Source organism: Hibiscus syriacus, unplaced genomic scaffold (genome assembly GCF_006381635.1).
Source record: "Hibiscus syriacus cultivar Baekdansim isolate YM2019G1 unplaced genomic scaffold, ASM638163v2 tig00110263_pilon, whole genome shotgun sequence".
In the NCBI taxonomy this organism is placed as follows: domain Eukaryota; kingdom Viridiplantae; phylum Streptophyta; class Magnoliopsida; order Malvales; family Malvaceae; genus Hibiscus; species Hibiscus syriacus.
In genome coordinates this window covers 958,970-1,031,058 of record NW_024062652.1, presented here as the reverse complement: position 1 = coordinate 1,031,058, position 72,089 = coordinate 958,970, and the positions used below count along the sequence as shown (strand labels likewise).

At 33.1% G+C, this 72,089-nt stretch overlaps 5 protein-coding genes and 1 pseudogene across 10 annotated transcripts in view; 3 read left to right on the top strand and 3 right to left on the bottom strand.

Annotated features, from left to right (window-relative positions):
• The first annotated feature begins 3,687 nt into the window (after positions 1-3,687).
• Positions 3,688-4,305, top strand: LOC120115319. The gene has a single exon (XM_039136049.1). It carries the CDS (start codon positions 3,688-3,690, stop codon positions 4,303-4,305), a length of 618 nt encoding a protein of 205 aa, XP_038991980.1.
• A 5,802-nt stretch (positions 4,306-10,107) lies between these two features.
• Positions 10,108-13,469, bottom strand: LOC120115303 (UDP-N-acetylglucosamine transferase subunit ALG13 homolog). 3 transcript variants are annotated; one of them, XM_039136037.1, is made up of 5 exons: positions 13,350-13,469; positions 12,076-12,173; positions 11,362-11,551; positions 10,839-10,938; positions 10,108-10,532 (listed from the first exon to the last, which is right to left on the bottom strand). In XM_039136037.1, the coding sequence occupies exons 3-5, from the start codon at positions 11,539-11,541 to the stop codon at positions 10,276-10,278; spliced, it is 537 nt and encodes a 178-aa protein (XP_038991968.1). In that variant the 5' UTR covers positions 11,542-11,551; positions 12,076-12,173; positions 13,350-13,469; the 3' UTR covers positions 10,108-10,275. The 3 variants fall into 3 exon arrangements, with proteins under 3 accessions (XP_038991968.1, XP_038991967.1, XP_038991969.1); XM_039136036.1 differs by having other exon boundaries at positions 13,357-13,469; XM_039136038.1 differs by having other exon boundaries at positions 12,108-12,173; positions 13,357-13,469.
• Positions 13,470-36,793: 23,324 nt separating this feature from the next.
• Positions 36,794-43,580, top strand: LOC120115352 (mitochondrial Rho GTPase 1-like). 2 transcript variants are annotated; one of them, XM_039136083.1, is made up of 15 exons: positions 36,794-36,963; positions 37,139-37,360; positions 37,615-37,747; positions 38,133-38,282; positions 38,531-38,707; positions 38,916-39,170; positions 39,584-39,652; positions 39,791-39,846; positions 40,020-40,101; positions 40,212-40,423; positions 40,499-40,568; positions 41,072-41,184; positions 41,432-41,582; positions 41,806-41,992; positions 43,274-43,580. In XM_039136083.1, the coding sequence occupies exons 2-15, from the start codon at positions 37,155-37,157 to the stop codon at positions 43,345-43,347; spliced, it is 1,935 nt and encodes a 644-aa protein (XP_038992014.1). In that variant the 5' UTR covers positions 36,794-36,963; positions 37,139-37,154; the 3' UTR covers positions 43,348-43,580. The 2 variants fall into 2 exon arrangements, with proteins under 2 accessions (XP_038992014.1, XP_038992013.1); XM_039136082.1 differs by having other exon boundaries at positions 36,794-36,966; positions 37,141-37,360.
• Positions 43,581-44,759: 1,179 nt separating this feature from the next.
• On the bottom strand, positions 44,760-45,565 carry LOC120115318 (annotated as a pseudogene).
• Positions 45,566-48,374: 2,809 nt separating this feature from the next.
• Positions 48,375-58,035, bottom strand: LOC120115353 (F-box protein At1g55000-like). Its single transcript, XM_039136084.1, has 2 exons — positions 57,610-58,035; positions 48,375-48,951 (listed from the first exon to the last, which is right to left on the bottom strand). Exons 1-2 carry the CDS (start codon positions 58,009-58,011, stop codon positions 48,577-48,579), a joined length of 777 nt encoding a protein of 258 aa, XP_038992015.1. The 5' UTR covers positions 58,012-58,035; the 3' UTR covers positions 48,375-48,576.
• A 14,031-nt stretch (positions 58,036-72,066) lies between these two features.
• LOC120115349 (lysine-specific demethylase JMJ25-like) overlaps positions 72,067-72,089 on the top strand; it is a 6,066-nt gene continuing 6,043 nt past the window's right edge. For 2 of the 3 annotated variants that reach the window (XM_039136080.1, XM_039136078.1), the window contains exon 1: positions 72,068-72,089. This exon is cut by the window's right edge and continues 168 nt beyond it. The gene's annotated coding sequence lies outside the window, so the exon portion shown is untranslated. The other variant, XM_039136079.1, reaches the window with a different exon arrangement.

Below are 72,089 nucleotides of genomic sequence, written 5' to 3'. Positions count from 1 at the left end.
AAAAATGATTTCTTCAAACGACTCCTTGATGATTTCGACTTAATTTTTTATGCCTGCAAAAAGGAATGTAAATCTTTAGTTTTTAAAGGAGTTGAGATCAAATTTGAATCAACAACTGAAATACTTTTCAACTCCCTTATGTCGTCTTTTTTATCATCCGATTCCTTGCATAAATCATCAACAAAGTTAGATTCATCATCAACAAGTTCAAAAATGCCAACAAAATTAATACTATGAATGTTATCCGGATATCTCATTGCTTTATAAACATCAAATTTTAAGATCTCGCCGTCAAACTCCATAGTAAGAATACTGCTTCGAACATCAATTTTTGCATTTGCCGTGCTCAGAAAAGGACGACTGAGGAGGATTTCAGAACCAATGTTGCTACGATCATTTTCCATATCAATCACATAAAAATCAGCAGGGAAAATTTAGTTTTCTACCTCCACTAGAACATTTTCTATGAGTCCTTCAGGATAAATAATTGATTTGTCGGCTAGCTGAAGTGTAACTCTCGTCTCTTTCAAAGGCTTGGTGGAAATTAAATTATAGACGGAGAGAGGCATTACATTGATAGATGCACCTAGATCGCACATAGCTCGCTTGATTTTAACCTCACCAATTTTACAAGGTATTGAAAACATACCTTGGTCTTTATACTTCGGTGGAAGCGGTCGTTGGAAAACTGCTGAGACGTTCGCACCTAAATCCACTTTCTCGACCCCGGTAAGCTTCCTTTTAGTCATACAGAGATCCTTCAGAAACCGACAATACCTTGGAACTTTTCAGATAACTTCGAGGAGAGGTATGTTAACTTCCACCTTCCGAAGTACGTCTAATATTTCCTTTTCCTCAGCTTTTTTATCCTTTTTAACTAACCTTGATGGAAAAGGTGGTGGCACGTCGTAGGGAGATGGCTTCGGATCGTCCAATTGTTCTTCTTCATTCTTATTCTGGGATCCTGCGTCATTGGTCTTCTTTTCTTTTTGGACTGCTTGGTCCGATGGGATAGGTGGCGCTACTACTGTACCACTCCGAAGGGTGATGGCGCTAACGTTTTCCCTCTGATTCACTTCAGTTTGAGACGAAAGTTTACCTTGTGACTCTAATCTCCCAACGGTTTGAGCCAGTTGGCTCAATTGCTTGTCCATCTCTTGGAAGTGGGCTTCAGTTCGGGTCTGGAATTTCTCCTGGGATAGTGCTAACCTTTCGACAATCGATTCTAGTGATGTCTTCTGTGGCTGTTGTTGTGGTGGAGGTCTCGCTTGATAGCTTTGATTCGGTCTCGGGTTCTGCGCATAACTGAAGTTCGGGTGATCCCTCCATGCTGGGTTGTATGTATTATCGTCTTGAATCAGTGGACAACCGTCTGTTGGATGATCAGGCAATGCACATATTCCACATACTCGGTTTTGTCCTATCTTTCCTGCAACAAGAGAGTTTACGACTTCATTTAACTTATCTATTTTACTTTCCAATGAAGATGAACTTATCTCATGAACCCTTCGAGAAGGTTCATTATTTGCGCGGAACTGTTGGGAATTTGCAGCCATCGTCGATATTAAGTCTTTAGCCTCGGTAGGAGTCATATTCACCAAGGCTCCACCGCTAGCAGCATCTATCATCTTCATTTCCAGGGGAGATAATCTTTCATAGAAGTATTGAATGAGTGTTTGTTCGGTTAGCCCATGTTATGGGCAACTATAACACAACTTCTTAAACCGCTCCCAGTAGTCGTAGAGCGACTCTCCATCAAGTTGCTTGATTCCAAGTATTCTCCTTCGTAGTTCACTTACTTTTGCTGCAGGGAAAAACCTGTCAAGAAAAAGACGAGTCATATTAGCCCATGTAGTAACAGAATTAGGAGGAAGATAAAATAACCACTCCTTAGTCGAGTCGGCTAAGGAAAAAGGGAAAGCTCTAAGTTTTATTTGGTCCTCGGTTACTCCCTATGGTGTCATGCTAGAGCAGACCATGTGAAATTCTTTGAGATGTTTGTGTGGATCCTCGTTTGACAATCCGCGGAATGTAGGGAGGAGATGAATAAGGCCAGTTTTCAACTGGTATGGAGTTTCGCCTTGGGGAAAATTAAAGCACACAGGTCCTTGTTCAGTGGGTGTCGCGGCTAGCTCCCGAATAGTAGGTTCGGCCATCGGATTTGTATTACCTGAATTTGATCTTTCTTCTGGATCTAATTGTTGTCTCCTTCTTTCCCGAAGTGTCTGTGCGTGGAGTCTCTTAGCTTCAGCTTCGATCTCCGGGTTGTACTCCACTAATGTGCCCGGATTAGTCCTGGTCTAAATCAAAAACAAACAACAATAACTTTGGCGAAGTCCCCGGCAACGGCGCCAATTTGACAACTGTCGTTTCGGATGTCAAAATTCCTTATTCTCAATCAATAAATTAAGGAAATGCGTAGCAAGGAGAAGTAAGGGTCGATTCCACAGGGACTTAGAAAATTATAAATTTCTGTCTGAATTATTTATGCCAGGCGTGAAACAGTAAAAATGGGGAAATTTTAGTAAAAGATGATAAAGTGATTAAATAAAAGTAATTAAAGTAAAAATAAGAAGATGAAGATTGTGAATAAATACGGTAAAGTAGCCTCAAGCTTCGCTTTGATTCAATTTCCTTTAGATCATCGAATAAGATTTTCTCTTCGGGATTCACGTCGGTTACTTTGTCTACAAGGGCTATCCTTGTGACTCTATCTTGTATACCGAATACCCAAGGCAATCTTTGATTCCGGCTTCGGTAGTTGATTCTAACAACATCTATTGTCGTAGATCAAATACCGTTTAAGTTCGTGGCGACCGACTCGGATTGTTGTTTCTATAACCGTCAATTCCGATCTCAATTCCCTCTTGGCGAAGCTATCTCGCCAAGTGTGTTCTCAGGAAGTCGAATTGCTTTCTATAAGCCGAATCTTCCTCCCACACGTTTAATCGCAACAACCTCTTGACCAAAGTCAATCTTTGATTTTGAAAACTGTTTTGATTTTTGAAAAATAAGCGCAGAGATTGAGAGAGATATTCCGAAGATATTAAGGGACCGTTTCAATTCTCCCGTTGGAATTGAATCATCGCGACAGCTCTCAGCTTATGAAAAGTTTAGCTAAGCATGACAAAAGTCATACTTAGCATAAAACAAACTTGAAAATAAAAATGAAAAGAACTTGAAAAGTAAAAAGAAAAGCTTTTATAAAAACTAGAGAGAAAAGAAGAATGTATTCTGAATGATGATTTTAGGCTTACCCCAAGTGGGTATTTATAGCCTCTCAAAGCCTAAAGGATAAACAAAGAAAATAATAAAATAATACAAAAGATAATTGTTTTTAAATTTAAATCCAAACTTAAACTAGTCTCCTAATGCAACTCTGCTCGTCAATCTTCCAGAAGGCGTGCAAACGAAGTCTCCTAGAAACCGCCGCTGACTGGACCTTCTAGAAACTGCCATGTCAGACCGCGTCGTGCCCAGAGTCGTGCCCATGTCTCTAGCCGTGACCAAATAAAAAAAAATGCAGAATTCGCCCGTTTTATCATTAATTCTGGAAAGTAATGACCTGCACGAAAATAGACATAACCCAACCAAATCAGCAGCAATAACTTCACAAAATCGAAGAAATAACGAACATATATTAACGATTCTGAACACTCATCAAATCTTCATAAAGACTTCGATCGTATGATTCGAGATAACTGGAACTCAAATCTTTCTCTTCCAGAAACTATAGCCAATTTCACCGTGGCTGCTACTCCTTGGATTAGAGAGGTTTTTGGTATAATTGGTAAAAACAAGAGGCTTTTAATGGCTCGTCTCCGTGGGGTCAATGATGGTTGGATCAATGGCGAACTTGAAGCATGGTTAAACTTGAATACAAATTACTGGAAGAAATTGAAATCATCCTTGATCATGAGGAAAATATTTGGGGGGGGGGGAATACGAATAGACGGGATAAATTTCCATGATAGAAACACGAAAATTTTCCATTCTAAGGTCGTGTGTAAAAGAAGAAAAAACACCATTCGCATGTTTAAGATTGATGGTGAGGAATGGTGCAATGATTTTGTTGCTTTTATGAATGCTGCCTCGGTTTTCTTTGAAAGACTCTTTGATAATGATTCGGTGCCCCACGGAAATTATCCCATTACTAGACTTTTTCCTACCTTATCTGATTCCGATCACAACTTCTTCAATTCCTACATTTCGGATGATGAGATACGGGACGCTCTCTTCTCCATGGCCCCTCTCAAAGCTCTGGGTGTTGATGGTATTCACGCTCAAATTTACCAGAAGAATTAGAGTATTGTTGGGTCGGCGGTTTGCGCCATGATTCGTTCAGTTTTAGTTGGAGCAGATTTGGACCATATTTTCAATCAAACGATCATTGTTTTAATTCCCAAGGCTAATAACACAAACTTTTGCCGATATTCGTCCGATTGCACTATGTTCCGTCCTTTACAAGCTAATCACCAAGACTATTGTTCGTCAGTTACAGCATGTCCTTCCGAAACTCATCGGGCCTTACCAAACCAGTTTCTTGAAGGGTCAGAGAATCTCAGAAAATATCATCATTAATCAAGAAATTATTCATTCCATGCATGCAAAAAAAGGGTTAAAGGTTGGATGGCGATTAAGATCGACCTTCGTAAAGCTTTTGATCGTTTGAGTTGGAACTTTATTGAAGATACTTTATTATATGTTGGTTTACCAAGTGATCTCATTAGGTTAATCTCTCATTGCATCTCAACTTATTCCATTAAGGTTCAATGGAATGGTGATCTAAGTCAAGAGTTTAAACCTCGCAGAGGTATCCGCCAAGGTGATCACCTATCACTATATCTCTTCAATTTAACCATGGAGAGACTAAGTCATCATATTTCTGTTTCTGTTTCTTCTGGACAATGGACATCTTTCTAACTTGCTAGACATGGCCTCCCAATCTCGCATTTATTTTTCGTCGATGACATGATGCTTTACGCTAAGGCTAACATGGTAAATGATGTAAATATTAACTCTATCCTATCGACTTTTGGCTATTACTCAGGTCACATTGTCAACAAGAGCAAAACAAAGATTTTTTTCTCCCCTAATACTTGTCAAGTTGCACGCAATGAGATTTGCAGCCATCTTGGATTTCAAGAAATCACTGATGTGGGAATGTATCTCGAGTTCCCAACTCGCCACATTGGTTCGTCTAAGCCTCTTTTCCAATTTTTGATTGATAAGGTCCAGTAGAAACTTAATGGTTGGTCAGCTAGAAATTTCTCTTTTACTGACCGAATCACTTTGAGAAAATACATTCTTCTGAGTATATCGTCGTATATTATGCAATCATGTAAACTACCTCTTAGTATCTGCGACAGAATCAAGAAGCTTATTCGTCATTTTGTTTGGAGAGGGAGCTGGGATACTAATTGAATCGCCTTGGTCAACTGGTCTTCTCTTTGCCAACCCCTTCAGAACAGTAGAATGGGCATCCGCTGCCTCCGAAATACAAATACCGTTTTTCTCATGAAAATATGTAATGATCTAATTAATACTCCAGATGCATTTTGGTTTCTTCTTCTTCGTGAAAAATACTCTCATTGCCCGTCTTCTATTGCTCATGCTAATAGCTCTCATCTTTGGTGTTTCCTTGTTGTCAGGAACGGAGCCAAAATTAAATATTGATAGAGGCCGAAATATTAGATTATTTAAGAAAAATATAAAGACTTATTAGGTATTTAAACTCGAAATTCAGCATGAACAAGCGACCTTAGTGATTAAGGGAGTTGTTGTTATCCTTGAGGTCCCGAGTTCAAGCACTGTGTATGTAGGGGTATGAGCGTTCATTGTCAAATAATTGAAAATCTTTGTATATATACTACCTTGTATTCACCTTAAATTTATAATAAAAAAAACTCAAAATTCACAAGACAACTTCTAATTTGTCTAATATTTAAACTTACAATGACCTAAATTATAATTAAACTAAAAATTTGAGAACACTTACTTATCATTCTTTAGTTCCACCACTACTTGATTAAATATTTAATAAATATTTATATATTTTAAATTTAAATATTTTTTATATGAACTAAAATACTATTAAACCAAAATTATATCGAATTTACAAATTTTAATAGGGGTAGGGGGCCCTTGGGCCCTAACGGAGCTCAGTCCCTGCTTGTTGGAGTCTGGCCTATTTTTTATACTAACTTAGCTTGGTCTGCAGGGAACGACGAATCTATCAATTTCTGGAAAGACAATTGGATTCCTGAAATTAGGCCTCTCAAGGATTATGCTAATCCTGGAATCAACACTGCAGAAGACCTCCTGATTGGTAATTTTATTTCTAGCAATGGCTATTGGAATTGGTCGACTTTGCACCATGCTCTATCCCCAATTGTTGTCCCATATTTCTACTACATTCAGCTCCCCAATCATTCCCGCAGACCAGATTGATGTTATTGGATGGATAGTTCAAAGAGACATTCTCCCCAAAGAGGGCGTATAATCTTATTTGCTTCACTCTTTGGAATGATAATGATCATTGCTGGAAACTTATTTGGAAACTTTCAATTCCTGAAAGAATCCGCCGCTTCCTTTGGCTTACTGTGAAAGAAAAAAATTCTCTCGAATCAAAATAGACGTCGTTGTGGCTTGCTTAGAACCCAAGTTGCACTAGCTGCGATGCTCCGGCTGAAACTACCTTACACATTCTCTGGGATTGCACTCTGGTTCGTAGTCTTTGGTCTTCTTTAACTCAATTCCTAGCTTGTGACGATTTTTTGATCTTCCCTTAGCTGATTGGATCATGACTAATTTAAACTGCTCGAGATACATAACAACTTTTGATTGCCCTTGGCACACCATCTTCTCCTCTATTTCTTGGCAAGCTTGGAAAAGACGCAACATTCAGCTTTTTCAGGGTATGAACATTGAATTACCATCTTTACTTCAAACTAGTCTCACCTGGGCAAAGTTCTATGATGTTGTAAACGATACTTCCACCCAAGTTTTGTCTCCAGCAGTGGAAACAATCCAATGGTTCCCCCTATTAGAGGAGATGTTTGTATTAACACAGATGGCGCTGTTTCTCACTTGTCAAGCTTTGGTTCGACTGGTGGTGGTTTATTCTAGGACTTCGAAGGGAATTTCTTATTGGATTTCAACAAACAGCTAGGCTACTCTTCAGTTATTCAATCTGAGCTCTGGGGGGTGTTTGAAGGGTTGAAATTAGCTTGGGCAAACAGTTTTGAAAGAGTTGTTGTCCGGATGGATAATGAATATGTTTTCAAAATGCTATCTCCCCCCTCTTTTGCAAGCTCGCATAACTTGGTCAGGTTCATTGCTAATCTCTGTAACAACGCTTGGAGCGTCTACTTCCATATTATCCGTTGAGAAGCTACTTATGCAATAGACTACATGGCTAAATACAACGTTGATCATGATCTCTCCTATGTGGTTTTTGATTCTCCTCTTGCTCTCTTGAGACCCATCTTACTTAGGGACTTAAATGGCATCCCCACTTGTGTACAAAGGGTTGATGTACTGGTAATAGCCTCATTTCCAAATTCGAAAAAAAAAAAGATATAGTAGAACTTTAACTCGATAATGTGCTCCTTAAATCTCCACATAAGATCCAGTGAATGAAAACACATTTCGAACGTTAAGCTAACAAACTCAATGACATACAATGCATGCATTCATAACATAAGAATGCCAACAATTTTATTCTGAGAAGCAATATCATTATCACAACATAATCCACAATACACAAGTAGATATCATGATGTAGTCTCGTGTCACAGTTTTGATAATTGACATCCCTCTAGACTACTAACATGGTACATTGAATGAGACTTTAATCATATATACATCAGAAATGTACATTCATTGACCCATAATTATCAAGTACCTTGGGTGAAACCTGAGTCACACATGCAACAAGAACGTACGCTCGACTACTATACCCTTATAGAGTATCTTGGATGAAGTCTAGGTCACATAACATTAGAGCATACATCCAATTAACATCTTAATGTGCCACGACACCATAGTTGGAAAATCTAATTAACTCATCACATAAGATAGACATCTTTAGTGTGCTTACATGTATGATATAAAAGTGAATGAGATCTTTAAAGATGATCAATATGTACATAAAATTAAAAGTATATTAGTTTTATTAATTCGACTATGTGAATATGGTTAATTTACCTTTGTGCCTATACGTTACATACATATATAATAATGTACAATATTATATTTTTTTAAATTAAAATTTAATATTTTATAACTTGTGATATAATTTTTAATTTTTTAATACTCATTTTGTCACATTAAATCTATCTATTATTGACTTATTATTATTATTATTATTATTTTGATTCATTATCATTTAAAATTTATTATTGATAAAAATATAAAAAAAATATTTTGAAAATCTTCAATCAAATAGTTTTTAAATGTATATTTTATAAAATTTAATTGCGTAAAATATTTAAAATAAAAATAGTCAAAGTTTAAAAGTTTTGACTTTAAGAAGTTAAGAAGTAATAAGTAACAGATTTAGTAGGATTGGAGGGAGTGGTATTTTTAGTAATTTAATTTTTATATTTAAATATTTTACATTTAAAATATTTTATTTCATTTTCTAAAAGCGGTTAGATAAGCACTCAAATTATTTTTTTTAAAATTAATTTAACCCTTAAATTTGATTAAAAAAAATCAATTTAACTATTTTATATTGTTATCATCTATCATGCACTATCACATCAATACCATGAATCAAAACATATGCATTATGGTTCATCATGTCATATCATATGCATCATGAACTGTCATATCAACATAGTTAACTATCACATCAACATTGCAACCATCAATGTTCGATTTCATTGGCCAAAAAGCCAAATTAATTTTTTTTCAATTTAAAGGCTACATTAAGCGCAAAAACATGAGGGATCACAATAAGTTTTCGAAGAAGTTTGAGGCATCAGATACTATTAAGTCTATAAAACAAATAAAAAGGAATAGTGGGGAAATTATTGCGACAACCCCTAATTTTCTTACGGTTTTAGTTTTTGGCACAAGACTTTAGAAAATTCTCATTTTAACCCCAAATTCTTAAATATTTACAAATCACCCCTAAGCTCTAAATTCTTTCAATTAAACACTAAACTTTCCTTGAAATTTAATTTTACCCCTCAAGTTTTCAAGAATTTTCAAATTGTCCCCAAAATTTTAAAAATTCGGTTTTCAACTCTGGATTTCTCAAAACTTTCAATTTAGTCCAAATTCTAACTAATCCTAAAAAAATCAAATTTAAAAAATTTACTTCAAACTCCTAGCTCAAAATTTGGGTAGTGACAAACAACGTTAGACTGAAGGACTAACTTGTGTTATGGAATCAAAATTAAAGGGGTAACACACAAAAAATTCAAAAACTAATGTGAAAAATAGCTAAGTTTGTGGACTAAATGAACCTTGATCCTTCATTTTTCATATTTATGAATTTAAAGTGGAAATGATTGAAGAAAAAAGTTGAGAGGCTTCTTGAAGCCCAATTTTAGAACGGCAGAAGTAATGAATTAGATTGAAAACGTTGTTTTTTTCCTTCATAATTTTGTGACGTAATACTATAAGGGAAGGTTTTAAAAAAGTCAACTAATAAATTGAGAATAATTGTTGCCGGTTTTGTTGAATTTCGAGTTATTTCTAGAATACGGGTTGGCAAGTCCTTGCTCTGCGCCTCTGCCCTCCTAAACTCTACTTCGGTTGCTCATGTTTGCAAAAAAGGTAAAATCTGTATATAATCTTCAACTTGTGAAGCATTTTTTGTTGAGTTCTCTAATTATAAAAAATTATAAAATGATCACTGACTTAAAAAAATAACAATTTGATCACATGTTATCTATGTTATCCAAAAATTCCCAAGAATATGAAAAAACCGAAAACAAGGAAAAGGAAATCGGCCAAATTAGACAATACACAAGTTGACATACAACGACAGATCCAAAAATATGCGAGGGTAACAAAATTATTTTTCTCTTTTAGGTGTTGAGCACAAATATAATTTAAGAATGGACATCATCAATTAAACGATCTGACATAAAAAAAAATAGATTTAAGGGTGAACACCGGCCAACGTGAACTACATTTACATCCATGCATCTAATACATCCAAACCATGATATATTACAAATAAACTTCAGTTGGGCCAATTGGTTATTAGAAAATAAGCTTTACCTAGGAATCCTGTTTCTTACAGTATATTCAACCCCGTCAATCTTCTGGAAAACCAAGAAACCTGTTTATGAGTTTGGCCACCGGTGTGGCATCTCCAGGAGAGTATGGAACAAGAGACTTCAAATCCATACTGGCTATAGTTAGGTGAAGTGTCGGAGGGCGAGCACAATATAAATGTTTTCTCTCAGCCAATTCTTCAGCTAGCTCGCTCTGATGATTATCCATCAGATCTTCATTGACAACCACGATTAAAGGTTTGCCAAACCGCATGGTCTCAAATATGCTCCCAGAACCTGCATGATAGATGGAACCAGTTCCTTAAGAGGGTCAGTTTTTGTTTTTTGTTTTTTTTTTTGGGGAAGAATTTTACAATATATACACAACTGTAGCAGTAATACTTGATGACAACCACAGAAATAGCAGTTTCAGAATAATGAAACAAATCTTTAAGCTTATGAATGACTTCGAGAAGTTGTGCCATATCAGATCATGTGTTGCATATAAAAGCTGAGGAAAGTAGTAATAACCTTTTACCAGAGAAAGGTGGATAAAAACAGGGTAAAAAGGATACATATATATATATATATATCAAGAGTTACCTGCATGACTGATCACAAGAGATGCAGATTTCAAATGTTCCACAATGCTTGAAGAAAATGTGAAGTAGTCTACAGCCAAAGATCCATCATCACCAGTAGACTACATTAAAAAAATAACCTTAGGAAAATCGCAAGAATCAGAACAAAAGGAAGAAGAGGACACAATCTTCGGTTCAAAAGAAAAGTGGCATAGACTAATTTGGATATCTAGCATCTTCATCATTAAATGTTTGAGCCAGACAAAGCAACCAGCAAATTAATAACAAAAGTGTGAATTACTTAAAATAGAATCCGGTAGAAGGATTTGACTTAACATAGAACCCTCTTAGAAGATTTTGATACTTTCTATATTTCTTGTTCTTCTTTGAACTCATATCCATAAATTCACATCACATACTTGATCAAAGAAATTACAATAATCGCTTCTTTTTATCCCATCAGAACTTATTGAACATTAGTTCATTACCTCATACAAGTTAAAATGAGGAGCTATTCACTAGTCACTCAGAGTTCTGATATATACCTTCGTAGGAAGATAAGACCCTCGACCCATTTGAATGAGAAGATTAGTGTATCCTCTTCTCAGTAATTCATCCTTAACTTCCTGAGAGTCCACCACTTTAACAAGTGCATCAAAACGTGTTGTTCCCACCGTAACGAAAACCACCCTCTTTCCCTTCACCCCATCCAGGGACTCTCCCATCTAGAATCACCTACAGGTAACACAACATACAAAAAGATGTTGATTGACCTCAATCGTGAATAACCATATTCATATTTTTATTTTAACTCAGCCAAAAACGATAGTATTTATTAAACATCTCAAACGATCAGAGTATAAGCTCCGTCAAAAGAGAGAAAACCCATAGAATACAACTCTTAGACTACACTAGGAAATGGAAACCAACTCTTAACAGTATAAGAGGCAATCCAAAGCAGGAAACAAAAGCAGAAAAAGCCAAATACAACCTCAATGAAGAATAATTAAATTAGAGAACCATGAAATGGCATCACCAGACTAAACTTCACTCCAAACACTATTATATGTAAGTACAGAAATAGAAGTTACTGGAATCCTTTGGAATTCTTCTGATAATTCCCAATGGCATGCATACACAAGCAAATTATAAACCCAGAGCCTGATTCTAACAGTATAGGAAATTATGTCACTAAACACCAGTGAAGATTATTCAAAGCTCAAGACCCTAGTGCTCAAATCTGGAATAGTTGAACTCACTAAAGAACTTGCAGATTGGTTACACCCTCTACCTCGAAGACCGAAATGTGCTGCTGCACCTTTTGGTCCTTACCAATTGCCCTTCTATACACTGAACTCTGCAAAACCCATAATTTTTAATGAACATTCCATATTCGAAGCTAAAAGATACTTCTTTAAAAAACAAAAGACAACAATAAACACCTTATCAGATTAAATTCATTTCCTAAAACATACCCAAATTCTGAAATTAGCCCAAACAATAATTAACCAAATTCAGGCTAAAATCCCAAGCTTCAAGATAAAAATATATACACCACTATAATTAACCAAATTCAGGCTAAAATCCCAAGCTTCAAGATAAAAATATATACACCACTATAATTAACCAAATTCAGGCTAAAATCCCAAGCTTCAAGATAAAAATATACACCGCTATAAATCTCTGCTTAATCATCATATAAAACTCTCCAAAGCCGTATGATTAGGGTATTCTTCTAAATCAGTTTTTTTTATTAATCTGGGTAAGTACAATGCAGTATATGTTAATAGATAACTCTCGACCATTTGAGATTTAACACGCACACTCCTGCCATTCCTGGTGGACCTCAAAGCATACCATGTCAAAAATAAAACTAAACTCTCTCCCATAGATTTCAGAACGAAAGCAACGCCGTCTATCTCTTAGCTCATAGAATCACAGTTGTTATCCTAATTGAAAGGCATTTACAGTGCGTGAGCATATATTATTTCTATTTTTAAAAGACCTTGTTAATTTGCTCTTATGTTCTTTTTCTTTAAATTGGAATTTATCAATTTGGAAAATATTAATATGCAAGTATCAATGCTGTTGAAATCTGTCTGGCGATTGAACAAGCCAGACCCATGGATCAACTGGTTGGCAGTGCAACAGTTTCTGTGTTATAAAATCATTTTTTAAAAAAACAGTAATTTGATGACAAAATCGTTTAAAAGGGGTTAGAAATTCAAGACTGTTCCAAACTAGGAAAATTATAATCAAAGTCGTCCTCTAATCACAAACTAAAACTTCAATTAACATCAACTCACAAAAAAATACGGTTACGATCATCCAATAACATAAATATGACGAATTCATTCCTTTTTAATTAAACATTAAATTCCAATACCCAAAAAGAAATCCTAAATCATAAGAGAAAATATTAATGATCGAAAACAATTTTCGACTATAAACTACAAGATCTCATTAGAGAACCCATAATTCGAAATATTATAAGAAACCAAACAATGAAACTTGAGAAAAGGAGAGGAAGGACCCAACACTGCAAGTAGCAGCAGATGAGCAGCCAAACGAGCAGAAATCAGCAAGATGCAATAACAGTTCAAGGTCAACAGTAATCGGCAACAGCAGGGGAAAGCAGCAAAACGGAACTGGAAACAAACGGCGGCAAAAAAAAAAAAGAAAAGAAATAAAGTAGGGTGGGGGGAAAAGAAATTGGACTGGGTAGAGGCCGTTGGGCTGTACAAAATTGGTTCATCGACATTTCTTTCAATCCGGCCCATTCAAATTATATCATTTCTTACTTTAAAAAATATACTTTATGGAAAGAAAAAAAAAATGATCAAATTATACATAGAATTAATTTTTAGTGTTTATTTTTTTACTCGAAATAAGTATCTAATGTTTTATAGTTACTCTTTTAAGTGTCTGAACTATGACATCCATTAAGAAATCGTTATCTGGGCTATGTCATGTTTATATATTTTTAAAAAAATATATTTAAAAAATATTTTTCAAAAATAATCATTAAAAAACCCTTAATATTTAAGCAGTGTCACCCCACATTGTGAATGCACTCTTCCCCTACCCTTGTAAATTGAAAAAAGTCCTAATATTTTGTGCATTATTATTAGTCATTTCATACTTCCTATAAGTTTTACTCGTTATATCACCATATTATAATTTGTCTAAATGATCAGACATATAAACAAGACAAAAATATTTTGGTCAACGTAGACATGTTTGATCCATGTTACAACATTAATCATAATACCAACAAACTTAAAACCTTTATTCAACCATTAAAATTAAAAATTAATACGTATCATTATATGTCATAAGCACCAACAACATGCCAAGTTCACAAACAGCCCCAAAAGTTCTCACATTGTCTCAAAACAAAACATAATTTAACACACACTAATATATGTTTTCTTATTTGATCACAATCGAATACTTTATCTCTCAAGCCCTAAATAAATAAATAAAAACTATTAACCTGAAAATGATTAACAAATAATTGCAATCTGACAAGGTTCAGTAAATTACTAAACATTCATACAATATATTTATATAAATAAAGATTGAAGGAAAATATACTAACATTAAAAACTTTATTATTTTTATTTTACATTATCATTACTATGTCAAGCCTTAATGTATATCAAATGCGCATAAATATAACAAGAGCTAGAATATAACATACTTGTCATATAATTTGATTAAATTAAAAATCATTTTTACTATTAATTCAAAGCCCGAATTAACTTGGGCTCTATACAATATGATATACAAATATAAAGATATTTTTTCAGTCTAGAACATCAATCTGACATATAGATGAATCAGTAAATAATATGTAATTGGCATACTTACAAAATAACACTTTTACACAAAATAATTTAGTCATATTAAGTTACACAAAATAATCTAATCAGGATGAGTTACATAAAATTTTCAAGCAACAACATATGTAAATATTTAAAACAAGTGAGACACGTACACATCTAAAGAACAAAAATCACAGAGCACATTCATTTCTTTTGCTGCTAGTAGTACCAGATCTAACATGATTAAAACCTACATAAAAAATATATATTATTTTTCAAATCAAAACGAGTAAAATACGATAAAATTCATAAAACGAGTCAAAGTGAAAGTCAACGACTGGAGTAAAAGTTAATGGTTAACGGTTATTGAGTCAATTCGATTAGTTGATTAATTTGAGTGATGGTTCGGTTCAAGTTAGTGGAATAATTCGAGACTATTTGGTTTGGTTTTGACAGCTTACCTTCAACCCGAAGGTTTTGGGCCTCAGTTAGGTATTGCTCCTTAGGCAGGATTAATAAGCCTAAGCATGACAGATGGGTCAGATGCACCTTGAGCTAGTAGGTTGGTTTAGGGGTAGACTTATTAGATGGGCTCTAATTGGGTCTACGAGAGTATTTTAATTGACTGTGTTTTGGGCCAAGTTGTAACGGGTTAGATAAAAAAATTACTATATAGATATTTATGAAACTATTGTGATAAAGATCACCTTAATATACTAGAGGTTTATCCTAGGCTGGTAATTACAATATATGATGCATAATAAAGTTAGGAATATTGTGAATAAGGTAGTCTGATGATTTGAGATAGGCTACACTCTAGACTTCGAGTAAGCATAATGAACTATGTTGATAATATTAAATGTTATAAAAGTAAATGAAACGATGAGTTCATAATATGCTAGTATGCTTATTCTTATAAAATTCATTAAATTATTAGAGTATGCCCCAAGTTGAGTAATGAGATGATTGTAACAATATATTTATTTTGTTTTGTTTATTAATATAAGACATTGTCATTATTATTTCAGTTATTATTTATTATATAAATAATATAAACTGTAATGAAGTCATGGGAATAGTTTGATTATTCTTAAAGTTCTTAATCAAGTATATTGTGAGCTTAAACAATAATAATGCATTAAATCTAATATATAGTTGATTGATGATAAAGTGTCATCATTGATATAGAGATGTCAAAATCAATACATAGGTATGTGTTGGAGAATAACATACTGAACTAACCCGTTATGAGTATATTTATTGGATCATTATGTGAGAGTCACAATATTACTAAAAACTATCATTTTGGGGTTTTAAAGTGTTCTCAAATTTGAAGGATTTGATGTGTTGTTGCAACGGTCCTTCGGGTGTTCTCGGGTTCGTATCTCGACTTGGAATTAATGATGGAGTCACCATCGATCGTTTTTTGAATTAGATAGATCAGACACCTAAGTGTTACAAATTTACTGGATCTGTATCTTACCAGAGAATTTTCAGATTCGGGAATCGATTACAATCGAGGAAGGATGAGCACTATTGAATTGCTCTTTCGGTACCACACGAGTACTCGGTTGTCTTGATTGCGAAATTTGAGATTTAATTAAAATTTTAAAAGTTCAATTTGAGTTACTTACTTTTGATAGTTGATTATTGTAAAATAAAATAAAATTTAAAAAATAAGAAAATATAATATGCATGAATAATGTAAAAAGTCAAAGTATCATGGATAAAAAAATATAAAATATAAATACAAATTTGAACTAAATTAACACGAGAATTAAATAAATAATAAAAGACATGTGAAATCAAATATTAAATATGTCCATCAATGCAAACAAATGAAGAAATATGAATAAATAAAACCTAAAATTAAGCCAAACATATTAATGATAAAAACTAATAAGGGAAACAAGTAATTGAAATATTAATAAAGATGAAAAAATAAGGGAGCAAATTGAAGGATATTAAGAATCTTAATTATAATAAAAATGGAATAAAATTAAAAGGGAATAAGAAATCAATGACGGCATAATTGAAACAAAAAATGGTTAAATTGTGATGTAACTAAAGTTAATGAAATTACTTGAAAAAAAACTAAACAAAAAAAAAGAAAAAAAAAAGAAAAACTAAACAAAAAATGGCCGCATAATTATTGTAGAAAGTGTTAACTAGTTTAGCTTAGCTGTACAGCTTGTTAGTTTGTTAGCTTTTAGTTATTGAGTTAGTTATGGCAGTTACTTTGTGTATAAATAGGACTTATTTGTTGTAAATTGTAAGTTAAGGAATAAAAGATAATTTTACCCAAATATCAAGTCTTACTTTTAACATGGTATCAGTTTAGCTCAAGTGGTTTGTTGGGCCGTTTTCATATCTACTCGTTTTCCTTCAACCCTTATTCTTTCATTTCCGGTTAATTCACATTCGTTGGGCGGTTTCTTACGACTGAATGAATTCCTCTGACACCACCACCACCGTGCTCGATTTTAATCACCCCTTGTTCCTGCATCCGTCTGATACGTCGGGCGGTGTTCTTGTTTCTCACCGCTTGGTCATTGACAACTATAATATCTGGAGTCGTTCTATGAAGATTGCGCTGTTAGCAAAGAACAAGCTAGGTTTTGTTGATGGTTCCTGTTGCAAAGAGGATTATGATGAGTTCTTACATTCTCAGTGGGAACGTTGTAATGTGTTTGTCCTATCCTGGATTCTCAATATGGTGAGCAATGATCTCTTTGCTGGAATTATATTTGTTTCAAGTGTTGCTCATGTCTGGACTGATTTGAAGGGGCGACTCGATAAGGTTGGTGGATTTTGATTTTTTTTTTTTGTATCGGGAAATTGCAACTTTATCTCAAGGTGATTCAACTGTTTCAACTTATTTCACTCGATTAAAGCTGTCATAGGATGAGTATCATGCTTTAGTTCCTTTTTCAACTTGCAATTATGATGCTTCTCAGCAGAACTCTAAGCATCTTGCTCAGCAGAAATTGTTACAATTTCTTATGGGTCTTAACGATAAGTATTCAACAATTCGCAGTCAAGTTTTGCTTATGAAACCTTTGTCGACTGTTAATAAAGAATATTCTATAATTGTGGAAGAAGAAGCACAACGAGTTCATCTATTTGGTGTTTCAGGAGTAATTGCAATGTATTCCAGTGCTTCTGGAAATTCTGATCGAAGGCATTTTAATGGAGTTTGTGAGTTCTGCAAGATAAAGGGTCATAAGCGTGAAAGTTGTTATCGCTTAAATGGTTTTCCTCCTGATTTCAAATTCACTAAGAAGAAGGGTCCTCAGGCTGCTCTTGTTACCAACACCTCATTGCCTGATTCTGATCGTGAATCATGTTCTGGTGATTCTAATAATACTCATGATGCTCTAGTTTTCACAACAACTCAGTATAATCAGATTCTAGAGCTTTTGAATAAACCTCCCTCGGTTGATACAACAGTCAACTTAGCAGGTATTTGGATCTAATTTTTCACCTAATCACTCTGATTATGTTCGTTTGATACTTAATACAGGTGCTACTGATCATATGGTGTCTGAAATCCATTGTTTGCAATCTCTTACTTCATGTGATTCTGGTTCTCGTTGTGTTCATTTACCTAATGGTAAAATTGTCCCTATTACACACACTGGTAGTTTCTGTTTTGATTCAACTGATGTTATTCCCAATGTGTTGTTTGTACCTAACTTTCATCATAATCTTTTATCAGTATCAAAACTACTAAAGACCTAAATTACAACATTGTCTTCTATCCTCATTTTTGCATTTTGCAGTATCTCTTCACTGGGAAGATGAGGGGGATTGGTAGGAAGTCTCATGGTCTCTATGTTTTTTATTCGACGGATCTTGTTTCTGGTTTGTATTCTAAGCATTGTAATTATGTTTTGTCATCCTCAGAATGTAAGCCTGATTTTGGTTGTATGTTTGTTTCTTTTGTTAATAATATAATACTTTGGCATGCACGTTTAGGGTATGTCACTACTGCTAAAATACATAAGACTCTTTTTTTATATTGCATTCCCTTAAATGAAAACTCTGTTAAACAATGTTATGTATTCCCTCTTGCAAAACAGTCAAGGTTACCTTTTCCTATTAGTTCTTCTAGATCACTTAAACTTTTTGATTTGGTTCATATTTGACTTATGGGGTCCCTATAGAATCTCAACAAATAGTGGTTATCGATCATTTTTTACTATTGTAGATGATTATACTAGAATGTCTTGGGTTTATTTGTTGAGACTTAAGAGATATGCAATCCTTTTTCTCAAACAATATTTTACCCTTGTTTGAATTCATCATTCTACCTCAGTTAAGTATATTCACAGTGATAATGGTGGTGAGTTTTTTAGTGATCATTGTTCTGAACTTTTCTCATCTCTTGGAATCATTCACCAAAGCTCATGTGTTCATATATCGCAGTAAAATGGGGTTATTGAGTGCAAGCATAAACATCTTTTAAAGGTAGCACGTGCTCTTCATTTTCACTCTCATGTGCCTATAAAATTTTGGGGTGAGTGTGTTTTAACATGTTATATCATTAGCAGACTTCCTACTGTTGTTTTAAATTGGAAAAGTCCTTTTGAAGTTTTTTTTTATCAAAAACCACCTGATCTTTCTCATCTAAGAGTGTTTGGTTATCTTTTCTATGGAACTAAAGTCAACTATAAGGATAAATTTTCACCAAAGACATTACCTTCTGTATTTATGGGTTATTCATCAACTCAAAAGGGCTATCTATTTTTTTATCTTCATATAAAGTGTTTTTTGCCAATCGTGATGTGGTATTTCATGAGACTGTGTTTCCTTTTTCCTTTCCAATCAACAAGTCTTCTTTTTTTCCCTACTCAATCTGTTGTTGATGATTTTGACTTTCTTACTCTTGATATTTCTACATCATATCCTCCAGTACATTATGTTTTACCTAATTTGTCTTATCCTTCTTATTCTTCTTCTTCTGCATCACCTCAAGTCTCAACTAGTCCTCCTAGTTCACCTATTCAACCTCAAAATCAGTGACCACCTCAAAGAATATCTACTAGGGTTGTCAAATCTCCTAATTGGTTACATGACTATATTCAATCATACCAATCTTCATCTCTTCCAAGTAAGTATCGTATTTCTATTTTCATTTCTTATTTTCATTTACCTTCCAAAACTCAGAGTTTCTTATCATCCACTTCTCAATTAATTGAACCTAAAACCTATGCTGAAGGCATTATCAACCATTTGTGGATCTAAGCCATGAAGGAAGAGATTGATGCTTTGGAGTCAAATAACACTTAGTCTGTAGTTACTCTGCCTTCAGGGAAAATTCCAATAGGATGTAAATGGGTGTACAAAATTAAGTACAAGGCCAATGGAGATGTTGAGCATTTCAAAGCTCGCCTTGTTGCTAAAGGATTCAATCAAAGAGAAGGAGTTGACTTTGTGGATACCTTCTCCCCAGTTGCTAAGTTAGTCACTTTCCGAACTGTTCTTACTCTTCCCTCCATTTTTTTCCTAGCCTCTTTATCAAATGGATGTGTACAATGCATTTTTGCAAGGTGATTTAGTTTAAGAAGTCTATATGGAACTTCTTGATGGTTTTTGCAGCCAGGGGGAGTCTAAGGTTTGTAGGTTGCATAAATCACTTTATGGACTGAAACAAGCTTCTAGGCAATGGAACTTGAAGCTAACAGAAGCATTACTTACAGCTGGTTACATGCAAAGCAAGCATGATTATTCAATATTTACAAAACATCAAGGGAATGATATTGGTGTCTTGTTGGTTTATGTTGATGACCTTTTAATTACTGGTAGCAATGAAGTAATGATAATGGACTTAAGCATATTTTGAATGGGAACTTCAAAATGAAAGATCTTGGAGAGTTGAAATACTTTCTAGGATTGGAGGTTCTAAGATCAAAAGAAGGGATTGTGTTGAATCAACGAAAGTATGTTTTAGAACTGATTGAAGAAACTGGAACTGGGGGAGCTAAACCAGATATGACTCCTTTAGAGCAAAACAAGAAACTCACTAAAGCTGAATATGATGAAACACTTTGTGGAGATGAGCAATTGTTATGACATAAGTCTGTTTTTCAGAGGCTTATAGGTAGACTGATATATCTTACTCACACAATGCCAGATATTGCTTATGCAGTACATTTTCTAAGTTAGTTTATGCATAAACCAAAGCAATCCCATCTTGAGACTGCATTAAGAGTGGTAAGATACATTAAGAAAAATTCAGGTCAGAGGATTTTATTAAGTGCAGTAAGTGAATGCAAGTTGTTTTCTTATTGTGATTCTGATTGGGCTGCTTGTCCAATAACTAGAAGATATGTAACAGGTTTTTGCATTAAACTTGGAATATCTCTGATCTCTTGGAAGTCTAAGAAACAAAACAATGTTGCATGCTCTTCTGCTGAAGCAGAATATAGAAGCATGACAAGAACAGCTGCTGAAATAGTTGGTTGAGAGATTTGTTGAATGAGTTGGGTTTGAAGAGCATGGAACCAGCTAAGCTGATGTGTGATAAAAGCAAATCCGGTTTTCCATGAAAGAACTAAACATATTGAAATAGATTGTCATTTTTTCAGAGAAAAAATTCAAGAAGGTTTGATACAAACTGATCATATCAAAACAGAGGAGCAACAAGTAGACTTGATGACCAAAGCCTTGGGTGTACATCAACATGAATATATGGTTTCCAAGTTGGAGTTTAAAGACATTTTTTCAACCACCAACTTGAGGGGGAGTGTAGAAAGTGTTAACTAGTTTAACTTAGCTGTACAATTTGTTAGCTTTTAGTTATTGAGTTAGTTATGGCAATTGCTTTGTGTATAAATAGGACTTCTTTGTTGTAAATTGTAAGTTGAGGAATAAAAGATAATTTTACCCAAATATCAGGTCTTATTTTTAACAATTATCCCCTAAACATATAAAAACATATAGATTCTATAAGGATTTGAATCGGGTCCTCGTGTCATTTAACTTAATATAAAACCCCAAAAAAGGAAAAAAATTAAAATTAGATCAAAATAAATAACTAAATAAAAAAATTAAAACCCACCATTGTTTTTCATCGAAAAACTTCAAGAAAGGTTAAATCTATGAATATTATTTAAAAGTCTTTGTTCCTTGTTCCTCAGTCTTCTCTAATTCTACGGAGTTTTTAAGTAAAATCAAGGTTGTGATCAATCGAAACAACAAAAATAAAATAAAGATAAAAAATAAAACATAGAAAGATTATCGGTTTTCAATAAGTAGCCTCAAGGAAGGCTAAATCCATAAAGATTAGTTTAAAGTTGTTTTTTCCTTGTTCCTCGGTTTACTATCCTCAAAAAAATTTTAAAAGAATAAAATAAAAACAATACCAAAATTGAACAAAGTAATAAGAAAAAAAATAAAGCGAATTAATTAACTTTAGTCAAATGTTTTCTTTTATTGCTCGTATTTTTTCTTCATTGAAAAATAAGAGTGCCTATTTATAGGCTCTCCAAAACCCTAAAAGCAAAAAAAAACTATATAATCTTTTAATTAATGTTAAATACACTAATTAAGAAAAGTAATATTAACGTAATTAAAAAAATCCTAAATTGCCCTAAATAAACAATGGAAAGTAGAAAGCTGAATTTATTCACAAATAATCAATAAAATAATTAAAAATTCAGAATAAATGAAAATTCTTGTATTGGACCCGTATTGAATTTCTGCACACACTGTCTTTGCTAAAATGAGCATATCTTAAGTTTCTAATGTATAATTGAGCCATTTCAAGATGCGTTGGAAAGCTAACTGAAACACTATTATATCTCAAAAAGACATTATGTCCTAAAAACACTTGGATCTTACTTGAAATTTTGTTGAAAGTCGGCTAATGTCCCAAACTTCAAAATCGGCTTCAATAAAATGTTTTGGGCCTCGAAAAAAGTAGGTTGAAAAAAATTAGGTATTACAGATGTGCTTGTTCAAAAATCTATGATGAGAAGCCTTATTCTGAGAATGAAAATATCATATCTCAAAAATAGCCTCATCGGACGACTATTAGAGGAGATTAGAGTATTATCACGTTGAACCTTTAGAAAAATTTTCATCGACTTAATTTGAGATTCATGGAAAATCAATTTAATGACAAGAAAGATAGGTGAAATGTGAACATTTTAATATTCATATTATCATAAATGGCGACTAATGACATGCATTGATTAGCTACCAATGACAACTAAAAAAGATCAGTGTCTTAAACTGAAACTTTTTAAAGTTTACTGAAAAAATTGATACACCTCTAAAGTCTAGTGTCTAAACTAACGTCGCTTTTTTGGTATCAATAGCCGCGTAAAAATGATGTTATTATATCTACATTATCACAATTATGAAAATATATGTTCACATTTTCGTGACGTTAAAATCTAATGATCCAATGATATAATTGAAATCAAAATCAAAATTTAATATTATAATTAAACAATTAAAAGTTTAGTGTTATAAATAATACATCACTTAAAATTTGGTGATATTTAATTTGTAGTTTACACTTTAAAAAATAGGGTAAAGTACAAAAATGGTCACCTTTGTTTGAGTTTTATAAACTTTTCCTCGCTGAATTTAAAAAACATAAGATTTGGTTACTTTCATTTCATTTTAATTAAGATTTAATCACTTTTGTTTCGTTTTAATTAAGATGTGGTCACTGAAGGTTAACGGTCATAAAACCGTTAAAGGTTTGCCGACGTGACACGATAAATATATATAATTAAAATTACATCATTTCCACGTAGATAATACGCAAATTAAGTTTAGTCACTTTCCTTTCATATTTGTACACTTTTGCTCACCAAATTCAAAAAACATAAGTTTTGGTCACTATTATTGTTTTATTAAGTTTTGGTCACTTGGACGTTGAATGTTGTTAGTTGGATGACATGACCCGTTAGAAATGGTTTAATTTTTATTTTAACCCTTACACTTTAAAAAAATATTTATTATGAGTCTTTTTGTAAATTCAAATTAGTTTAGGGCCAACATTCCATTTTTTAATAAATTTTCTCCCAACCCCTAATATTGCTCATCTTCTTCATGTTTCTTCTTTAGACATCTCTACTCCATTGCAATAGCCTTCTTGTTTCTAATTATTAGTTATAATTATTTTAGTCAAAATAGGTGGGTTATCAGTTGTAAGAAAATACATAAAAAAAATAATGAAGATAATAAAAAATACATATAATTCGCCATTAAAACTCTAAAAAGACTCACCACCACGATGGCTCCATCACATTGAGTTGAGAAAACTAGAGTTTTTTCAATGGCGGTGTTATTGATGAAATAGTACCATGTTTCCATCTCCAATGCGTTGTTAACCAATAAAATCCTTGTGATGCAAAAGATCATCGAGAACGTTCATCACATCCGAACGTGATTGACCTCCACGACGATTACAAAGATCAAATAAATATTCACTTAGTACTGGAGCTTTACTCCGGGGATGATTTGTTCGATCGAGTCGTCATAGAAATGAGGTACGCGAAGGCTGGTGCGGTGACGGTGGTACGACATATCGCGGAGACCATAGGGATTAACAGTGATTCGTGAGGATCTAGAATCAAATTTTTTTTTGTTCTTGAGCAAAAACAAAGATTCGACATCGAAGATCATGGATTTTAGATTAAGTTCGGTGGATGAATTCACGTATCTAGTGTAACATCCCAAACATTGGGTCGGTGACAAAAAAGGTAAGAAAAGAATGTTAGTAGTTAAATTATATTAAGTTGAAAAGTATAAAGATTAATTTTGGAAATTATATTCAGGTTTGTTAGCAAAGATGGAAGACTTGGAGGGCAAAGAAGTCTTTTGATGGATTGAATTAAAAATTCTTTTTGGGAGAGATATTTAACATGAGTTATTGGATAAGGTTTATGGAAACTTATGTTCTCTTCTTCTTTCTCCTTTTAAGAGTTGTTGTGTTCTTCAATTTTTGGTTGGTTAATGAAATTTTGGGTATTATATATCCTTAAGGAAGGTTTTTAGAGGTGTATAATAACAAGATAAGTGAATTTGAAAGGATTTTGTAAAATGAGTTTTGAAATGAAATTTTGATATGGAGTAGTTTTTGAAGTTTTGTTGAGATATTTAACTTTTTATTGAGCTAATTAAATGTTTAGGAGTATTAGAAATGATTAAGAACTTGGTTGAAAACATGGTATGATTCTTAGATGTAGGTGTTTTAGTGAGAATTTAGTATGTTTAAGAGTAGTAATTGATGACAAGTTGGTTTAAATGAAAGAATCTTAGTTTAAAGGCTTAAGGAATGATGGTATAATAGATTTGAGAGGTTTTTTGGGTGATTTTCAAAGTAAATATGGTAATTCTAGGCTTCGAGTATCGGTACCGTTAGAACAGTACCGATACTTCAAGAGAAAAATCTATGAAATTATTAAGGGTAGTATCAATACTCGTTGAAGAGGGTATTGGTATTGTGTAGGTAGTATTTATACCAGATGTAGAGGGAATCAATATTGTGTGTGTAGTATTGATACCAGGGGAAGGTATCGATACCATTTTTACGATGTGATTACAGAATGCTAATTCGGTATCGGCACCTTGAGGAGGTATCGATACCCTTGAAGGGAAATATCGATACTGGAAGGGTAGTACCGATACTTCTAGATATAAAATGGAAAGTAATAGTTTCTTGCATCACAAGTTATTCTGATTGGTTAAAAATGATTCGAAGAACGATATTGATTTTTGATTGTTTTGTGTAGTGATTAAACGTAATAGACTCCCGATCACCTCGACATATTACTTAGCGAATCGAAAGGGTTAAATATTTGGATTAGACTTCAGTGAGGCAAAGATGAGTGCAACTTCTCAGTTTTGCAACAAAATTGAGGATGGCTTACGATAAGCCAACCTCAGTGTTTTCAATCGAAAAAATTATAATTTCTTTTATGTTATATTTCAATGTTTTATTCAAGTTATATTATACAAGTTATGTTTTATGATCATACGATTATGGAAATGTGAACTTTGAGCAAGTGAATGTGAGCTTTGAACTAGTGAATATGAACAGACTCTATGAGAGAGAAACTATGTGAATAAGAAACACTTCAAATAATGATTGAACATAATTATGTGATTAATAGCCCAAAGTATATGTATGAGGATTAGATGTATAGTTGGCATGCCAAGAGTCGAAGGTTTTATGTTGTTATTCGGTGCAAATTACGAGCTATGGTGACAACATTAGTGCACAACCTCATAGTACTCAAATACCTAGAGTTCTCAATAGTATACATTGGGCAATTGAAACCAAGTTAGATAAAGTGAAATATATATAATTATATCTTTGGGATATGGAAAATAAGTTGGAATTCTTTATAAAATATTTTGATTATTAAGATTAGCACTCTTAGTATTTGCCTCACTAAGTCATCGACTTAGCGTGTGATTTTCTCACGCATAGGTTTGAAGAGAGCAGAAGACTGAGTTATCGAGGATATCATATCACTTGAAGATCAGATCAGGACAATTTAAATGTAGGTTTTTATGTTACTTTTGTAAACGGTTGGCATGTATTATACTTTTAATTTGAAATGCTCTGATCGATTTTGTAAACTCCTACATTTTGGTATTTATGTAAATTATTAAGGTTTTTATGTAAAAATGTATGTAAAATTATTATCTTATTAAGAGGTATATACTTTTTTATTTTGATTAAAAAAAATTAATTTTGTTCATATGTATGGATTGCATATGTTTTGAAAAGTCAAATGTGACACATCATATTCGTATCTAGGTCGGGTACGGGTCAGGGATGTTACATCTAGTTATAGGGTTATTTGGATACATTGATTATATTTCACCAGATGTACTTTCTGAAGGAAAAATCATCACGAAGAGTGATATCTAGTTATCGGGTTATTTGGATCCATTGATTTGTCTTCTTGTTCCTTGTTGGATTTTCCATTATGCAATCTCAATCTTTGAAAATTGAATTTTAATTTGTATAACTGAGATTACTCAGCTTCATTTTATCTATAGATGCATATCCTCTCATTTTTCTATGAACTTGTGGTGTTATTATTTGTTATCAGAAGTTGGAAATGTTTTATTATTCTTAAAATGCAACATAAGTCATTGAAAGAAGACAAATGAAGCAAATGGAGAAGAGATGTCTGAAGAAGAAACAGGGAGAAGATGAACAACAACGGGTTAGGGGAAAACAATTTAAAATGGATAAATTCTAAGGTTATCCCTAAACTAATATGAATTTACAAACAAAATCATAATCAATATTTTTTATAAAGTGTAGGAGTTAAAATAAAAATTAAATCATTTTACTAACAGGCTATGTCATCAAACTAACGACGTTCAACGTCCAAATGACCCAAGTTTAATAAAATATTAATATAAGTGACCAAAACTTATGTTTTTTTATAAAAAAAAAAATTAGTGAACAAAAGTGTATAAATATGAAAGAAAAGTGATCAATAATTAATCGATATATCATCTACATGAAAATGATACAATTTTAATTTATATATTTATCGTATCATGTTAACAAATCATTATAGGTTTAACGACTATTAATCTTCAATGATTACATCTTAATTAAAACGAAATAAAAATGATTAAAATTCATATTTTTTGAGTTCAATGGAAAAAAAGTTTATAAAAGTGATGATTTCAATTGTTTATACTAAAAAATGGTATCGTTGAGTTCAAAGAAAAGTCTCAATCAGCCATAAACACCTATGACGCCGTGTACGATATAATCTAAAAACTTACGAGATACAAAAGTATCTTCTGAAAGTTCTTTATTTCCTACAATATTTGTTTTTATGTCTAAAAACTATGTTAATAACTTTTTCGTTATAAATTTTATATTTTATTTTGTGAAAATCGAAAAAAATATTTTATTTTATTTGATTTATTAAAATTTGATTCTCATATTTTATAAAATTTAAATTTAAATTTTACTGTAAGTTGTTGATTTAAAAATCAATATTTTAATAATTTATAAGTATAAAATTAGATAGTTTAACAATGTATATACTATAAATTAATAAAGATAATGAATTTCCGATAATTAAAGTAAAAGGATGGGCAAAATTCTCGAGATAATGTTCTCGAAAGAATTATTTCAGGAGATAATGCGTCGGCCGAATTAATTGCTGATATAGGACGAAATCCACAGTGCAGTTGTAGGTCGCCATGCCTTCTGGGCGACCTCCTACATTGCATGCATGCGAGGAAGAGTGGAATAAGGTCGTCATGTACTCAGGGCGAGCTGTGGTGCTTTGCATGCGCCATGCACGTCGTTGGAAGAGGTCGCCATTCACACCCAGCGACCTACCAGGTCGCCATGCACTCCCCGCGACCTATAGGTCGCCATGCTGTCCCGACGACCAACGCCTTCTCCAGCTCGCCCCTGCACGCCTACTCGACTACTGCTGCTACTCCCCTGCTCCCATGCGTGATTCCCTAGCTGCATTATTGCAGCGTGAATTCAGTTGCATTATTGCAACACTTATTGCTGCATTATTGCAGCCTTCAGTAGCTATAATTGAAGCAGAAGAAAGGGAGTTTATGCATGATATAATTGAAGCAGCCGAGTGGGTGGGGATTGTTATATATTTGGGGGTTTATGCGTGAGTTATGTAAAGAAAGAAAGGGAGAAGAGAGAAAGGGAAAAGATGAAGAAGAAGAAAGGGAGCCGGTATATTCGAGGTAAGTTTTTTTATTATTTAAATTAGTTTATTATTTTAAATAATTAGTTTGTTAGTTTAGGGTTTAGGGTAAAACAAAATTTTAGTTAATTAGTTTGTTAGTTTAAGCTATATTATTGTTAGTTTAAGTTATATCATACATAAATATAAAATTATTTAATTAGTTTGTTTGATAGTTATATATTAAAAAAATTAATTAGTTTGCTTGTTAGTCAGTCGTTAGTTATATATAAAAAATATTTAATTAGTTTGTAGTTAGTTAAATAGTTAAGTTATATTTGGATGTTGAATTTATATTATATAAAAAATTAGTTAATTAGTTTATTAGTAGTTTAAGTTTTATTATAATAAAAAAATAGTTTATTAGTTTAAGTTATATAAAAGAATAATTTATTAGTTGATTAAGGGTGCATTTAAGTTATATTTTAAAAAGTTTAGTTTGTTAGTTTATTAGTTTATTAGTTTATTATATTATAAGTTATTATATAAATTTTTTTGTTAGTTAGTTTATATTAGATTATATATATTAAATGATTTTATAAATATTGTTGTTTAATTTTTTTTTTACAGATTCATTCCAATGACTGACCAAATTCCACTGCTGAAACTTGGCAATGAACATATTTCAACTAATTTGGGAATAATGGTGAATAAAATATTTGTTTAATGAATTATTATTAATAAATATTTGAATATTATTTTATGATTGTGATAAATATTTTGTATTATTTAATTGCAGGAGGACGAGCAGCGAGTCCTTCGTCATCGGCTACATAATGTGCCCAAGCCACATCGATTAATAGAAGAAAACTTGCAACATGCTGGATTTTGGTATGTAACATTTGTGCGAGAATACAAGTTGGTCAAAGGTTTGATCAGTGCGTTGATTGAACGTTGGAGACAAAAAACGCACACGTTTCATTAGCCATGTGGCGAATGTACGATAACTCTAGAGGATATGGCAATGCAACTCAGGGTCCAAACAAATGGGATGCCGGTGGTAATGACACATGAGTACAATAATGTGGCACAACTTTGTAGTGCGTTTCTTGGGAAAACGCCCATACCACCAGAGTGTAAAGGGTGGCGTGTGAGGTTGTCATGATTGAAGAATCAATTTCAGCTGCAACCAAATAGTACAGAGCAAGAAATTATATATGCAACACGAGCATATATATTGTAGTTGATTGGGGAATTTTGATGTCGGATAAATCCAGTAATTATGTTCACACTCAATATCTTCTTTTTTTAAGAAATTTTGTGAATAGTAGGTAATATAGCTGGGGATCGACGATATTGTCGTTCTTGTATCGTGAGATGTGCAAGGCATCATTAGTCGTGGATGATAATAATACAATAGAAATCGATGGATGTTTGCTGCTGCTACAATCATGGGCTTGGCATAGACTTCCGTTTTTGACACCGATTAGTCGACCACGGTTGACTTTCCACTTGCCGTAAGGTAATATGAATTCTCTATTTTAATATAAAATATTAATTATAAATTATTTATTTTGATAAAAATTATTGAACAAAATGGCCATAATTTTGTTTTAATTGATATATAGATAGAGGCATAAAATTGAAGGCACGGGGTTGGTGCACAACAATATTAATATTAAAGAGTTCAGGCTGAAGATCGACATTAAGGGCAAAAAAGAGGTATGTATAATATGTTATTATTAATTATTATTTAAATTAACTATATTATTTGATTTAAATCAATTTTATTGTTATTTTAATTTTACAGTTTAATTGGAGACCATACATAGATGAATAAATTTTGTCGTTGGAGTTGCACGATGTTTTTGATGGGTTTCAATATTGGTGTGCTGTTACACCATTGATCAATTTTGCTTTTGTTGAGATCCAATTTGCGGATAGAGTGTTGAGGCAATTCGACTTCCATCAACCTATTCCGCAGAGTCCATGGGATCATGACCTCCTCCAAAACTTAGATGGTCGTCGTCAGGTGAATTGGGTTGAGACGCATAACCACCTGCACATATTTTATGGTCGCCGTAAAGAAAAGGTGAATTAGATTGAGAAGCATGCAACCTACATTAATGCTTGGAATAATAGGGCTTCATTCATGCCAACTCTTGACCCCATTCAAGATGATGACTTTAATTTTGAGACTTCGGCTTACCTTGATTATTTTTTGGATAATGGAAAGCCGTTCTTGACAACAATGGTAGAGAGGTGACATTTTTTGAGGTTGAAGAAAAGATTTGGTAAAGTTGAATACTCTCTACCGAGTGGGAGTGGGAGTTCATCTCAACAACCTGAAGCGGAAATAACCGATGTGGATAATAGCGCACCACAACCGTTCGGCGATGCGAGATCGTTGCATCAAGCATTTGATGTTTCTACTATCCCGACATACATACCAGAGTTTGTGCAGCCTGAGGCACCCATCTACTCTCCCATGTTTGAGTCGACGTATGAATTTGACCAAATGACATCTATGATGTCAAATACCAGTATTTATCAGTCAACGTTTGCAAGTGGGATGGAATCGCAAACTGGTGGAATGGCAGTTCAAATGCCCCCAATGAATGAAGAAGATGGGTACCATACTCCTGATCAATCGCAACGGCCACAACACATCATACGTCCGCCCCGACATTATCATTCAACAACACCCCGACATCGACAACAATTGTAAACTCATTTGTTATTTGTTACAAATTAAATATTGAAATTAGACTAGTTTTTTATGTTTTAAACATAAGTTATGTATTTAGAATTTTTTAACTTTAACTTAAAAACATTAATTTCAATTTAAATATATAAAGATAAATTCGACTAGTTATAAATTCAACTATTTATAAATTTGATTTAAATTCTATTTAAATATTTAATTATTATTAATCATTATTATAATTTCATTATTAATAATCATTACTTAATCATTAATATCAAATTATTAAATATTAATAATAAATCATTATTAGTAATCATTACTAAATAATTATTATAATTTTAAATATAAAATCATTATTAAATCATAATTATCAAATCATTACTAAATCAAATCATATCATTATTATAAATCAAACCACTGTTCCATATATAGATATTAGTTATGTAACGAAAATATAGTTAATTGAACCACACATCCATTCAAATATGTTCAAGTCATCGAATTATAAATGTCATATCAATTAGGTCCCTCTATTTAAAAAGTTCGCTCGAATAATTTATCGACAAAAATTATATAAATTCAACTTCAATATGAAGATATAGTCATTTCATTATTATTAATCATTACTAAATCATTACTATCAAATCATTAAATATTAATAATAAATTATTATTACTAATCATTACTAAATCATTACTATCAAATCATTAAATATTAATAATAAATAATTATTAGTAATCATTATTAAATCATTATTATCAAATCATTACTAAATTATTATTATCAAATCATTAAATATTAATAAACTAATTAACAAATTTTTTATATAATTAACTCATGTTTGAGTCGACGTATGACTTTGACCAAATGACATCTATGATTTTTTATATAATTAACTAATATGAAATATGCAAGTCTCTACGTGAAATGTAAAAAAATAAATTCGACATATTTATAAAGATAAATTCGACATATTTATAAAGATAAATTCGACTATTATAATCATTACTATAATTTTAGTAATCATTATTAAATCATCAGTATGAAATCATTATTATAATTCAACTTCAATTCGAAGATCTATTTATTTAAGAACATAAATTACATAAATTTCCTTGCAAAAATAGGTTCATTATTACAAAATCAAATATATAAATACATAGAAATACATATATGATTACTAATGATGAGGTCTATATCTTGGTAAATTAGGACAATTGTTTTTTGAATGGCCTTCACCCCTACATAATCCACATCTCTTTGTTTGACCTCTATCTCTAGCATGGAAATCTATACTGGTATAAATACGAGTGGACTCAGGTCGACCCTTTGGACTTTTGCGAAGCATTGGATTTGGCAGCCATTCGTCATGATCTTTTTTAGGCTAATATGATTCATTCGGGATCTATCTGAACGCATAGCTGTTGACATTTAATATCCTATGTAGGTGAAAGCATTCATCAACATAAGTGTATGCGCTTACACCAGCATACATACATGTAGTGACTGCATGAGCACATGGATATTTCCATGCCTGAAAACGACCACAATCACACCATTTGTGTCGTAAATCAACTCTAAATATTTAGTCTTCTCCTCCGACGTTACGGCGTATGCACAACACAAAAAAAGTATGACCAAGTCGGTCGAAATTATGAACAACCATTGATGTTGCCAATCGCTCATTTGATTCCATTGATTCTACCACTGTAGGAGCCCAAGTTTTACCTCTATTTATGAGACTCTCAATTTTCTTGCCTTTATTGGACCAAACCTTAGCCAACCTAAAGTACGTCTCTTTCACCACACTCGTTATTGGGAGATGATGTGTACCTTTTAGTACTGAATTAATGGCCTCAGCAAGGTTTGTGGTCATATGTCTGTATCGCCGACCTTCATCGTATGCTTGCGACCATTTTTTTCGCGGTATTTTTGAAGCCCACTTCTAAACACGTTGATCATTGTAAAATACCTTCAAATTCTCTAATCTCTTGTTAAAATTTGGTCGGCGTAGTTCGTATCCTGTTTCATAATATATTGTGTTAAACCGCAATTAAAAAACCACATAAAAATGCACAAATATTGAAATTAAAACTTACCCATACTGACTATCTCGCTACGAATATGTGCGTTATGAAACTGATCGATACTATTCTTGCCAATATGACATATACAAAATGTAGGATATGTATACGGAGGTATCCAACGACTTCCTGATCATTCAATTGCCGCCAAAATACTCGTTCCTCTATCGGGTATCAAGCAAACTCCATATTCACGAATGATATATTGACGTAGATTGGTCAGAAAGAAATCCCAAGCCTCTGTTGTCTCTCCCTCAATAATGGCGAATGCAATTGGGAAGATATTTCGCTCACTATCTTGCGCAACTGTCATCAAGAGTACATGCCTATATTGACCATACAACCATGTACCGTCTACTTGGATCATACGTTTACAAAATGTAAATCCTTCAATACATGCCTTGAATACCCAAAATAATCTATGAAATATTTTCTTCCCTGACACAAGTTGACATTCTTCGTTATATGCGGGCATGGTTTGAGACTTTACTATGGTTCCTAGGATAAATCGCTTCATTGCTTGTAGCAAATGTGGCAGCTCATTGTATGATGTATCCCAATCTCCATACGTCATCTTTATTGCCTTCATCTTCGCATTCCACACCTTGCCATATTTTACTTGATATCCAAATTGGCTTCGAATAGATGCAGCTAACATTGAACAAGATATCCTTGGATCTTTTTCAACCATAGCCTTCACGTATTCACATATTACATCGGATTCCAATAGTCAGTGGTCTTGTTCGATGGAGTTTCCCAAACATGTGTGAGGACCATTGTACCTCGTGATGACCCAAGCATCGTGCCTTTGAATTTTTGACACTCTGATCTTCCACTTGCACTCTGGGCCATATTTTACACACTTGGCGTATAGGGTTTTCTGGTTGGACCCTGCAACATGGACATCAACGTGGCATTTGATGCAGTACTCTTTAATCGCTAGCGTAACTTTATTTTTTCATCTAAATTTCACCCCAACTGAAAATTCACCAGAATTACCGAATGATTCAGCCATTTGGTACGGAGGTAAATGTGGCATGTCTGGGAATTCATGTGCCCTCATCACATCATAATATATCTCGTACATGTGAGGAGTAGCTTCATACGGTGTCAGAACTTCATCAATGCCCAAGTCAATTGCACCTTCACCAGAAAAATTATCGTCGTCGCCCAAAACGGGTTCTTCGGTTTCTTTATCTTCGCTTGAATCATCATGAATTTCTCCCCATCAATATCAACAGTCAATTCCGAATGGTGTATGTTTCTCGTCTCATACTCTACTGCTGCAGATGTCCCTCCGACTTCATTTTCACTTTCCAATAGTGCCATAAAACTCTTCGGGAACCTGTATGTCAGGTCCTTAAACTCACTATCGAAAACCATTTCAGATGGATTTTGAGTTACACCTCTTGATGACCCAGGAACATCACATAGTTACGCACATCAACAAATAACTTAATAACTACTATATTGGTTGACTCATGTAATCCAATCATGGTTCCAATATCATATTCTTCTTCAAGTGGAACTGCAACATATCTGACTGAGTTGGGGCTTATCATAAACTTGTACCTCAAACTATCAACTGCAGCTCGAATTTTTCTTTCTATCTTCTGCTTTATTTCTATAAATGTGATGTCTTTTTTGAACATCATATTTATTGGTTTTTCAGACTGAAAAACAACTCCGACCTCATTTTACATAATCTGTCTATTATAATGGACAATCGTGAAAAAGTTGTTGCTCATTTTCTCTACAAATAAAAAAATATAAATTTAGATTAAAAAATTAGATAAGATAATTTCATAAATCATTAAATAAATAAATAAAATATAATATATTACTATATTAACGATAAAATAAAATTTTTTATTTAACTTGATTGATTGATTACTAATATTACTAATAATGATTTAATAATTATTATTAATCTAATGATTTGATATTTAATGATTTAATAATAATATAATTTAGTAATGATTACTAATAATTATTTATTATAAATATTTAATGATTTAGATTTGATACTAATCATTTAGTAATAATTACTAATAATAATGATTAGTTTGATAATATTTTTTATTTTTTTAAAATATCAAACAAATTTGTTAATTAATTGTTATAAATTTTAAGATTATATTTCATTCAATTAATTTTTATTTCTTACTAATTTACACATAATCTAATATAAATTAAACCAAATATTTTTTTTAAAACAACACTAAATATTTTAATCACGATATTTTTTTAAACGGGAATTATCTCGCACAAATTAATTTATATAATCTAATATAAACTAACTAACTAACTAATTTACACATACACAATAACAAAAAATAGACAACAAAAAATAATAAATTACCCTCGTATTTATGCCTTATTCCTTTCTTTTCTTTTCCTTTCTTGTTTCTTTTCCTTTCTTGTTTCTTTCCTCGAATCAATTTGTACGTGGGCAAATGTTGTGGAATAATACCATGTACGTGTAAACAAAATATTTCTTTAAACAACAATAAATTAAACAAATTAATTTTATATAATCTAATATATTATAATTTAACTTAAACTATAAGCTATTTCTTTATTATAATATAACTTAGTTAAAATAACAAACTAATTATGCACTAATTAATTTTTTTATAATATAACTTCAACAAACAACCTAATATACGTTTAAAGACATTAAAAAATTAATTAAATAATTTTTTTTACATTTAATAACTTAAACTAAGAAACTAATTAACTAATTGTTTTTATATAATATAATCTATAACTTAAACTAACAAACTAATATAATATAACTTAAACTAACAAATTAATAATTTATACTAACAAACTAATTAACTAAATTTTAGTTTTACCCTAAACCCTAAACTAACAAACTAATAATTTCATATAATAAACTAAATTAAACAATAAAAAATTACCTCACGAACGATGTATGAGCCTTTATCTTCTTTTCTTCTTCTTCATTTCCTTTCTCTCGGCAAAGTTTCTATATGTGCTTCTGCTTCTACCCTAAACCCCCCATTCCTTTATATAAAGCAAATGAGCGTTGGAGAGCGTCATTAAATTTGAGCGTTGAAGGCTCGATATTGAGCATTGAATCGTGTAATTATTGAGCGTTGAAAGGCTGCAATTCAATAGCAATATTTGCTGCATTTAGCAACTAAATTAACGTTGCAATAATGCAACTATGGCTGCAGAAATCTCCCAGCTATGGCATGCAACACATGCATGAGGGAGCAACGGGAGCAGGCGTTAAAACTTGGTCGTTGGGCATGCATGGCGACCTACCCCGAGAGCATGCGACATGCATGGCTCATGCATAGCTCGCTCGGATGCCCTGGCGACCTTGTAGCTCGCACGGATGCCCTGGTGACCTCCTAGCTCTCATGGATGCCCTGGCGACCAACGACGGGGACTATGAAATTCGCCCTATCTCAACAAAAAATATGGGGAAAATATTATGTCGTGAAAAAAAATTCAACACATTAGTTTTTCCAAAAGGATGCGTGGGATGAAATTCATAGTTAAAAAAATAGATTAAAAAAGGTTAATTCTGATCAAAACAAATCCTGGCCGTCCAGTAGCAAACTTAGTATCAAGGGCCATGATTGTCCCAACAGAAAAGCGGCGCTCGCAGTTCGAAACAAATACTATAAAATTAATCGAGAAAAAAGAATTACGGTCATCTTTATTCGAGTCCGGGAAACTTCTTGTTGGTGAACTTTCCCAAAAAAAAAAACCCTCCACCGAAAGCTCACAGCCTCCCATCGCCTCCGCCGCCCTTTCCTAGGGTTTTGGCGGCCCTCTATCCGCGACCAGAACCAAAAACACTGCCTCTTATCCATCTCACTTCAATCTTCAGGTTATTTACTTTCCATGCCACTCTCTTACCCCTTCCGTTTCTTGTTTCTCATAATCCAAATTTTCGCCCTTCATTTTACTGTGTTTAAACCTGTTTTGATGCTGCACCTTATCTGTAGCCACTTCGCTATCTTAAAGCTTCAATTTCTTATTTCTTTTATTTTTTCTTTTTGTAGCGCTTGATTTTTCCGAATGGCTAAATCATCGAATCCGGAAGGGAAGACCGGGGTTCGTATCGTGGTGGCCGGTGATCGAGGCACTGGAAAGTCTAGCTTGATTGTGACAGCCGCCGCCGAAACTTTCCCAACGAATGTGCCTCGGTTGTTGCCGCCCACGAGGTTGCCGGAAGATTTCTACCCTGACCGTGTTCCAATCACCATCATCGACACCTCCTCCAAGTATAATTTTTTATTTCGTACACCATTTATTACTCAATTTCCTTTTTTTGAAAATGAATATTTGAAGCAATATCTAATTTCCGTTGGTGTAAATGAATTTATAGTGACATAACTGTAAATTTCGTGTAACAACTTTAGCTGCGACTTAGTTGGATTTAAAGCAAAAAAAAAAGTTGAATGTGATTAGATAATTTCTTGTTTGTTTTGTTCATGGTCGTGGTTTTGGCTTAATTTTTTAATTTCTTTTTGGTTAGTCCGGAGGATAGAGGTAAACTAGCAGAAGAACTGAAGCGAGCTGATGCTGTTGTGCTTACTTATGCCTGTGATCAGCCTGAAACTCTTAACAGATTGAGTACTTTCTGGCTTCCGGAACTTCGCCAATTAGAGGTTTCTATCTTAATTTGCATTTGTACTTGCACTATTCTTTTTGATGGAAAACATGTGAAAGGGAGGTGAAGTTAAAAAAAGCTACTAATTCTGCTTTATGTGTCTGTGTTGGACTCAATTCAAACTCTACAAAGTTGACATTGATATGAGCAAAATGACTTACGAATTAAAACCATATCTAATATTACATTTTCATTTTTCAATTTAAAAGCATTTGAACCTGTGTCTTAGCAACTTAAATAAGCTTTTGGCAGTTAATTGACTCACTTAAGGTCACCATAATATATGCATCTGTGTTTGCTTAGGTGACCTTGTAAACTGCGTGGGGTGTTATTTTCTTCATAATAGACTGCTGCAGAATCTGATGTAAATTATTATTGACCAGGTGAAGGTGCCTGTAATTGTAGTAGGCTGTAAGCTGGATTTAAGAGATGACCAGCAACAAGTGAGCTTGGAACAGGTGATGTCACCAATAATGCAACAATTTCGGGAGATTGAAACTTGTATCGAGTGTTCAGCATATAAACACATTCAGGTTTGGATATAGGCCCTCTGTTGTTTATTTTTTTCAAAGTTAATATGAAATGCAAATGCCATAAACATGATAAAATTTAGAGTGGTTTCAGCAAGGATTCTTGTTTTTTGCTTCTTGATATGATTTGTACATATGTTATAGCTGGCATCATTGTAGACTTGTAGTTAGTTGTATGACACTAATTGATATTTGTAGAACCCGCTGATACTATCAGGAATTGAAATTTTACAGTATATACTTTTTTATAGATCCCTGAAGTTTTCTACTACGCGCAAAAGGCAGTGCTTCATCCAACAGGGCCTTTATTTGATCAAGAAACACAAACTCTGAAACCACGGTGTGTTAGAGCCTTGAAGCGAATTTTTATTCTTTGTGATCATGACAGGGATGGTGCTCTTAGCGACGCTGAATTGAACAATTTTCAGGTTCCTCAAATGTTCCTTTTTATCTCTTTTACTTTCAAAGTGGGTGGTATGAAGTTGAATGATGGGTTGACTGACTTTCATGAATAATGATTCAGCTATCTGTTGCTTGATGTATTTAAATGCTGATCTATTTAAAATTTAAATAATCTTTATGTCAATGCTAACTTAAGAAATCTCATGCTCGAGCATCTAATTTGTTGTAAAACAGGTCAAATGTTTCAATGCTCCATTACAACCTTCGGAAATAGTTGGTGTGAAACGTGTTGTGCAGGATAAGTTGATTGAAGGAGTCAATGAACGTGGTCTCACGTTGACTGGTTTTCTTTTTCTTCATGCACTATTCATAGAGAAAGGACGCCTTGAGACAACATGGACTGTCTTGAGGAAATTTGGATATAACAATGATATCAAACTTTCAGATGATCTAATTCCATATGCTTCATTTAAACATGCTCCTGATCAGGTAGTGTTTACTTGAACACTCTTTCTTATGAAAACGCTGAATAAGCGCATTTAAAGCTGTTGCTCTATTTGTCTTCATTTTCAACTTGCATTGTCCAATAATTGGTTTTTGCTTATAAAATTGTCCATATGAGCAATTGTTAGAATTGGTAATAATTCTTTCTGCTACAGAGTATTTTTTTTTAAATTTCTTGTGAACTCTGGGTTTTGACATGACCAATCTTATTAGTATTACATTCGGTGACCAGTGGAATACCTGGCTGTGGTTTAAGTTGAGCACCACCAAAATTGGCTGATTTTCATTAGGCCATTTATGAATTGTGTTGTTTCAGATAGGCATAATCTACTATATATTTCGTCATTTTTTGAACTACTGCTGATGACTCTTTGCAATTTTGTTTGCCATTTGTGTAGAGCGTGGAGCTGACAAATGAAGCTATTGAATTCCTGAAGGGAGTCTATGAATTATTTGACACTGACTTAGTATGTCTTTGCCTATATTTATTTTATTTGTAGTTCCCTTGCCTTTTCCATTGTCCTGTCCAGTTTGAAATGTTCAATATTCCTAATTTCTTCTTAGAGTTTTTGAAGTTATAAGAATTGTAATATTGTTATTTTCAGGACAATAACCTTCGGCCTATCGAAGTCGAGGATGTTTTTTCAACTGCTCCAGAGAAGTATGATTCCCATTTGATACATTTTACTTCAATTTCTTCTGCTCGATTGTGATTTTTTCAACTGTTGTAATAAGCTGTATATGAATTTTGCACACCTAGGAGATCTTTATTATTTTAAGTTGCAAATGTGATAATGTTTTGAATCATGCTCAACATTTTTCCTTCAACTTCAGTCCTTGGAATGATGCTCCATATAAGGATGCTGCAGAAAGAACTGCTCTAGGTGGGCTATCACTTGATGCATTTCTTTCAGAGGTATTCCTGCTTTTCTCTTGAAAATGGGAATATTATACTCATCACCGCATAGTTTTGCTATTATGGATCAGGCGAGTACTTTAATTTATGAGTTATCTTGTCTATTGTAGTGGGCGCTTATGACACTCTTAGATCCAGCTCGTAGCTTAGAGAACTTGGTATACATTGGATATCCTGGTGATTCTTCCTCTGCCATCCGTGTGACCAGGAGAAGGCGTCTGGACCGAAAGAAGCAACAATCAGAAAGAACTGTTTTGCAGTGCTTTGTTTTTGGTCCAGCAAATGCTGGGAAATCTGCATTAATTAATTCTTTTCTTGGCAGGTATTCATTAGAATTCTTTTCCTGATAGCTAATTCTTTTTCAACGATTTGTTTAACTTCTTTTACTTTAATGTAGGCCCTATTCCGATTCATATTCCCCAACTGCTGATGAGCAGTATGCTGTGAATGTTGTGGAACTACCTGGGGTAATTGCTATTAAATTATTCTTGCAATTCAATAATGAAAGAAGCCCCCACCTCTAAACCGAGGGATTTACTTTGTCCTTTGAGGGAATTGGGGACTTCCACACACATGCATTTCTTGCTGTTATGGAGTCTAGACCATAAAGTGGGGTGTGATGGGTGCACTAGAAAGACATTTTATAAGGTTCAAGTGGGATAATATTCGAAGATGTACTTACTTTAAGATGAAAGAACTGTCAAAATCTACATGCTCCTTGCATTATCAAATCAGTTCCTTTTGCAACTCTTAACGCATTGAAATTTATCATTTCATTGATATATACTTTCTTGCATTTAGTTAGAATAGCTGTTACTGAGATATATCTAGATTGATATATATATATATATATATATATATATATATATATATATATATATATATATATATATATATAGCTTTCATGTGTTAATATTTCAGCTTTCGGGTTAGTGATTTCTTTTTAATGTTTTTTCTTTGTCATTTTTAGGGAATAAAGAAAACTCTAGTGTTGCGAGAAATCCCTGAAGATGGAGTTGCAAAACTTCTGTCTAGTAAAGAGTCACTGGCTGCCTGTGACATATCAGTATTTGTTTATGACAGGTAACTCGAGGCATGGTTGTTCTGAAGTAGGATTTTAATCAGCTATTCTTGGATATTCATTTTCTGTTTTGTGATCACATTCATGAAAAGGGTTACTCTCATGTGCTTGGATTGTACTCTTTGTGCTGATAAAATGACTATAATAATTTTTTGTTCCATGTTTGAATTTTGTAAAAAGTCATATGGGTGCATATGCCCATCTTTTTCTTTTTGTAAGTTCTACTTCATGATTGTCTGGTGTTTGTAGCTCTGACGAGTCTACATGGAAGAGAACAACTGAATTGCTTATGGATGTTGCTGGTCATGGTGAAGACACTGGCTATGAGGTGCCTTGCCTCATTGTTGCTGCTAAAGATGATCTGGATTCATTTCCAATGGCAATACAGAATTCTACCAGGGTATCATGCTTTAGTTTTTTTTTTTACTAATTTAATTTTCTTGCGTGAATAAGTAGAATGTCTTAACAGAATCATAAAGTGAAATTTGTCCTTGAAAAGGTAACAGTGTTCTTGACATTGTTGATCTATCTCTGATATGATGATAGTGGAATAAGTCCTGCTAAATTTTCATTTTGAAGAACTGGAGTGAAAGTGCATTGTGTTTCAAAATTTTCTTTTTCAGGTCAGCCAGGATATGGGGATAGAGGCACCGATACCTATCAGCTCAAAATTGAGTGATTTCAATAACATATTCCGAAGGATAGTAAATGCAGCTGAACATCCTCATTTGAGCATTCCTGAAACTGAGGCTGGTAGAAGTCGGAAGCAGTACCATCGGCTCGTAAACCGATCACTCATGTTTGTTTCAGGTATGCTGATTGTCTAGCATCTCAGAACTGTTTTATTCTCGATGCACTTGAAGCTTTGGGTTCTTGAAAATATTGTTTGTCATGGTGAGATATTCTGATGACACGTTGCTGTGCACATCTTTTACAATTTTCTGTCTTGTTGTGCGGGTAATCAGTACTGGGCATTTCTCTGCCTTTGTCCACTTGCATACAATATATAGTCTTAAACCCTTTGATAAGATCTAGTTCTGATTCTGTTTAAGCCTGTGCATCTGAAATTCAGACAGCTCAGCTTTAATGTTTGTTCCAAGGGGTGGTGTTGGTAAAATCTTACGATCCTGTGTTTTCAATGTTTCTATCCATTGTTAAAGATATTGCAGACATTGTGGTCAATAAAGAGGTCATTGTTCGCCATGTGGTGAGAGTAGCTAATTATGAAGCGGATGAATTTGCCAAACTAGGAATTGGTTAAATGATGGGGAATTAACTGGGTTGTTGTTTTTATAGTATTGGTATATCGGATTGATTTGGGAATGGTATATGTTTGTAACTGGGTGATTAACCTAGGAGGTAGTTTTTGTGTAGGGTATTAACATATACATGTAGGTAGTGCTGTTTTGCACTGCGTTGAGTGGGCTGCCATCGTTTTTGGGTGGTAGTGTGATCTTATTGTACTTAGTTCTTATGCAATAAAAAATCTAAGGCACACTTTTCCTCCTTCCAATGTTCGTTGAGTCTTTGTTGCTTGACGGTTATGAAGGGGGGTTTTCAACGAGGCCTTTTTATAAAAAAAAAATCAGCTGGTCGGAGGGAGGCCGAAACCTTTAGGACTAGTTTGAAGAGAGATCGAGATCTTTTAGGACTTTTGATAAAAAAAACCTTATTTTCTTTATTCAACTCTCAATTTGCCTCTCTTATATAGAGAGGTTAAGAAAGTAATTAAAAACCAAGACTCCAACTAAGGAAGGACTTCTAATAGTATACGATATTCATAAATGATATCTTTAATACTTTCCTAATAAAATAGTAACTGATATCTCCTAAAATAATAATAATAATCTTTTCCTAAAAGTAATTAACCGTTACTCTCTATTAAGCAACTGCAACAGTTGTGATTTTCTTGGAGGGATTAATACGTAAGCTGAAGTATGTATTTGAAGCTTTTCCTAGTAAAAATTATCGTTAAACTGGAATGGTACTTGCACTGCTTCAAAATTGCTTCAACTTGAATGGCATGCTCTTTAGCTTTATCAGTCAGTATCCCGAACTGTTGATCATTTTCAATGCTTTCACCTTTTGCAGTTGGAGCTGCTGTAGCCATTGTTGGATTTGCAGCTTACCGCATATATGCAGCAAGGAAGAATGCCTCCGGTTGAGGGACGATGACTCTCACGTCTCCAAGGCATGGATGTGGTAATCTTAGAAACAATTTTGCATGCTTTGTCAAATTTCTGTGGTCCAATTTCTGGGTTGTATTCAAAATCCTTGTGTGTAGGGAAAAAATTGCAAAATGCGACTCCCCTATTTAGTTGTGGAATTGTTTGATCTGTCGAATATCAAGAGAAAATGAGTGAATTGAGTTATTGTGAAATAGAAGTTTTTTCTATACCCTCTGAACCATTTTGTTGCAATGCTCGTTGCTTGCCTATGTACTACTTTTTTTCTGGAGAAAAAAACTCCTGTTTTTGTTCATTTTGAGCTACAATTGAATATTTTATCAAAGGTGTTGCCTTCAACCTCATCTTGAATATGGGTGTAAATGAATCGGATTTGAACTAATAAGGTTGTGTTTATATCCGTTTGTTTATTTTTGAAAGTTTTCATGTTTTGTTTATGTTCGTTTAAATGTTAAATATCGCTTTTGTGTTTGTTTGTTTATTTTTGAAGATGTTCGTGTTCAATTCGTTTAGTGTTTGCTAACATATTTAGTATTCGCGATCATGTTCGTTTATATGTTCAGATGCGTTAACTAAACAAGCAAACAAACAAAATTAAATAAAACAAAATGCTGAAATTATGTCACTAGTCCTTAAGTTCTTTAGACTTTAAAGCTTGAATTTCAAAGTACATCCGATATTCAATTTAGTCTCTATCTTCGTCAATATTTAAAATTATAAAAAAAATTAGAAAAGTAAACAAGTCGATAAAAGAACTTATAAATGAGTTTGTTTGTTAATATAAACTAATCGAATTTTGTTTGTGTACTTTTATATATTAAATGAACACAATTTTTATTTAAACTCGTTTATTTAACTTAATAAATAAATAAAAATAAACATTGTACGAATAATTCACAAACAGATCCTCGAATGTTTTTTTTCATTTACACCCGTAATCTTGAATTTGGAGATTTTTCTTTTCTAACAAACATGAAACTTTCATTTTATTTCTTCCAATATTTACTGGTTTATTTAGATAACTTTGGATTTGGATTCAAATAAGATCCTGTAGTTGTTATACAATGAAGCTGTGTAATTTAAATTCGCTTTCTCTGCATCTGTAACAGATCTAATTATCTGAATTTGATATCATATTTTAGATCTGAACTTGATATTATATTTTTAGCTTGAAATTTTGATTTAATGAGTTTAGATGGTTAGTGTATTAAGATAGATACTCGGTTGATAGTACTATATAAACTGTATAATAAAGGGTGTAGCATACCATACAATTTCAAGTCTCAAATCATCCCTATGCCAAAGGAGTGATTTGAACTTTGGGTTATTGATTCCTTAAGATTGCATTATAGGTCTGGCTCTACCTGGCAATTAGACTGCCTCTTCCGGTATCATCGGCCGTAAATATGCTGATCAGTTTGGGTTTCCCCATCACCTTCTTGTTGGATCTTAAGCCAGTACTTGTTGAAGACCTCGTGACATGAAGTCGAAAATCCAAATCGAATAAGAACATCTCCAATCTGTTCAGTTCTTCTCTGCTAACTCCCCCTGCTTTCGCGTAATAAGCATTGTTATTACACCTGCACATCATATCAATCATTGGCTAAAACATAATTTATAGCATTTAAAATCGAAACAGTGTTTCCGAATTTGAAACTCAATCGAAAACAACCCAACATATGGAAAAAGGGAACTAAATTTTATAGCAGAACACACTAAAAACATCTTAATCTCTTCTCTATCTCTGTAACAGAAGCTTAAGACATGGAACATATGTACTGAACTTACTGATCATCCATAAATTTGGCAGCCACCAGAACACTTGTGATCAAGAGACGATGCATGTTGAGCAAAGTAAGGTACGCATCGATTTGTTGCAGGAATCGGTCGATATATATAACAGCAACAACAAAGCAAGAATTGCTGCATTTGCAGTACTTGAAGATGCGTTCCACATACTGTCTAATGTTCAAGGAAGGTTCTTTTGAACCATGGAAGACGGTAATACTATCCTTGATTTTGGATGTAACCAATAACTTTTCGTTCCCTCGAACCGATCTTTCAAGAACCGAAGATGGAAGAGATAGAACTGTGGGAGTTCCAGGAATCCAATTACCAGAATCATCAAATCCTAAGCCAATACAAGGACTGGAGTCCCCAGCTTTGCCTCCACCCATGAATGTTGCCATATGCTTGCTTGGATCTATGTTTTCCTTTTTGTGAAGGTTTGATTTGTAGTTTGTTCCTTTCTTTTAGGGAGTTTCAGGACTGTTTATACATTTATAGTTAAATTGTTGAGGGTATTTCGAACAGATATTACCTTATAAATAATCAAAATGAATAAACATCCAAAATGGCATCATTTAGAACACAAATATAACAACATATTTGAATTATGATCTTTTAAATTTACAAAGAGTTGTAAAATAAATGTAGTATTCTTATAATTATTTATCTGAATGATATTTATACTATTTTTTTAATTTAGAGTTTAGATTTAATATTTAAAATAATGAAAATATTTTGGAAAACTCTGTTTGTGGCCAAATTGAAGGGATCTTGATTCAAAGTAACCCTAAAATGACTTCCTCTTTAGATTAATTATACTTCAAAGCAACCTTTCTCAGTGGCCATAATCTTGCAAGATCCCAAACTCCTCAAATGTCCTTTCATATAGTCTAAAGAAAAACGGGTAATTTTCCTTCTACTCCCTTAACAATTTTTGCAATTATAAATTAGTCTAAATAGAAATTACACTTTGACTCCCCCAAACATTTATAAATTCACTTTGACTCTTAATATAAACTGGGTAAATACTAGAGGTGACTGAACTATGCTTAAATAAACATTTTAACCACTAAACTTTCAAGAGTTACAAAATGATCATTAAAATTTTCAAATTTTTACAATATGATCATTAAATTTGTCAAACTATTAAAAATGATAATCAAATTTTTAACCAAAGAGAATGAATGAAATGAGATGATACAAATGAGGAGGGGAGACTCTCTATTTATACTTGAGCTCCTTTACAATCAATGACCTAGATCTATTTACATCAACTGCTATGATGAACCCAATTAATTACAAATCCCCCATGGAAAGTCAATCACTCCACTACCTAATTACATCAATTAGTCTCATTCTTTCCTTAGATGGGTGTTCACACTTCATTTGTTGTCTCTTGTCATATCTACCAAGCTCATGTGATCATCCTTCGATATGATGCCACTGATATGATGCCACTGATATGATGCCACTTTCCATATTTATACTTGTAGTGTGAATGGGCTCTCTTCCATTCTCCAGGTGTTGGGTCAAAGTCTGGTGGTCTTGGTAAGCTCGATACTCCAAATTAAACCTTTTTGACGGACTCTTGCGCCAATGTCCCCAGCCCGATCTCACAGTCCGTGACACTAGCATAAAACCCTAGGTTTTTTATCTTGACTTGAAAGTTGATGAAGGAGAGTTGATCACAAACTTATGTTGAGTTTGCATGTTTCTTTAAATCATCAGAGAACTTTTCTTGCAGAACATTTTTGTTGTTGTCAAGTTGGAGTTAACTGAACAAAAGATGTGAGAATAAAACAGTCTTTTTAGCCACATGGCCTATTCCTGGTCGTATGGATTTTGTTTCGTACCCAGTCAATGCAATTTTCATATCCTCCATAATTGTCTTATCGGTTTTGTTATCAATCGATGCAAGGTTCTCTCTTTTACATTGATTTTCTTGAACTATGTTATATTATATGGAGATGATAGTAGTAAAAATAATCACAAACATAAAGTAAGAGTTACTAAGATTTAAATGAAAAATTCGAAAAATAATTAATAGAGGAAGATAAATTTTAGTGTTGAAAACAAAAGAATATAGAAGGAATTTTAGAATTGACTTGCGTGTAATCTTAATTCTTAGTATCTACTTATAGAGATGATTATTTGATTACAAAGGAAATTTATACATAACAAATTTACTCAAACAAAGTTTTTTATTTTTAAAAGTATAATCATGTATTAAGTCATATTGAATTTGAGTAATAAAACTCAAACAATTTTCACCTTGACATAAATTCTGAAAATTTAAGACAAAAAAAAAAAAACTCAAATTCAAAGAAAAGTACAAACTCAACCAAAATGAAAATCAATTCTTTACTTTGAAAATATCATTTTTGTCTCTTCCATAAAACCTCATTAGGTCACTAATTAACAACGGATGTTAATTAGATCTTAAATACATTTAGGTTTGGATGTAAGAAGTAACTTAATTTTCACATAAGCGCCTATTTGGCTCATAACTATATCATCACAAGCAATATCATGCACAACACGATTGCAATCATAAATGATAATTTTTTATCATTAATAATCAATAACACATCAATCACGTTGAAGTTTTTATAGAGATTCAATTTCTTTTCTATATCCTCGATACTAGGACATTGTGAAAAAAATAATTCAAATTTCCGTGTAGAGAATCCAACTCTCTTCTAATTTTCTTAAATTCTTTATGTTCGTATTATTCAACACGAAATCTTCTTTTACCTGATCTAATTGAAACATTTCTCATTAGTATGTTGTCATCTAACACACAGGAGAAAACAATTTACGAGTTTGTAATAACTTTCCAACAGATGCATGCACAAATTCCCTTTGTATCACCGGAGAAATCAAAATTATCGTCGTTGAACACAACACACCAGCTCATAGAGTTTCCATCTAATAACTGATGCACATTGATGTAATTTCTGTCCATAGTTTGCATTAAAGATTAATATTTCTTAAAGCAAAGGTGTCTTTAATGACACCATCCCATTCTAAAAGGAGTAAATGTTTTGTTCCTAAAAGTACGTTGGATAATATACGTTTATAAATAAAACTTTCCAAAGAGAGGCTACCAACACGACCTGATAGGTACGAGTCGGACTTTGGGATCTTTACAAAGCCTGAAACTGTTAATAACTTAATACACACTCCATTAGCTAAAAAAACATAGAAAACACTTGCACTGGAGAAACATCGGGTACTCTTCATTCTTAGTACAATTTATGACCTCAACGTTTTCTCGATATTAACACTAGACACTATGCATTTTTATAATACATGGAAAAACAGTTTTAATAGTACATGCTAATGAAGGAAATATAATTCATTACCTGCTGTGACTTTATGGTCCCTTTCCATCCCATGAATTCCAATGTACATTTCCATCTAGGCCAACCGCGTCTGCCTCTCCCAACTGATGTCTGAAGAGAATTGAGAGAGTGCAGCTCTGGGATCACCATCTGAAATGGACAAATAGTATTGAGCAGTTCCATCATCAACTTGCATGCTTCTCTTTAAGGAGTCTATCACCCTTCTCTTGCCCCGATCGGAGGTCACTCTATTCGACAATGTTCTCAGCTTTCCCCCAGGCTTGCTGCCAGGATACAGCACAGCCACTTCACGCTTTGCATAGGTATCTAACTCTATATAGCATGTTCCATTTATAAGAATGTCTGGATTGCTTATAGGGATCAGTAACCTCTCCCTTGAATAAATCCCATGGTCGCTCATCATGTTATTCACTCGCTTTATGTCCATAACCTACCAATACAACATGGAGCTCAATACAAAGTTCATGTTGGCATACTAAAAGAAAACACTGGCAGCAGAGTAGGGATAAATTTTAATCACCAAATATATGAAAGGGGTCAGGAAGTCATAATTATCTTCATTCAACTCACATTTGAACCAGGCATATAGGAAGTCAATGCAAATGCAAAAAAGGGGTTTTACTTTTGGCCAAAAAGAAAAGAGGTTTAGTGTAGAACCTTTTGGATTTCTCAAATTACCGATTTGAATATCATATGTCAAATAGAAAAAACAGTTCTAGATACCACCTAAAAACCAAAAATATGAGAGAGAGAGAGAGAGTCAGTCAAGTAGGGAGAGAAAGAGAGAACGGTCAATCTTCTTCCGGTGAAAGTTGGACGGTTTTCATTGATAATCTTAGCAAGAGAGTCTCTAGAAGAGAGTTAAGAGATTTATTTCTTTCTCAAGGTCATGTGGTTAGAGTTTTTATTCCAAATGAGACGAACAAACCAAAGTATAAATCCTACTTGTTTGCCTTTGTTTAGTTTGGTAATGAAGTAGGAATGTGGAATGCAGTTGAAAATTTAAATGGGATATGGTTAGATGGGAGAAAAATATTTGTTGGAGTTGCAAAATATAAGAAAGATCGTTCAAGGCATGGAGGGTCAGATAAGGTTCTAGCTGGTGCTTCAAAGAAGATAACAGAAGGAAATACCAATTTTACTGAGAGAGCTCAGCACACAAGAAGCATAAGGGATGATAGGTCTTATAAGGATGCTTTGTTGGTGAACATCCCGCAGAGAAGAGCTTTGAAATATTTAGAGAATAAAAATGATGCTTCAGATAGGGGGAAAGGAAAGAAGAATATTTGGGAGATGCATATTCCTTCTGATCAATCATCCTGGGTAAAAAGATCATTCACGGGCATTGTTAAACAAAAGTTTGATCTGGAGTTGGTGCATAGCGCTTTAGCCAAAGAAGGTTTCAAAGTCTAGATTGCAAGCTGGGGTCACATTTGGAAATCTTGTGTCATTATATTTAAGTCAGACGAGGAGATGAAGGAGGCTTGGATTAAAAGGAGTGAGCTGTTATGCTTCTGGTTTGATAGACTGGAACTTCTGTTGAATGAAGGAGGTATGCCAATGGCTTTTGGTTTGGTGGAGCTCTATGGTGTTCCATTACTATGTTGGCAAGAAGATTTTTTTTAGAAAAGTTAGCGGGGAGGTGGGGGATCGTAGATGGTATTCAGAACTCGACAAAAAACATGGAGGATCTCTCGGCTGTGAAAATTTTGATTAGGGTGGCAAGCCCTTTTGATGTTCCAGAAGTTATCAATTTAGGTTCGTATGGAAGATCCTACAAGGTGAAAATTAAGCTGGGTTCGACTTCTATCTATTCTGGTTTTTTCTCCAGTTCCATGCCGGAAAATTTTTCCGATGAAGGTGAAACTGCATCAGAGTCGTCGGAGATGAAAGTTGACAGCTTAAAGTCAACTGATAAGACAGGTACTATTCTGTTGGTTGAGGAAGCACGTAAGAGAGTTGATAGTTGGATGGAGCAGGGAACTACTTCCGCTTTTGTTGAATTTGACAGAGGATATCAGTTTCCTAGAAGAAGCAGGGATGGGATAAGCATTAATGAAGGGATGTCAGATTTGCACAGTATTGGGAGTTTTAAAAAGGGAGAGTTTGCAAGTTTGGGTTTAAGGAATTTGAATAATTCAAATGGTAATTCTCAGGCCCAAACAGATGATAATAGTGAGCCCATTTCCCCAATAAAGAAGTTAATTCCTAAGGGTCCAACAGTTCTCATATATGGACTTCAGTTTCCATTAAATAATCAGTGTTTCATTCATCCAAGCAGTCCGAACATCCAAGCAGTTCGAAGGAAGCAGTAAATAAGGGGATTCAATCTAGTAAAATAATAGTGGAGGGTGGTTCTAATTTTACATCATTGAATTCAGCTAATGTAAGGTCTGCAGAAGGTAATAATTTGTTATCTGTGGGGGTGTTTTTCAGAATCCGCCAGCAGAGAATATTTCTATGAAAAGTGCTCCGGTGGGAAGAAGGATGATAAGGAGTTATAAGAGAGTTTATAAAAGATCACGGGTGAGGAACATTTGGCGAAGTAGTGAGCAGGATTTCTTATCTCAAACAGAGGGTGGTTCAATCAAACAGAATGAAAATGCTGTTATTTTAAGACATGCACAATCTGAATTTCCAGAGGATGATCAAAACTCAGAAGAGAATTGTGAAGATGTGGGGATTTCAAGATCTAAAAGGAGAATTCAAAGATTTTTTATTAAGGATGCCTTAGAAAAGGTTAGTGTCTCCACTATTTCATCCACTGCTTTTACTTCGATTTTAAAAGAAGCTCTTGCAACTTGGGAAATTAGCAAGTTGTTGGGTATATCATTTAAGGAAGGGAAGGAAGCTTTCTTGGATAAAATCATGAAATTAGAGGAAGGTTTGAGTGGGGTCAGTTGAGTAGGTTGTCAAGCTGGGGAGGAGATTGGTATTAGCATATTACCATGAAAACAAAGATAGTAATATTGTCATGGAATGTCAGGGGTTTGGAGAAAAAAGAAAAGCAGCGAGCTGTTCAAAAGATAGTTTCCGAGAAGAAACCATCCTTTCTCTTTTTGCAAGAAACAAAATTGGAGGCACGTCCAAGGTCTTTTTTGAGAAGAAGTGGACTGAACAATCTTCAAGGGTATGTTGAATCGCCAGCAGAAGATTCTTCAGGGGGATTACTTAGTTGTTGGGATGACAATGTTTTTGAGGTAGAAGATAGGCAGATTCATAGGAGATTTATTGCTATTTTAGGGAAGTTCAAAATGAATCAATTTCAGTGCGGGTTTATTAATGTATACGGACCTTCGGTGGAGGATGAAAAAGTAATTTTTTTTGAAGAGTAAAGCTTGTTTTTGAATGGTATTAGTATTCCTTTTTGTGTAGGAGGGGATTTTAATGCTTATTTAACAGAAGATGAGAACGATGGAAGAGCACAAAACAAAAATTCGATGGAGATTTTTAGGCAGTTTGTTCATCATTCGGGCTTAATTGATTTTCCATTGACGGGGGGAAGATTTACTTGGGGTAACAATTGGGAAGATCCTACTGTTGTCATATTGGATAGGTTTCTGCTGAGTATTAATTTTTCATCTGCATTCTCGGATGTCACCCAACTCCTACTTCCGAGATCTATTTCTGACCATAATGCAATATTGCTTCAGACAGGGGGTGATAATTGGGGTAAAAAAACCTTTCAGGTTGTTCAACTATTTGATGAATGAGGATGGGTTTGATGAGCAGGTTGTTACAGCTATTAAAGATTGTAAGAAAGTTAATAGAAAAGCAGGTATTATGAGCATCATTAGAAGTTCAAAATCAACTATTAAAAGTTGGTCTGGAAGGAGAGATCAGTTTCCAGCTTCAACCATTTCTGCTTTAGAAGGGAAGATTCACCAATTAGAGCAGAATTCTCAGTCACAACAGGTAGTAAGGGGTACAGACAGTGTTGAAGAATTGCGGTCTTTAAGATCAGAATTGTGGAAGTTATACAGGATTGAGGAGCAAGTCTGGATTCAAAATTCAAGAGTGAAATGGATAAAAGAAGATGATCGAAATACAAAATTTTTCCATACTTGTGCTTCAATTAGGAGGAGGTTGAATTCTTTAAATGCTCTCAAAGTGAAAGATGAAATCATTTATGACCTGACTCTCATCAAGGCAAGTGTTCGTGATCATTTTGTTGAAACTTTTAATTTCAAGTCTACCCTGGAAGTGGAAGATATCAAGCTGAATTTTTCGAGAATAACTTTAGAGCAGAGTACAAGCTTAGAGAAGAGGTTTACTGAAGAAGTTTGGGAGGCCTTGAATTCATGTGATATCAACAAAGCACCAGGGCCGGATGGGTTTAACAAGGGATTTTTCAAAAGGTTTTGGTCCACATTGAAATTTGATATTCTGAAATTTTTTCATAATTTTTACTTGGGAAAAAATTGGAAGCATGGCATTAATCACACCTTCATAACCCTCATCCCTAAAGGTTCAAACATTGGGGGCTTAGATGATTTCAGACCTATTAGTTTAGTATGTGGATTGTATAAGATCTTTTCGAAATGTCTATCAACAAGGTTGAGATGTTGCATGAACGATGTCATTAGTGCCTCACAATTTGCTTTTACTCTTGGTCGACAAATCTTGAATTGTTCTTTTATAGCTAATGAAAGAATTGATTTTTGGAGAAAGAAAGGCTTAAAGGGTTGTGTGTTTAAGGTAGATTTTCGGAAGGCTTATGATATAGTGGATTGGGATGTTTTTTTCAAAGTCATGGACAAAATGGGTTTTGTCATAAAATGGTGCAGCTGGATAAGAAAGTGTGTGACCACAACATCAGTTTCAGTGTTGGTTAATGGTGTGCCTACAGAGGAATTTTCAATGTCAAGAGGTCTTAGACAGGGTTGTTCACTTTCCCCATTATTGTTTAGTTTTATAGGAGAGCTACTTAATCAATTGCTTCTCAAGGCGGTATCTTCGAGGTTGTTTAATGGTTTGGTTGTCGGCAAAGAAGAAGGTTCTTACATGCTATCCCATTTGCAATTTGCACACGATCTTATTATTTTTTGTAATGCCTCTAAGACGGATATTTTAAATGTTAAGAGAGTTCTAAGGGTTTTTGAAATTATGTCTGGTCTATAGCTTAATCTAAGCAAAAGTAAGTTACTTGGCATTAATATTACCGATGAAGAGGTCAAGGAGTGGGCGGGGGATCTTGGGTGTGCAGTTGGTACTTTCCCTTCTGATTATTTAGGGCTGCCGCTTGGAGCAAAAAGGAACTCTTCAGCTTTGTGGGATCCGGTTGTGCTGAAATTCTTCAAGAAACTGTCGGGTTGGAAGGCAAGAACTCTTTCTTTGGCAGGGAGACTGGTTTTATTGAAATCAGTATTATGTTCTTTGCCTACATATTATTTGTCTATTTTTAAAATTCCAGCAGCAGTGAATACTAAGTTGCAATCCATCATGGCCAATTTTTTGTGGGGAGGGGTAGAATCTAGGAAAATACACTGGGTCAACTGGATAACAGTGTGTAAATCAAGAAGTTGTGGTGGTTTGGGTGTGCCGAATCTTAATTTTATGAATAGGGCCATATTAGAAAAATGGTTTTGGAAGTTTGCTAATGACAGTGAATCAATTTGGAAGAGGTTGATAAGTTCCAAATATAATCAGGACACTAATCTGATTTCTTTCTCTAAAAAATATCCTACAAATGCTTCTTGGATTTAGAAATCGGTGGTTAATAATCATTTTAAAGAGGATGAGTTTGGTGCCAAGATTCGTAGCATGTTCCAAGTCAAAGTGGGTAATGGGGAGAGAATCGGGTTCTGGGTAGATATTTGGGCTCTTGATCATCCTTTGAAGACTTTTTTCCCGAGGATATATGTTATTTCATTGAATCAGTTTGGGATAATTAAGGAATTTGGTGGGTTCAATTCATCGGGGTGGTCTTGGTATGTCCAGTTGAGATGAAACCTATGTTATTGGGAGTTAGAACAATTCTCTAATTTTCTAGCCATCATTTATAATTTCAGCCTATCCCAAGAGTCAAGAGATGGTCTGCTTTGCAGAGGGAATGGGGAAGGTATTTTTACTGTTAATTCTTGTATGAAGACTTTTTTTGTTGAATCGGTAAAAGATAGTTTCTGGGAGAAATGTATTTAGAAGGGGTTGGTGCCTCCTAAAATAGAAACTTTTATGTGGCAAGTAGCCCATCAGAAATTGGCAGTTAAGTTTGAGCTTCAAAAAAGAGGGGTTTCGGGGATTGTTGATGTTTCTTGTCCGTTGTGTAAAGGAGAGATTGAATCTATTCCTCATCTATTTTTCTCTTGTACGGTGGCATGGTCCCTATGGAATAAGTTTTTGAATTTTTGGAATATTAGTTCGGTCCTTCATGGAAATGCACAAGGATTTTTACTTGCTTGGAATGACATGATGTTTTCTTCTTCTATTTGGTCCTTAATTCTGGGGGTAGTGCTTTGGACCATTTGGAAATTTAGGAATGATGTGGTGTTTGAAGGAAGGTCTTTGGATCACATTGAGTTATTTTTCATGGTTAGGCTAAGGCTTGCTTCTTGGTTCTTAGCTAAGTTCAACGAGGTTACTATTACTAAAGACTCCCTGATAAGTGATCCATCTATTGCAGATTTCTGTTCTTCTTCCAGAAATTCGGCTACTAAAATTGTGTGTTGGATTCCTCCTCCAAAGGGTTTTCTAAAACTGAATGTAGATGCAGCAGTTTGCAATGATTGGCGAAAGAGCGGTGTGGGTGGTTTACTAAGAGCTGAGGCTGGTAAGATTATGGGTTCTTTTAAAGAATCTACAGATCCAAGCCCTCCAACTTTGCTAGAGCTTGTTGCCATCAAGAGGGGTGTACTCATCTTTGAGCATATTCTCCAGAGGTTTAAGAATCGGTGGATTGTTGAATCTGATAGCAAACTTGATATGGATTGGGTTAAGAATTTAGATAGTTGTCCTGGTGTTTTCCTTCATCTAGTCAAAGATATTGTTGCCATGATAAGAGTTTTGGAAGGAGCTATCAGATGGGTTGACAGAACGGCAAACATAGAAGCTGATAGCTTAGCTAAGGCTGGTATTGGGTAGTTATTGTTTGTTGGGTTGGGATATTGTTTAATAGAGTGAAAGATGTGTTATTTGGTGTGTTTCGGGTTGTTTTTGTAAGGGGCTTCTTTGTTTTAAACATTATGTAATCTTTTATTTATTAATGAATTATGAGGCACTATTTTCCTCCTTTCGCTGATTAAAGAACACCAATTGGTGTTCCATTAAACATGAAGAGGGTTTTTAACGAGGCCTTAACTTCCTATAAAAAAAAACTCACATTTGAACCCAATATAGGATAAATTTCATTAGGTTATTGTGATTATAAGAGTGTGTGTGTGTGTACTTGCATTTTAGATTCACGGAAAGTGAATTTACAGACTTCCATTTAATTCTTGTTTCCTTATTTTCAAATTGTATTCCATGGGTAAAAATTGGATTCGTGAACAGTAGCATCAAATGAGATGATTTCAAAGGCTTTATATGAAGAACCATCAAATGATTTTGGGTTTATCATTTATGTGATTTATCAGTACCATTCTACATTAAAATAGGCAAAACTATGGATCCTAGAGGAGGGATGCAATAATCAAAGATCTTAAGTTTTTAGCCAAGCTTGGAAGCAGGGCTATTGCTTTATGGTCCTCCAGGAGGCAAATCCACCACGATAGCTTCCATGCTAATCCTTTAGGCTTTGACATGTAAGATCTTGAGTCGCTAACAATAAAGAATGATGATGATGTAGTGTCTAGGGACACTTTGATTAATACAACACATAAATCTATTATTGTTGTCACTGACATAAGTTGGTCACTTGATCGGAACAGAAGCAGGAAAATAAAAGCAAGGCAACAATAGGGCTAATCCAACCGTGAGAATCTAAAGCTTAAATGGTAAAGGCCACTGGTGAAAGCAAGGTCACATTATCTGGTTTTCAGCGTTCTTCGGTCTGCTTCTGAAGGAGAAAGAATCTAAAATAACAATTACTCATGTTGACCTACTTGACCCAGCTTCCGTTCAAAGAGTATGGATGTGCTCATTGAATTATCATATCGCTGCACTGACGCATTCAGAAATTATTGGGCTGATCAGTTTTTCTATTCAATTATAAGAATGAAAAGACTTCGTACCATTAGAGAGTTTGGAATCAGGACCAAAGTTCCGTTCAACCATGAATCATTAAATGAAGATCTTCTGAATTCTTATAAACTCTCATGTAAGCTGGGATGGGATCTAATGAGAATTCTTAGTAACTTATATATTTAAACCACTAATTAACTTGCCATTGAGCTAAGCACGTGGTAAAAGTTAAATTGCCAAAATACAAAGGGTTTACAACAGAAAAGCAAATCATAATTCCTGAAGATAAACTCCAAGTAATGACTGTTGCATCTCTCGTTTCACGAGGATGCCAAATGCCAATCAGTGATCAAGTAATTTCAGCTACCACAGTCACCAAACCCAAAAGCTCTCAAGTCTCAAACAACAATAACACTAATCAAATTAAATCCTGTCTATTCGTACCATTCCTCCCTTTTAACTTTAGGTCAACAAGACAGAATTCTTTTCATTAGAAATTAAACAGAGGTCCCCACAAATATTTTCCCAGCAGCTGCATCGGCAGGCAGAAAAAGTTGAGGTAGGGCAATTCAATGAAGGATAACAAAATGATTAAAAGAGTTCATTAAGCTAAGACTAAGGCTCCTTCCTTCCTTTGTCCAATTTCCTTCCCATTTTGCCTTAGGGCTTAAGCCTTCCCAATCCCATCTCCATGCAAGTCTTAAATTTCCATTAGAAGCATAACACGCAAATTTCAAGAGGAATACAGGAAAAGTATGGACAGTCAACGAAGTTCATTATTGTAAACTGTTCATATAAGTAAAATGCGATTCACTTTTGACCTTTTGATTCAAGAAACAAGCAATTGTACTGCATAAAATGACAAAAGATTAAACAAAAAAGAATCATAAATTTCCCATTTCTACCCTTTCAATAATGCAAAAGACAAATCCTGAAAAAAAATCATAAAAATTTCCCATGATTTGTTTACCTGAGAAGAGTACTTAACAGCAAGACTGGCGACAGTCTCTCCCCTCAAAATCCGATGCGAGATAGCGAACTTCCCAATCCCGTTATCTCTCCAGAAATTTCTAGAACAAGGCTTCCCTACCACATCGAGAAGCTTCCAGGGAGCCTTGAATGCCTCCACAACCATATCTTCATCGGAAGCGACGGCGTTCCAGGTCTTGCATACGCAGCTGGAACGTGCCAAATCCGCGAGAGAGAGCTTCTCGAAAATGAGACGGAGAGTGTCTGGGCACGAGAGAGCAGCGAAGTGGGAGTTCATCGGGGAGATGGTGGCGGTTGAATCGATAACGACGGAAACGGAGGAGGAGATCAGGGGGGTGGTGAGGGTTGAATCGTCATCGTAATCATCGCAGCAACACCTCATTTTGAAGACGAAACAGAAAAAATTTCTGACTTTCCCTTTTATTCAGCTAAATCCCATCCGACGATTTTGAATCGGTTAGCCCACATTCCCAAAATCTTTGGGCCATTTAAGCATCCTGTTAAGAGTTGAGATGGATTTTAAAATTTGAGTAAGTTATATGAAGGGCCACTTAACTGTGGGACGGTTCCGGGCTCTAAACGAGTCGTTCGAGAATTGTTGAAATTGATTCAACTTCAAAAAGTGTAAAATTAAGTTTAACTCGACCTCAAAACTCTTGAAATTCAAAATATTAAGTTTGATTCAAACTCAAAATAAAAAAAAAAATTAAAGATCAACTTGTAAGTTCATAACCTTAACATTTTTAAGATCTACTCAAACTCAAAAAAACGTAAACTCGAAATATTTTTAGACTTAACTTGATTGAAATTTAAACTCGAGCTCTAACCTAAACCTTAAATACATAAAAGTCTTATATTTTATTTAAAAAAACAACATTAAATGTTAATATTTTTAATAATTTAATTTAAAATTTTAAAAATCTAAAATGGTTAACTACATGATTGATCACTTAAATTTATGTTTTATCCACTTTTCCTCACTGATTTTAAAAAACATAATATATGATCTATTTCGTTTTAATTTAATTAAGATGAGGTCGTTAGTTATATTTTGATATAATCACACATTAGTCTATGAATATTCTCTCAATTTAGTCATATTTTTATTAAATTAAAATAAATTTAATCCTTCGATCGAAGGATGTCATATATCTCTAGTATCATGTGTCGTGTCACGTGTCATCATTTGACATATATCTCTAGTACCATGTGTCGTGTCACGTGTTATCATTTAATTGGAGGACTAATTTTATTTTAATATAATGTTAACTTTATTTTAATAAATTAAATATATTCATTCGAATAAAAAATTAAATTTATTATGAAAAGAGGTAGAGCCTCGTTAAAAAATTTCTTCGCAATAAAGATTAGTCGAAACTAATCTTCGAACAACAAAGGAGGAAAAGAGTGTTCATATAATTCATTCAAAAACAAATAAAACAAGTACACGTACATCAAAGCTAAATATCTATCTAACATCCACACCAACCCAAACGCAACTCCATCCAAACTAGAATGAGAGCCACCGCCTATAATCATAAGAAGTCAAATAGAATTAAATTGAGAGAATATATGAATAATAGGATCAAATATATAATTATTTTAAAATATTATGTCACCTAAACTGTTAACTATTAACGACAGTTAATCTATAGTAACTATATCTTAAATAAATAAATAAAAAAGTGATTATATCTTAATTATATTAAAATGAAAGTGATCATATACTATATTTTTTGAAATCAGTGAGAAAAAAGGGACAAAACACAAACGTAAGTGATCAATCATGTAGTTAACCCAATTTAATATATTATTTTTTTGAGTTGCTCGTGAGCTTTTGGAGTTAGATATCAAGTAACTCCCTTCAGCTCGTTAATAATTCGAATCGAGTTCATTCAATTCGAGAATTGATTAAACTTTGACTGAGTTGATCTCGAGTAGCGTGCGATCTGTCTCATCTCATTTATAACCCTAGTTCCAATTTGATCATTGATTATTATTATTTTTAAATAGACCACTTAATTATATAAATGATATTAATTAAATTACATGTTATTAACTTCTAACAAAAAACCTACTAATGTGACAATTAAAAATTAATACAATTACACATTCTATTTTATTATTACTTACATATTCTATTAATTTTATCGTAATTATAATATCATTAATGATGTGAATCGTTATCTAATAAGATGTAAAGTTTTGAATCCAAAGCTTGGAAAACGAGAATTGGACTTTAAGCTACGTCGGAGAGGTGAAGCAACTCTAACCATTAAAACAAGTCATCTTTTGGTTAATAGTTTACAATAGCTTTTATTAAAACTTATCCTAACAGTGTAAAAGTGAAAATTTATTGTTAAAATAAATTAAAATTAAGAAAAAAAAATTAATGAGAGGTTAAAGAATAAAATTTATTGAATTAAATTAAAATGATCATTAAATTGATAGAATATATAAATAATGAGATTAAATGTGTGATTATACTAATTTTAATTATCGTGTTAGCTTCTTCATTAAATATTAATGAAATGTGATTGAATTGATATCATTTAGATAATTAAGTGACTTGATTGAAAAAATTAATAAATTAATAGTTAATTGTGAAACCAATCAAGTAGTTAATGAGTAATATTTTATCATATTAACTTATTTTTTTTAGTTTTATAAATTAGTGAGCAATCATATTTGACCGGTTGACCAATGTGTCAAGTTGTTCATCTTTAACATTCTTTTTGGATATAGATTCTAGACTCACTAAGAGTACTTCACTTCTTTTTTTTTTTCTAGAGTCTTCTTTCCATCTCCTCTAGATAGAATTAGAATTAAATTTAAAATTTATCAAAAATATTTATAAATGTTATAAATGAATTCATTTAAGTGGATGTTTCATCTTTCATACTTAATGTATGATAACTCAATGATTAATTGTTGTAACATATGGTTCTAGTAACCTATTATTTTAGAACCTATAAAAGGAGGCATGTAGAAGCTCTTAAGATATGAGTAATAAAAGATTATTATTTACTCTTATATTTCTATATTTTTATAGTTTCATAACACATTATCAACATGATTTTGCTTAGAAATTTTTCTTACTAAAGATCGAGTATCGTCTCTATTTAATAACATGATTTTGCTTAGAAATTTTTCTTACTAAAGATCGAGTATCGTCTCTATTTAATATGAGGTAAATTATCTATCTTTCATTACTTTTTTATTTTTCTTAAAAGTTCATTTCATTAAATGAACGAATCATGTCGTTTTTACTTCTAAAAGTTCCTACAATCTAATGCTAAATTTAAAGAGTTTTTATTGTTTTATTTTCTTAAAATCATTAACTTTTGATCAAGTGTATGTCATCAAATAGTTTTAAATAATAAATGAAATTTAAATATTTTATGTCGTTTAACTTTCTTTCTTTAATGTTCAAATCGTTGAATATTTATTATACTTTTGATCAATTTATCTATTTCTATGTTATTAGCTTTTTGTCATATTAAAGTTTACATGAATAAATAGTTATTAATAATATTTATCATTTATTTTAATTAATTTATTTGTTTTATGATAGTATATCAATGACAAATCTTGTAAAATTAGAATTCGTGGCTCTAGACATTTTCGGAAAGAACTATTTGTCATGGATTTTAGATGTCGAAATACACCTAGATGCAAATGGTCTATGTGACACTATTAAGGAAGGAAATAAAGAATATGCTCAAAACAAGGCTAAAGCCATGATATTTCTTTGTCGTCACCTTCATCAGAGACTAAAATTTGAATATTTGACTGTTAAAGATCCATTTGTTCTTTGGATAATCTAAAGGAAACGTATGACCACTAGAGAAAACTATTATACTTCCTAAAGCTTGATATGATTGGTTGCATTTGAGGTTATAAGATTTTAAATTGGTAAACGAATATAACTCTGCTATGTTTCAAAATTACTTCACAATTGAAATTATGTGGTCAAAATATCATCGATGAGGACATGTTAGAAAAAACATACTCCACTTTTCACACATTGTCCTACAGACATAATATCGTGAAAAAAGTTTTAAGAAATATTTTGAGTTAATATTTTGTCTTCTTGTGGCCGAGTAAAACAATGAATTGTTAGTGAAAAATCATGTGTCTCGACCTACTGGTGTCATTCCATTCCCTAAAGTGAATGCAACGTTATATAGTGAAAAAAATAAAGACATCACCAACAACTATGATCATGGTTATAAACGCAGTCAAAATCATTATCATGGTCGAGGATGTGGACGAAGTGGTCATTTTAAGAAACTTTAGAACCACTAGAAGTAAGATTATAATGATAATATAGTGATAAAGATCATATTGAAAAAAACAGAATCTTTATGCTATTTGTAACACCCCTAACCCGTTCTCGACCCGGATACGAATCCGAGGTGTCACATTTGACTTTTCAAAACATACGAAATTCACCAATAGGAACAAATTAAAATTTGTTGTTCTAATCGAAATAAAAAAGATATAAACCATTTTAATAAGATAATCATTTCACATAAAATCTTAATAATTTACATAATTACCAAAATGTAAGAGTTTACAAAATCAATCAGAGCATTTTAAGCTAAAAGTATAATACATGCCAATAGTTTACAAAATTAACACAAAAACCTACATTTAATTTGTCCTGATCTGATCTTCTGGTGATATGCTATCCTCCATAACTCAGTCGTATGTTTTCTTCAAACCTACGCTTGAGAAAATCACACGCTAAGTCGATGACTTAGTGAGGCAATACTAACAGTGCTAACTTAGTAAACAAAGTCTTATTTGTTTTATTCAAAATGGTTTACAACGAACTCTCCTTATTTTTTATATCAAAAAATATACTTATATATATTTTCACTTTATATGTTTTTGTTCCAATTGCCCAAGGTATACTACTAAGAACATTAGGAATTTGAGTACATTGAGGTTGTGCACTAATGTTGTCACCACATCTCGTAATTTGCACCGAAGTACCACATAATTGTCCCAGAGGACCACATAGGTTTGCACCAAAGTGCCACATAGGTTTGCACCGAAGTACCACATATTTGTCCCAAAGGACCACATAAAACCCTCGACTCTTGGCATGCCAACTATACCTCTAATTCTCATACATATACTTTGGGCTATTAATCATATCATTATTATCAATCATTATTCGAAGTATTTCTTATTCACATAGTTTCTCTCTCATAGGGTCTTTTCACATTCTCTTGTTCAAAGTTCAGATTTCCAAATTCATATAACCATGAAACATAGCTTGTATAATATAAATCAAATAAAACATTGCAATATAAAATAAAGAAATTATAAAGTTTTCGATCGAAAACACTAAGGTTAGCTTATCGCAAGCCCTCCTCGATTTTGTTACAAAATCGAGAAGTTGCACTCACCTTTGCCTCAAAGAAGTTCTAATCCAAATCCTTAACACCTTTCGATTTGATACTTAATATGTCGAGTTGTTGGAAATTGAATACGACCAATCACTACACAAAATAATCGAAGATCAATATCGTTCTTCGTATCGATTATATATAATCATAATAACTTGGAATTCAAGAAACTTTTTCTTCCATTTCATGCCTAGAAGTATCAGTATTATCCCTCCAGTATCGATACTTCTCTTCAAGGGTATCGATACCTCCTCAATGTATCAATACCAATCTGGCATTCGATGTTTGCATGGTATCGATACCATTCTTCCGTATCGATACTACCCTTACAGTATCGATACCTCTTCAACAGGTACCGATACTACCCTTAATAATTTCACAATTTTTTCTCTTGAAATATCAGTATTATTCTAATGGTACCAATACTGGAAGCCCAGAATGACCATTTTCACTTCGAAAATAAACCTAAAAACTTCCCAAATCTCCTATATTCATCACCCTCAAGCTTTAAAACTCAATTTTATACTTCTACACCAATTAGTATTCATTTACCACTCTTAATTATCTAAATTCCCGTTTTAACACTTAAATCTTAAAGTCATACCAAGATTTCAAACATGTTCTTAACCAATTCTAACACTCCTAACTCTTAAGTTAGATAATTGAGAAGTCAAATATCTCAACAAAACTTCAAAAACTACTCCATCAAAATTTCATTTCAAAACTCATTTTATAAATTCATCTATAATACACTCATCTTGTTGTTTTAAGCCTATATAAGATTTCCTTAAGCTTATATAACACCCCAACTTCCATAACCAAACCAAAAATTAAAGGAAATCCACAAAATTCAGAATCTTACCTGTAGAAGTAATCCCACGGTAGAAAAAGAAGAAGAAAGCAAGAAAGGAAAGCTTACAGATACTCCAATCCACATTTTTAACCCTTAAATAAAGAGATAATTATCCTTTATCATTAAAAGACCATATTGCCCTCTCCATGACTCCACAATTGCTATCAAGCCCTACATATAAATTCCACCATAAATCCTTAAATTTTCAAATTATTCTTTTTTTAAATAGGTTACTTTGTATTATAAACAATTAAAAAGTATACCACCTTAAGGACCTCATTAAAAAACCTCCCTAACCCTAAATGGAGGAAAAAGAGTATACCTTGAGGTGGAAAGGATCTTATACAAGAATAGATCTTACATCACACAAGACATGACCCAAACCATAACCCAACACATCCTAACACCAATACATTCCAACCAGCAGAGAGAATTAGAACAAAATGGATAGCAAAAACTGATCTAAAGCAAACACAGTAGCAATGAGGTGTATCCAAATAGCAGCAGAAAACTGAATCACCAAACCTACTAAAACACAGCAAGATAACACTACATAACATCATAACTTCATCACTCTTTAACCCAGCTCGCAAAATGCAGCACCAATGGACAAAGTCCAAATACAATCACTCCCCAACAAAGATAAACACCACCTATCTCCAAGTCAAACGCTTAAATCCATGAACAAAATACCACCAACATAAACTACTTGCTTAAACTTCCCTTATCTTAAATGACACCCTACTCACGTTTTAAAACCAAAACCCCATCCATATAACAAGGCAAAACGAAAACAAACAGAGCCTTCTGTAATCAAACAGAGATCACTTTCGAATACTATACAACCCGACACGACAAAAATATCTACATACGATGATAAGAACAGACAACTAGCACCCACAACATCAAAAACTTGATCCAAAAGATTGAGATGAGGATCATCATAAAAATTGCTCTAGACTCTCCATTAAGTCAAACTTCTAACGATCTCCACCTAACAACTTGTACCTCACCAAATCACAACTTTAGACAAAATTATCGCGACAATAACAACAACTATCTATAATCTATCTAGCCCCTCTAACCTTGCACATTCAAGCACCACTTCTTGATCATTCCCGTCGATGCTAAAATCCAAAGCTCTGATTGATTCTCTCATTATAACCTATTTACGATTGCTAACATCCGAGTCTGAGAGTGAAATAGATCGCAAATCCAACCATCGTAACATGGTTACACTTTCTTCGAAATGTCACACATCAATTTATATTTTTTTCTTCTAACATTTAATCGTAAGCACTTAGGAACCTTTGAAAAATAATCTAGAAAGGGATGCTCATACTCTTGATCAAACTGATCTTTGCCAGCAGGATGACCTACACCGGGTTTATTCAAATTATAACAATCAACCAATCCCCGGTTAATACTCTGGTTATTTTCCAAATATTCACTTTGACACGAGACCCTATCACCAATTGCCTCTTTCTCTCCCAAAAGTTAATATGCCAAAACGATATTATGATGTTCTTCTCCCAGTACCCTAGAACCTGAATTGAAATTGAGTCGTGCACCATTCTCCAAGATTTGTGAAGCATCGAACCCAACAATATCTTTTTCATTTTCGACTACCTTCCCTCTCCCAAAACATCTATTGACATAAGAAAATTAATATGACTACCATATCTGGACCCATTTCCAATGTTTTTTCCAGCACATATCTCCATATCGGGAGACTTTAATGGCGAGACACCAACGAGCTCCCCCACCATGGATAACGAGGAGGCAACTACCTTTTCCATCAAAGACGAATCTTCCCAAACAGATTCTGGGCTGAAACAAGGTTCAAACTAAGAAAATATATTGTAAAAATCCATTCCCCAACTTTTAAATCAAAGGTTTCTTCCACTCGAGCTTGGCAGTTCGTAATAATATGAAACAAAGGCCTATCATACGAGCCGGGATTTAAGGTCCATTCCTCAATGGAGATAAGTTCTCCCTATTTTTCTGTAATATTTCTGAAGGTGGAATAACTCCGCACAAACGGTGGGATCACTTTGTACGATAGCCATGCCATACGGCTGCTACACTGAAAATTTTCCGACCACACTTCCACTTTGTCAAAACAGTTTTTCAACGCCCAATATGATTATTTAGAGTATAATCCCTACTCTCTTCATCTTCAAATATGATTAAAATTGCTATCCCGGTTAACCTCATAATTTTCGGACCTAATATACATTCCTTGTGCATAATAGCAGCCAGCTCTTTCATTTTTAAAAATTTTCTGCACCAACCTACCAAACTATCTCTAAGAGTTAAGAGCTTATCCTTGTCAATAAAACCGACAATGGAAGCCTCTGAATGACTATCATTCTCCACTCTGCTCTTGGCATGTGCTAGTTTTGGACCAGAAACTTCTTTCTCCAGAAAGCTTCACGAGGTTGAAATCTCGCCATGAAAACTCTAACTTTATTACCTTGAATCCTAGATCTATCAGCACAGTTGATAGCCTTCCTCGCGTCCTCCAATCTGGTGAAGCGAACAAAGCCAAACCTACTTCCTCCCTTGCTTCTTTTGTTAGGGATGAAAGATTCAACCACCTCGCCATATTTATCGAATATTAGCCAAAGACCTTGATGATGAAGAAACTCTGGAATATTGAAAATGATCACCGTAACGTAATTTTTCCCAACAAATATTTTCACCTTACTCGCCATCATTTTCGTGGAGTTAGAGGCCAAGTCTCACAAAACAGAGCCCTCAAACTTTATTTTATTTTCCTATATTGTGAAAAAAGAAACTTTGAGGAAGATAGGAAAATGTGAGAAAATTTTGAAGGTTTGGGTGTTTTTGGATTGGGGTGGTCTCAAATTATTCTAATTCAACCACTGCGTTTATGATTCTTACATTTTTGTCACTGACCCGTTAATTGGGATGTTACACTATTAGTGTGGTGATACAAACAATTGGTCTCGTACTTATCGTACGTCAAAGCATCTTGTGGACCTTTATCAACAATCATTAAAAGATAAAGGAAATAAAATAAAAATAATTTTTTTTGCGAAAATTACAAAAAAGAATATGATATGAATGTTCAAACACACTTGAATATTTCTGATTATGGCATTGTTGGTCAAACTCATTTGGATGTAGTTGATTTTTTCACCACCCTGAAGGAAATAATTGATATTTCAATTTATTATTTACACGAATAATGTTTATGTCAATTTACTTTTTAAACACCATAGTCGTTATATTTTAAAAGTTTTGAAATACTTATGTTTTGACTATTTTATGATATTTTTTTTGAAGAATATGATTACTTCTCAAATACAATCTGCGGTAAATGGTGAAGACTTATGTTTAACAGACAATGTAACTACTCATACTATAATTAAGCAAAAAGAATATTTTACTTATTTAACAATGCAACAAGCTAATGTTAGTACTATATCTGGAAATACTAATATCATAGAAGGCTCTAGAAGAGAAAATATATTATTGCCAAATAGAACTAAATTTCAAATTAACAATGTGTTATACTCTTTGAAGTCTCAAAGAAATTTATTAAATTTTAAATATATTCGTCATAATGGATATCATATTGAAACTATAAATGAAAGACGTGTTGAATATCTCTATATTACGAGTATAACTCAAGGTAATAAAATAATTTTAAAAATTGATCAACACTTTCTTTTGGATTGTACTATACTAGAATTAGTACAATTGGAACACATGCTATTATAAACTAAAAGTTTACTGATAAATTTATTATTTGGTATGACTGGTTAGGTCATCCCGGTTCAATTATGCTACGAAAAATTATTGAAAATTCATTTGGTCATTCATTAAAGAACCACTAGATTCTTCAAAGTATTATTTTTTCATGTAAGGCTTACTCTCAAGGCAAATTAATTATTCGACCATCACCAGCTAAGATATATTATGAATATATTATTTTTTTATAATAGATACAAGGTGATATATGTCGACCCATACACTCTCCTTGTGGACCATTTAAATATTTTATGGTTTTAATCGATGCACCGACTAGATGATCACATGTATCCTTGTTATCAACCCACAACCTGACGTTTGTGAGGTTATTTTCTCAATTAATTAAATTACAAACATATTTTCTAGATTTTCCTATAAAGACAATTCATCTTGATAATGTTAGTTAATTTACTTCTCAAGCATTTAATGATTATTCTATGTCAATTGGATTAAGTGTTGAACAATCTTTAACTCATGTTCATATACAGAACAACCTTGTAGAGTCATTTATTAAACGCCTTTAATTATTTGGAAGACCTTTACTAATGAAGTCAAAGTTTTCGGTTTATGCTTGGGTTCATGCCATTTAACATACAACATCATTAATTCGTATTAGGCTAATAAGTTATCATAAATTCTCCCCATTACAAATGATTTTTGATCAAGAACCAAATATTTCTCATTTTATAATTTTTGAGTGTGCAGTATATGTTCCTATTGCTTAACCACAACACATAAAAATGGGTCCTCTGAAGGAGATTGAGAATATATGTTGGATTTGAATCCCCTTCAATATTAAATATCTTAAACCACTTACAAATAATTCATTTACAACTCAATTTGCTGACTGTCATTTTAATAAGTTAGTTTTCCCAATATTAGGGGATGAAATAAACAGTTGAGAAAAGAATAAGTTGGAATGAATTATCATTATCTCATTTTGATTCACGTACCCAACAATGTGAACTAAAAATTTAAAGGATAATGCATTTCTAAAATTTAGCAAATCAACTACCAGATACTTTTACTGATCCTAAAAGAGTGACTAAATCACATACATCAACTGTGAATGTTCCAACTAAAATTGATGTCTTGAATGGACAAACTTAGTTACTAATGAGTAGTTGGCACACCTGAAGTGTGGTAGACCAGTAGATTCTAAGGATAAGAATCCTCGAAAAAAGAAAATGTGCTATATTTAGTGATGGTCTGAACGAAGGATCTAAAAAATTTCTAGAAGATATTAAAGGATATCAAGAATAGAAATTTGATATAACTTAGGTACTTAATAATGAAAAGATCTCAATAAATTAAGTCATGTATGATAATAAGTGGAACTGAAGTTAAATCGGCGTTGATGATATATTTACATATAATATAATATTATCAATCTTGAATGATAATGTGACTCATGAACTTTTATCAATTGAACAATGTAAACAAAGAAATGATCTGTCAAAATAAAAAGAGACGATTGAGGCTGAACTAAAATCTCTTACAAAGAAAGAAGTATTCGAACCTATAGTCCGTACATCAAATGGTGTAAAACCCATGGGATATAAATGGGGTTTTTTTTGTGAGAAAGAGAAATGAAAAATGAGAAATTGTGAGATATAAAGCTTGTTTGGTTGCACAAGGATTTTCACAAGACCCGTAATTGATTATGAAAGAACATACTATCTAGTAATAGATGCAACCACTTTTAGGTTTTTGATTAGCCTGAAAGTAAAAACAAACTACTTTCCGCCTAACGGATGTTGTTACATCCTATTTATATGTGCCTCTTGAAAATAACATTTACATGAAACTTCCATAATAATTTAGTTTGCCAAAAGCAACTATTTTTATTATCCGGAACATTATTCAATCAAATTAAATAAATCTCTTTCTAGATTAAAACAATATGGGGTATGTGGTATAATAGCATTAGTGAGTACTTACCGTGGCGGATGTACACTTATGTGAGGGTGGGCATGTGCCCACATTGAAATTTTATAGAGTTCAATTTTTTTCTTAAAATTCAAAGCTTTTTCTCTTAATATATGCGTGTGCTCACCCTGAAAATTTATCGTGCCCACCCTAAATTTTATCGTATCTATATAGATATAAAAAAGTTTATATTATTAATATAATTGGGCCTACCCTTAAATTGTTTTCTAGATCGACCATTAAGTACTTATTAGTGGAAGGTTATAACAATGATCTGATTTCCCCATTCATTTTTATTCAGAGACTCAACTTTGGATTGTTATTATTATTGTGTACATTGATGATTTAAATATTATTGGGACTATGAAGAGATCTTAGTAGCAATGGAATACTTAATTAAAAAATTTGAAATGAAAGATATTGGAAAGACAAGCTTTTGTATTGGATTACATATTGAGCACCTAAAAAATGAAATTCTTGTACATCAATCAACTTACATAGAAAAGTGTTAAAGAAATTCTACATGCATAACGCACATAAGTTAAGAACCCTAATAGTTGTCAGGTCATTGGATATAAATAAAGATATTTTTTACCCTCCACATAAAGATGAAAATATTCTTTGTCCAAAAGTACCATATTTAAGTGCTATTGGTGCATTGATGTATCTTTCTAATCATACACGACATGATATATCTTTTGTTGTCAATTTATTAGTAATAGATAGATCATGCCCATCCCGAAGACATTGGAATTTCGTGAAGCATATGTTTTGTTATCTTCAAGGAACGAAAGATATGAGATTGTTTTCCCTATTTTATCCAAGAAAAAATTGGTTGGTTTTGCATATGCAAGGTACTTATATGATCCTCATAATGCACAATCACTATCTGGTTATGTATTTACATATATCAGTACTATGATTTCTTGGTACTTTATGAAACAAACAATTATTGTCACCTCCTCTAATCATGCTGAGATTTTAGCTATCCATGACGTTAGTCGCGAATGTGTATGACTAAGGCCTATAATTAATTATTGATAAACATCTAAGGGGGAGTGTTATAAATGAATTCATTTAAGTGGATGTTTCATCTTTCATACTTAATGTATGATAACTCAAGGATTAATTGTTGTAATATATGATTCTAGTAATCTATGATTTTAGAACCTATAAAAGGATGTATGTACAAGCTTCTTAAGACATAAGTAATAAACCAACGAGTGTCGGCACAAGTGGTTGAGATTCATGAATTTGAGTTTGTAAGGTCAAGTTCGAATCCTACTACCGTCATTCTTAGTGGGCAATATGTAAATTCAATTGGGTTTTAGGTATGCCCTGGATTGGGGAGCCACCATTGACCTAAACTTTATGTAACCCAAAACAAAAATATGAGTAATAAAAGATAATGATTTAATCTTAATTTTCTATATTTATATAATTTCATAACAATAAATTAATTTTAATGAAATAAATTTTGATACAAATCAAATATATATACTCAAATTAAAGTTAAGATAATTCAAATTAAAATCCCGACTACAATATAACCCAATTATAAGTTAGAACATATGATCGTATACTCAAAAATCATTTCAAAGTAAAATAATATATTTTATATATAATAATTTATTTATTTAAGTCACCGAATTTATCATTTGATATTATTTTTATAATTTTTATAAAATTTATTTTTGATACGTATACTTTTTTGAATTTTTGAAGATTTTTTTGTAATGTTTGTTTATGGAGACCAACTTGTATGCTTTTAAAATTTTCAGAAATCTAAAAAGTATTTATAAAAAAATATATTTTAGTTTATTTAAATTATTCGTGTTGTAAAATTATTTATAATGAAATAATAACGTAATTAATTATTAAAACATATAAAAGATAAAAGACTTTAAAAAATAATTTGATAAAACGTATAATTTAAGAGAAAAACAATTTATTAAATTCAATCCAAACCATTTTGTAAATTTTAACTTTTAAATATTCTCGTTTTCTTTTTGGGTAAATTTCATGTTTAGCATCTAAACTTTTACTCTCTCCTATTTAACTCCCTGTAATTTCAATATTTTCAATTTACTCATTAAACTTTATAGATTAAATTTTTTGTCACTTTATCGTTTAATAATTAAATGATGTTAAGATATGAAAACTTAAACCAAAATAATGTCGTTTTAAATTCCTTAAAAAATTGAATTTTAGACTAAAACTACGTCATTTTAATTAAAATACGTCTATGTCATAATCCTGTTAATTATTTAAAGACAGAGTGATAAAGATTTAATTTATAAAGTTAAGTGAATAAATTAAAAAATTGAAAGTATGATGAGAAACATAGGAAAGAGAGTAAAATTAAGTTACCAAGGTGTAGTTTACCCTTTCTTTTTTGGGATGATATTGGAGTTTTATGGTACGGCAGATGTTAGCAGTTGTTTAGTACTTCAGTTATACAAAGTTGCGAGCTTTCAC

Bases quoted from the DNA above. Each gene is read 5' to 3' on its own strand.
- LOC120115319 (XM_039136049.1), top strand. From the start codon at position 3,688: ATGATTCGAGATAACTGGAACTCAAATCTTTCTCTTCCAGAAACTATA.
- LOC120115303 (XM_039136037.1), bottom strand. From the start codon at position 11,541: ATGGGAGAGTCCCTGGATGGGGTGAAGGGAAAGAGGGTGGTTTTCGTT. The intron at 10,939-11,361 runs GTATATATCAGA...TTTTTAATGTAG, and splicing joins GGTCTTATCTTCCTACGAAG to TCTACTGGTGATGATGGATC. The intron at 10,533-10,838 runs GTAACTCTTGAT...TCTATCATGCAG, and splicing joins TCTTGTGATCAGTCATGCAG to GTTCTGGGAGCATATTTGAG.
- LOC120115352 (XM_039136083.1), top strand. From the start codon at position 37,155: ATGGCTAAATCATCGAATCCGGAAGGGAAGACCGGGGTTCGTATCGTG. The intron at 40,569-41,071 runs GTAATTGCTATT...TGTCATTTTTAG, and splicing joins ATGTTGTGGAACTACCTGGG to GGAATAAAGAAAACTCTAGT. The intron at 41,185-41,431 runs GTAACTCGAGGC...TGGTGTTTGTAG, and splicing joins TCAGTATTTGTTTATGACAG to CTCTGACGAGTCTACATGGA.
- LOC120115353 (XM_039136084.1), bottom strand. From the start codon at position 58,011: ATGAGGTGTTGCTGCGATGATTACGATGACGATTCAACCCTCACCACC. The intron at 48,952-57,609 runs GTAAACAAATCA...TTGTATTGGTAG, and splicing joins CTGTTAAGTACTCTTCTCAG to GTTATGGACATAAAGCGAGT.